This window comes from Lutra lutra, chromosome 7 (genome assembly GCF_902655055.1).
Source record: "Lutra lutra chromosome 7, mLutLut1.2, whole genome shotgun sequence".
Lineage (NCBI taxonomy): Eukaryota > Metazoa > Chordata > Mammalia > Carnivora > Mustelidae > Lutra > Lutra lutra.
The window spans coordinates 1,008,075-1,079,791 of NC_062284.1; positions in this window are offsets into that span (position 1 = coordinate 1,008,075).

Below are 71,717 nucleotides of genomic sequence, written 5' to 3' on the forward strand. Positions count from 1 at the left end.
CCCGTAAATTCCCAAGGAGGAAGGGCACCAGGAGCCTCCCTTGTTCTAACACTTGGTCTTGACCTTGGTTCCCGACACTCCTAGATCTCTTGTCACTTCCTGGGTGACACGAGTGTCCTTTGTTCTAATGAGGTGACTCTGGGCGGCTCCTAGGTGGGGTCCGGTTGCGGGAAAGACCCCTCTGTGCTCAGAAGTTTGGGACTTTCAGCCTCATGCCCCGTTCTCCAGGGAGAGGACTGCGCGCTGGAAGAGGGTCACTCCAAGGACGGACCAGGCCTACATGGTGGAGCCTCCGTGAAAGTCCCGACGGTACAGGGTTCAGGGAAGTTCCAGGCTGGTGAACACGTGGAGGTGCTGGAGGGGTGCCTCTGGGGAGGGCACGGGCACTCTGCACCCCTCCCAGGCCTCGCCCCACGCCTCTCCCATCTGGCTGCTCACCTGCTCCGGGAGCCACTCCATCAAACCAGTGGAAATGGAGAAGGGGATCGTGGGTGCCTCTGATCTCTAGCCGGGTCAGAAGCAGCCGGGACAGCCTGGGGTCGTGACTGTGTGGGACGTGGGGACAGTCTGGTGAGACCGGGCCCTTGCACTGCGGGATCTGACGCTGTCCCTGAGTGGAGGACAGAGGTGAGTGATGCTGTTGGACAGCCTGCTGGTGCCGTGGAGTTGCTCAGTTGGGGAAACCCTCCACCTTCGGGGACCCGAGAGTCAACCTCGAAGTGCTCTGTGTGAGTCACACGGAGCTGTAGCTTTTCCCAACACACGAACATGCAAGTTATCCACGCAACGGGGGCTGCAGGGCTCGCAAGGCCTGGGAGAAAATGAGAATTTGGGGCCCGGGAGCGTTCTGTGGGGTCCTCCTGTGCCACAAGCCAGTTAGCACCCTTGAGGCCAGCCCGGGCCATACATCCAGGCTCTGAGTCATTTGGGGCACGTGGGTTCCAGTGTCGGCTCCCGCTCCTACTAGAGGAGCACCCTGGGCGGGGACAGCCTTGACTCTGTGATCCCCACCCGCCCCCCACCAGCGCTCGCCCCTCCGACTCGGCGTCCCTGTCCACGAGCCAAGAGCCCCTCCCGTCTCCCTCGCTCGTAGATTCTGGAAGGCCCTGCCCCCCATGGCGACTCAGCACCGGGAAGGAAACTCCTTCAAATCACCGTTTCCGGCTTCATCCTGGTGCACCCTCCCTACCTTCCCATTAAAATACTCATAAAAAAGATGAAAAGGAGAAAATTCACCACAGCGGGGACATTATGGGTAATAGGCAGCCATATGTCAGGATCCCGGGGGCGCTCTCGGCCCAGCGTCGGTGGGCGCATGGGCGGGAAAGCAGCCGTGGCCGCAGCTGACTCCCCAGGCCCCTCCTAACTCCCCGCAGCTCTGGGTCCAGCTGGGGCGGCTGCATCATCGTCCTTGGAGCCTGGGAGACGGGCTTCGGGACCACGGGGCTGCCCCTGGCCCCCTCCTGCCCAGCCCCCACCTCACCTGACCCAGGGAGTGCGTGGGACTGGCCTGCTGATCCTCCCAGCCTCCCCTGCACGCCTCTCCCCTGCACGCCTCCCCTCCTTGGATGCTGTCCATGCTGCTGTGCCGCTCACCTGCCTGGCTGCCTCTCCCCGAGGCAACTTTCATCGCTTTCCTCCTGCCCTTGGAATTCTGTGCCCTTTGGAGCCCATCCTGGGCCGGGGTGCTCAGCTAGACCACATCTTCTCGCCCCCTGACTCTGGTCTGCGTCCACAGGGAGGGAAGGGAGGTAGGCCACACTGGCCAGAACCCCTCCTCCCTGGGCTAACACCCCCAGCGTCCCCGTGTGAAGTGACGGAGGAGAGAGACCACCAGCCAGACATTTGACCAGAGAGTACCCTCCCCCCAGGCCAGGAGGGTAGCGAGCCCCAAGCCCATCTTCTCTGTTTTGTTTTTTTTTTTTTTTTTAAAGATTTTTTTTTTTATTTATTTGACAGAGAGAAATCACAAGTAGGCAGAGAGGCAGGCAGAGAGAGAGGAGGAAGCAGGCTCCCTGCTGAGCAGAAAGCCCGATGTGGGGCTCGAACCCAGGACCTGGGATCATGACCTGAGCCGAAGGCAGCGGCTTAACCCACTGAGCCACCCAGGCGCCCCCCATCTTCTCTGTTTTAGTCCTTGGCGCTGCCCTGCAGTAGCCATCCCCCCCCACACACACACACAGCAGGGCCGAGGGGTGGCATAGCAAGGACTTGTGACCTCGCCTCGGGCCTGCACAGTCTCCGCACTCCCCTAGTGAGCTGTGGCATTTTACGGCCACGATTCCCTTACCAACGCTGGACAGCCTGGCGTGGTCCGGAGGGCTTGTTCTCTAGGCCGAGGCTTCTTTGTGTTCCTGAATTTGTTTTCAGGTAAGTATGGGTCGTCCTTGCTTCCGTTCCCCACTTGTCACTGTCTTGGGGCCAAGTTCACGTGATAGGAGCACGAGGGGAACGCCTGAGGTCACCAGTGCTGGTCCCGGGGAGTCCCCATGCTGAACGGCGGGGGTGGGGGAGAGTTTGAGGAACAGCTTCCCCCAACCACACAATTTGACAGGATCAGAAACTAATGATATTGGCACAATTTTATTATTTCAGAAAATTCTTAGCCAGGGAGAGAACGTTGCAAATGACTTTATTGGGTTTTTCAGGAACTGCCTACAAACTCATTCACTGGAACAACAAGACGGCTCCTGCTCTAGACCTGGTCTCACCAAACAGATAAAACAACCCTCTTTCCAGCGGCTGTTTACTTGCCAAGACTTGCTTGCCCTCATGGTGTCCATAGTCCCGAGCTGTCAGTCCTGCCAGGCCTCTATGTGGAAAGACCCTCCATTTAAGCCTCCAGAACCCTGCGCAGAGCCACGCCAGTCAGCCCCACCCAGACCCACGCCTGACCCCGGCGCGCTGCCTTCTTCACCGCAGCAGCAAATCGACCAGACTTGGCTTGAGCGACACTGTGAAATCCAGCCGTCGTTGGCGTGGAAACCACTGGGCCTCCATGGAGCTCAGCGTTGGCCTCTGAGATCCAGCGGTCTGCGTCCCCTCTGGCCCAGGGCTGAGGCTGCAGAGCCTTCCTACGCCAGCCTGTCTGAGGGTCTCACCTCCTGGTCACGTTGTCTGTCTGGTCATTCATCCAACAAGCGTTCACGGCTGGATTTCTCACCGCTGGATGCCCTGTTCCTTCCAGCACCAGCCTCCTGGGCAAATGTCTCAGTTTACTGACACTTTGGCACCCTGAAGTTCTCCCTGCCTCATTTCTTGACTTTGACCTTACTGTCCTCTCCTCCCGTGGTCTCTACCCTCACGTTCCTCCCCGCTGGCCAGGAAGCGCTGGCATCCGGCCCCTGGATGCGTCACCTCGGGTGTCCGTGTGCTGTTCCCTCCCAGGCCCCTAATGACCTCCTCTCCCCACCACGCCTGAGCTGAAGGTGCTGGATTGCAGAGAAGCATTTACCACCGGGAGCAGAGACTGAGACTCCAAGACCCGGAGATGGAGACGGGTGTGCATGTCGTGATGGAGCAAGCGCTGGCCCAGGGGACCTGGGACCGGGGGAGGGGATGAGCTACAGAGATGTGGGACTTTTCAGAATTGGGACAGTCTCAGACGACGTGGGATGCGCTGGTCGGCCCGTACCCAGGATAAACTGCGGAGATGCTTCTTATGGAGGGACACGGGGAATACGCGTGTCAGGAGGAAAACCGAGTCCTCATCCGGGGTGGGGGGACGCTGGAGGGTAAGCTCGCCTCATGGTTCATCAGTTTCGAAAGTGAGGGAGCAGAGCCTCTTAACTCCTGCCTCCCGCCATCACCCAGGTCCTTGGCTCAGGTCATGTGTGGGCTCAGGGGGAGGGGGGAGCTGGAGGCCACCCTCTGGGTGCAGACATCACCAGCACGATTCTTTCTTTCGTTCTTTTTTTAGAGGGTGAAGAGGGGCAGAGGGAGGGAGAGAATCTTGCGCAGACCCCACACCGAGCGTGGAGCCTGACCAGGAGATCATGAGCTGAGCCCAAACCAGGAGTCAGATGCCCAACTGACTGAGCCACCCAGGTGCTTGGGGATTCTAACTTCAAGGTCACAATGTCACAGGATGCGCGCGCACACAAGGGACCATGCCCTGCAGCATGGGGTGGGGGTGGGGGGTTTCCAAGGGTCAAAGGGAAGCCCTTCACCTTGGCAGGAGATTCCCACAGAAAGGTGGGGGTTCACGGAGAATTTCCATTCAAGTCCGTGGCTCATCACAAAAGTCGCGGACTTGATCCCTTCGCTCATTATTCATTATTTCTGAGACGGAAGGCATTTGGGGGAGTCCCATGTGGTCAGGGCCTTAAGGTACAGGAGTGCCATACACCTGGGCAGGGAAGGGAGGACCCAGCGCCCACACACATATTCTGTGTGAACTTGAAGTCACGGAAAATGACTCCAGAAGCTCCCAGGGCCCCAAGGGACAGCCCTGAAGTTAGCAGAGGGGAGCCCATGGCCAGGGAGTGGGGGCTCCTCCCGGAAGGCTTGCCTGGAGAGGCCCTTGGTCACTGTCTCCCGTGTGCACCAGAATCCCACCAGCACTCACAGGAACACCTCTTTGTGATCCCCCCTATGCACCTGCTTTAGAATTTGCTAGAAACCAAGATGCCTCCAGTCTTAAATGCATTTGCTTTCTCCCCAGGGAAAACAGGTGGGAGGTGTGAACGGAGATCATGACGAGAGCTCCGCCGAGCTCTCTGCCTTCTCAAAAGGTCACTGTGGTGACTGGAAGAGGAGTGGGTAATCTCAAGTACTTCCTATGAGAAGTCTCTGTCCCCAGAGCACGCTTCTGCTGCTCACGCGTCCCCTCTGAGCAGAGACTCATCTGGCCTTTCATGTTTTGAGCGACTTCTGAAAAATCAAGCCGGGCTTGTACCTCAGCCTGAGAACTGCCTCTTGTGGTGGGAGAGTCTGTAGGAAGCCCCCGGGGGACCCGTCATTTCTGCTGCAGCGACGCTCTGTCAGAAGCAAGAGCCCGTCCCTCACCGAAGCTTTGAAGTAGTCCCCAGCTAGGCCGCAGCCCAGAATCTGGATTTTTGGATGACTCAGCTGTCTCTGTCCCTCTGTCCAGGAGACTCCCAGGCCAGGCGTCCAGGCGTCCAGGCTGGGGTGGGGGGGCGTGTCCCCCAACAAAGGGCCGAGCATGGGGCAAACCGCCACTGAGGGGCAGAGAGACTATTTGCCAACTCTCTGTCTTTGGTGTCCCCACATTTTCCTACCTTTAGAGTAGAAGAGTCAAGATCAAGTCCCCTGGAAGGGGGAAGGTCTTCTCTGGGCGTGGGAGGTGTTGAAGCAGGTGCACATGGCTGGTGAGGCCGAGGGAAGGCACCGCTGTCCCTCCAGGTACCCCCTGACCAGGTGCCGGGTGGGAGGCCACGCACCCCAACATCAGTGCCTGAGGCCACAGGTACCGGCCGACCTGATCAAGAACGTGGGCCACACAACCTGTTCCTGCCACGGGTGGGCAGCCGTGGCCAGAAAAGCCTTCCATGGTGCTGGGATCCACAGAGAGAGGGAAGGGCCAGGAGGGGGATTGTGAACTAGGTTCTGGCTGCGCTGGTCACAGGAGGGGCTGCTAATTCTGAAGCATCAGGATGAGGACATCGGCCAGAGCGGGGCTGGGAGATCAGAGACAGAAATTACGGGCCATTTTGGAAGTAAATGAAAGTCTACTTGTTCATGTCCAAGTCCTCGGTCTGCTGAAACACAACATGTTTCCCTTTTACCCCCACGTCTGGATGCACAGGGTGCTGGCCTCCCATCCCCTTTGCACCGAGGAGAAGCTGAGCCCGTGTCCACTCAGCGGCCCAGTACCCCGGCCCCCGAGCGTACACCCCGTTCCCCTAAATTCTTCACACACCAGCCCCCCGCCCTTCAGCATAAGCTGGCTCCAGGTTTCTGTTTCTAGCAACCAGGGAAACCCCTGTTTGGGACGTAAGCAGAAGCCAAGCAGGGAGCGGAGGGTGGGCAGAGTCCTGAAGGGCCCACTGGGAGGACCCGGTAAGGCCATGGGGCACAGACGTCCAGCCCCGCGCTGGCACAGAACGCGTCCGACAGCCGCCGCGGGACGAGTGCGAGCCTGTCCTTCAGGACACTGCAACGGACGCCTCACACCAGCTCACTGCCAGCAGGACTTCACTTCTCCCGTTCTGGAAGCTGGAGCCCACGGTGAGGGGACCGGCACCATCCCCTGGGGGCCTTTTCCTTGCAGGTGCAGTGGCACTCATGAGGGCTCCCCACTCACGATCTCCGTAAGGCTCCAGCTCCAAAACCATTATGTGGGGCAGGAGGATTTCAACCTGGGACCCCGAGGGGCCTGGAGGACACGTCTGTGGGGAGCCGGTCCCCCTGTCCAGGTGCATCCATACCTCCCCCAGGCAGCTGCCCTGAGGCCACCCCTGGGTCCAGGAGCACTCACACGCCAGAGAGCAGGCCTTGGGGAGAGGCCCAGACAGAACAGACATGGAGTCCCCCGATTCTGAGTGTCAGGAAGTTTTCCAGTTGCAGGAATGGAGAACGGGGCTGGGCGGGGGGCATACCCCTGTTCCTGCGGGGCCGGCCAGGGCCACAATGAGGCCTAGTTAAATGTGGGTCCCAGGGCGGGGTAGGGCAGCGTCCTCTCCCAGGGTGCTGAGGGCGGGCACAGGGCCAGGGCCAGTTTGAGAAACGCAGGCAGTGGGTGAGCACCGGGGCCGACGTACGACGACAACGACACGGATGGGTTTCCTCGCCATCCTGGAGGCAGAAACCAGGCAGGTGGGGTGTCTCCTGAGGCCTCACTCTGGCTTGCCGACAGCCGCCTTCTGCCTGTGTCCCCACATGGCCTTTCCCCTGTGGGTGCACCCTTGAGTCTCTCCCTGGGTGTCCCAGTCTCCCCCTCTCATTTTTAGGCCACGTTGGGACTGGATGTTACCTCCATCCCCTTGGAGAAGCCTGACCTCCAGATGCATCCCCTTCTGCGGTCTTGGGGGGTTAGGACACTAACAAGCGTGTTAGGGGACATAGCTGAGTCCAAACACAGGTCTCCCCCCGCAGGAGGAGGGGGCCTCTGAACAAGGCCGCCAAGGGCACCCGGGGGACACAGACACTGAGCCTGTCTGCGGGGTGAGAGGCCATGGGAGCCCTGGGCTCACAGTGATGTCACCGCCAGGAACACTTGCTCAGTGGCGAGATGGGGGAGGGGACGGGGAGTGTTGGAGCCCCGCGGCCAAGGCCTGGCCACCTGACTGCGCATGTGAACAGAGTGGCTGACCTCACTGCCATGCCCGGACTGCTCGCGTCCCTCCAAGCATCCTCGGGCGGGCTGAGCCGCTATGGCACCTGCAGGGGGCAGAGACCAACAGGAGGAGGCTGGGGACAAGCTGGGACAGGGGGATGCTCCTGGGGAGTCGCGAGGACATCTGGAGCTGTGCCGTCCGCTGCCCTGGGCGCCAGCCTCCCGTGGCTGACGGAAGCCTGACATGTGGCCAGGGTGCTGGGAGATGTGCGGAGAGCGACACGGGCATGCAGCACTCTGGGGACGGGGAGACGCTGTAAAGGACCTCGTCGCTGACGCTGATATTGGGGCGTCTAGCGGCTCAGTCGGTTGAGTGTCTGACTCTTGTTCTCAGCTCAGGTCATGATCCCAGGGTCCTGGAACCGAGCCCCACACCGGGCTCCCTGCTCCGCGGGGAGCTGGCTTCTCCCTCGCCTCCCCTCTCGTGCTCTATTCTCACTACCTCTGTCTGTCTCTCTCTCTCTCAAATAAATATATAATAATAAAGACAAATGCAATTTCTCGAAAATGTAGAATTAGGTGTGTGGCTCAGCGGTGCTCTGGGAGAGCTCTGTAGACCTCTGGCTGAAGACAGGGAGCGGGACGAGGGAGGAGGAGGAAGTCGTGTCCTCACGGACGCCGTGCTGAAGGCATCAAGGAAAGACCTGTTCTACATAGCATTTCACTTAATCTTTGCAGAGACCCTCTAAGGTTTCTCTTGCCCCCCCCCATTATTGAGGAGCCAGAGGAAACTCAGGAAAGGGTGGGTAACTGGCCATGGGGAGACAGTCCACGGAAGGCTGGGTGTACCCAGGGTGGCGATACGGTCTCACCCGCCGCACTCTTGCCCTGCCCTGCCCGCCCCAGCCTTCAGCCCACAGCAGGTCCGAGCCAGGAGCGCCCCGTGTGTTCTCGAGGGCTCCTCGCAGACTGGTGAAGGCCGCGTGTGCACGGTGTTTCGCAGAGAGCTCACTCTTGGTTCCCTGAGCAAAAATAAGAGGGCTCCTAGCGGGCCCAGCGGTTCTGGACCTGAGACCTTGCACCCGGGCTCATGGGGACCATCCCCACACGCCACCCCTTCGGTCGTAGACACGGAAGGAGCCGGAAGCCGGATCATCTGCAACCCCAGCTCAAGAAGAAGGGACGGGACCTCGTCCGCTGCAAAAGCAAGGCTGCAAATTCGTCCTGATGGGAGCTTTCATCAGGATCCCGCAACAGCATTTCCAAGCTGTCAAAACAGTTTACTATGCCTTCACTGAGAGCAGGGGGGTGAAGAGTTCTAATTCTCCCCCAGACATCGGTGACAGGCAGAGAAAATGAGTGGCCCATTAGGAATCCAGTATCTGGATGCTAACTGTCCCTGGAACAGCACAGGACACGACCACCGTCCTCCCCCCGCTGGAGGGTGCAGCCGACCAGGGCCGCGTCTGGCTCCTTGTCGCCAGGAGCCCCCCTGCTCGCGCTCACCTCACTCGGCAAGGTCAGTCTTGCGATGCTGCCAAGACTTTCCGGCCTCTCCAGGCCCCGAGCAGTGACATCGGTCCCCTCAAGGTGGGCGGTGGCACTGGGACTTCTGACCAGGCTAGACTAAGGGGCTGAGAGGGTCACCTGTGGGGAGCTGTGGCATATTCGTGTCTTCGGGCTACACACGAGGGGCTTCAACACCAGCAATGTCCTGTGTCACTGTTTTGGAAGCTGAAGTCCAAAACTAAGCTCTCTTCGGGGAGGGGTCCCTCGAGGGCAGAGGGGGTCTGCTCCTGCCTGGCTTCTGGCTTCCAGTGGTTTGCTGGCAAACTCTGGTGCTCCCTGCCCGGTAGGGGCGTGACCCCCACCTCCGTACTCACGTTCCCGGGGCGTGTGTGTCTCCCTGTCCCAGTGTCTCCATTTTGTACGAGGACCAGCCATGCTGGATCAGGGCCCGCCCCAACGGCCTCACCTTTACCTAATCATCTGCAAAGACCCTATTTCCAAATAAGGTCGCGTTCCAGGCACCAGGGGTTGGGACTTCAACATCTTTTTGGGAGACAGAATTCAGCTGTGGCATCTGGGTTGGCCAATGCCGCCTAAACAAGCGTAAACTATCATCCGGTCAGGGCGCAGAAGCTATCCGTTAGCCTGAGCAGTGTCTGCCCTGGCCGGGGTTTCCATGGCGGAGGGAACGCCGTGCCCAGCTTCGTCCTGCCGTGCTTGGGCGGAGCGGTCTGGGGCTCTGGCCGGCCTGCCCCACGCTGGCTCGCCGCCGGGCTGAGTGGAACAGATGCTGCTCTGTCCTTACCCCCCATCTGCACCTGTAGTGGGGTGTGTAGCTCCCACACCCACAGTCAAGCCTGGGCTCGGCCACTCACCCGCGTGTGACCTTGTTCAGCCTCACTTTTCCCATCTGTAAATGGGGCTCGGTGGTTTGCTCCCTTTCACGGGGCCGCGGTGAGGTGAGGGGACAGGGGGAGGGAGCAGAGTCCCCCGCAGTGTGGATGCCTCACAGGGGCTTTGTCACTGAGGCCTCGCCCAGTCGGAGCCCGAACCGGGGGACCAGCATCCACTCTGAGGCTTCGTTCCGAGGACCCGTGGTGCGGGAGTTATTTCTTCTGGGGGCCTTTGAGCTGGGCCTCAAGCACATGAGAGGACCCCACTGCACGGCCCCATGGGCGTCTGAGCCCCGGACTCGTGGGCTGGGTGGGCAGCCCTGGGGTTGGAGCAGGGGCAGAGTTGGGGAGGAAATGCGTATTTGGGACGGTGGCTTGAACGGTAATAAAGAGCGCCGTCGGGCGGAGGTACCGGGAAAGCAAAACACCACTGAACCAGTCTCCCAGGCCCCATTAGGGCGAGGCTTTGGCACACCTGATTCGGAGCTGGGAGTTGCTTCCCTCTGCCTCGGAGAGAGGGGGGAGGTGGGGAGGGGGGCCACCACTGTGGACGGGGAGCAAGTGAGAGAAACCCGCGTCTTGCCTGCTTCTCCTTCCTCAAAGACTGGCCAGGGAGCTGCCCGCCCCCCGTCCCAGGCCAGCCGCAGAAGGGCTTCATCGACCCCGCAGGTGGTGATAGGGGAGGCCGCTGGCAATCCCAAGGGGAAGCAGCCAGAGCCAGGATCCTGTTCCCACTGATTCCTGATGCCAGCCTGCGTTTTGTCCCTGGCTGGGCTCCAGAGGAGGCCTGGAGCCCCCCAGTTCATGGGGGGCTTGTTCCTGCAGACGTCTGGCTCCTCTCGTGTGGTGGCTGGCGGTGGCCCGGGGGAGGGGCAGTGAGCTCCAGCTATGGCTCCGCTAACACTCCTCCCAGGAACGGGCTCGTGGCTCCTCTCGAGGGTTCTGTGCCCCCCCAGGAAGACGGGGGTGCAGTAGACCACCATGTGCAGGCGTCCTTTGGCAGCAGAACTCTCTGCCGACCCGGCTGCTGGGGTCCGCTGTGGCCAGCACCAGAGCCCCGTGGGGCAGGAAGGACACAGTGGGGAGCTGGCAGCCCTGCTCCTGGGGGGATGCCAGCGGGATACCGTGGGGGCCAGCTCCTTGCCCACCCACAGGGGGTGGTTTGGCTACTGCGTCTGCCCAGGAGGGGCTGTTTGGTCCACAACGGAGAGCAGAATATGTGATTCAGAAAAGGAGTCATGTGGGCTAACATCACCCCCGCGGCCCACTGTAGCAGGAACGACCAGGTCACTTCCAGCTAAACGTGGGAACAGGAAGCTCACTTTAAGCTTCAGGTTTATACGTGTTTTCCAGAATGTTCCATAAAGCCTGGCTTTGAGGCTGCGCTCGAACACTTTCTTTCCCCGGGGTCTTCCCGGTGCAGAGAAGCAGGGGGGCGTGGCTGTGCCTGAAGTTGGTCACCGACAGCCTTGGGAGCGGGGAGGCATTCGGAAGCTGGGGGAGCTCAGAACCTGCACTTTTCGGTCCGTTTGCCTTTACCAACTCCTTCTGCGGCCCCAGGGGAGCGTGTGTCCCAATCCCTGCTGATAGCCCAGAAGCCAGTAAAGCTTCTAGACTTGCCCCATCAGAGCCCCAGCCTGAGCCGGAAGCATCTCCCAGAGCCCAGCTCTTCAGGGAAGAAGGGTGTCAGGAGGGACTGGGTGTGGGGACTTCACAGTGACTTGTCCGGGGCAGAGCCGGGTGAGTGCTCTCTCGAGGCTGTTATCCTCCCATGGAGGGAAACTCCTCTCCACAGACCTCTCCCCACTGCTGAGGCCGATTCCCATGGGGATGAACCGGGAGGACAGGTCAGCTCCAACCAGCCCCCTCCGTGGCCTTTCTTCTGGACGCTCAAATGGCATCTTTGCCCATCGCCCCGTTCCAGCCTTACAAACTCATAAGCGACAGATTCGCAAAGAAAACACAGCTTCCCTCTCAAAACCACTGTTGCTGTGAGGAAACGCAATCTGATCTCATCATTCAAAACAGCCTCATCAGAGATTTCAGGACCTGCTGGAGAAAGGCTCCATGTTTTGTATCCCTTTCATGTCGCTCATGCCCAAGATGGCATCTGAGTGTTGGGCAGAGGTGGCTCGTGTGACCTAAGGGTGACAGGAAAGACCTGGGATCCACACAGGCCCCCTCCCTGGTCCCTCCCCTCTCTTCTAGCTCTCTGGTGACGGAAACTCTTCTGGTATCAGAATCGGAAGGTCTTTGTCTGGGTTCAGAAGTTCTGCTGCCTTGAGTCCAACCCAACCGTCTCTGGGGCCACACGTCCCCTGACGTCCAGTGCTGACGCCCAGCAGGTTCCCGGCCATACACTGCAGAGCCACAGCGCCCCCGACCACAGTGCAGCAACAGCCCCCCTGTGGCCCAGTTAAGCCTCCAGCCAACACCGTCAGCTTCTGTGATCTCAGAGGGGGACCAGGAAACGCTGGACACTGTCCTTCCCCTCCATGAGCTGAGGAATCCCCCTGGGGCCGTAAAGGCGACCTCCTTGTTTCCAGTGGGAGAGGGAGAGCTGGGACACACCCTACTTGCTCCTCAGCCTCTGTCTTCTTCCTCCCACATTTCTCTCAGGCTGGACGGGAGCCTTGCCGCGCCTCTCCTCATCGGAGGGAGACAGCCCCAGTACCCTGGACTTCCAGAGGCCAGTGCCCTCCCCTTCCTGGAGCTTTGGTGGTGGAACGGCTGCCAGGAAACTTAATGTAGGAGTGAGAGAGATGAAAAACTCACAAGTCTGATATTTTTGAAAGACAACCTCATGACACAAGGACAGCAGTTCCAGACGCCGGGCGCTCAGTGGGTTAAGCTCTGCCTTCGGCTCAGGTCATGATCCCGGGGTCCTGGGATCGAGCCCCGCATCGGGCTCCCTGCTGGGTGGGAGGCCTGATTCTCCCTCCCCCACTCCCCTGCTTGTGTTCCCTCTCTCGCTGTCTCTCTGTCAAATAAATAAAAAAAAATTTTGTTGTTGTTGTTAAAAAAGAAGAAGAACAGCAGTTCCTCCAGCCAAGCTCCCCGCCGGGACAGACCATTTTTGTGGCCGTGGCGCTCAACCACAGGAAAGCAGAGGAAACTGGGATCACTCAGACCCCAAAGACAGCTGGTGGTTATGGCAAGGTGAACAGAGCCAAAAGCTACACTTTCAAAGTGGTCAGGGCAGTCTGGCCACTGAGGTCCTCGTGTTGATGCCCTGAAGGCACAGAGTGACCTTGAGCAGTGACCTTTCTCAGGAACGTTTCCTGGCAGCATCCAGGCAGCCACCAGGCAAAATGCCAGGGCTGCAGCCCACGTGGAGGACCCGGCAGGCTCATCTGCCAAGGTTATGGCTCTGGCGCCAGATGGAATGGGGATGCTCTGGGGCCAGGGCCCTGGGTCGACCCACTGGAGTGGGCCGGCTGGAGCAGGAGTCTGGGCTTCGGCATCAGCAGGGCATGGTGTGAGTGACTGGCTGAGTCAGGGCCGCAAGGTAACGCTTCGGAAAAACACCGCTGAGAGCTCACATTCGACCGACACGGCAACCACACCGTGCAGGCTGAGGTCGACGAGTGACGAGCTTCAGGGAGTCTGTGACCCTCCTGAATTGTCAACAAATCAACAAAATGTGTGCGTGTGCGAGAGTGAGTGTAAGTGTGCGAGTATGAGTGTGCAAGTGAAGAGTGGGCTTTGTGTGTCACCGGTCTCTTTCCTTTGTTTTTTCCCCAAACATTCAAAGGAGTACAGGACCCACATCTGGGTCCAAGAGGATGAACTTGATGCAGGGAATTGACCACGTAGGAGGATACGGGAGGGGGAGGGGATAATGAAAGAAAGAACAGGAATTAATGAAAGAGAGGACAGACCTATAATGGAGACAACAAACCCAAGTAATGGGTTTTTGAAAAGAGGAACACAATTGATAACCCTTGACGTGGCTTTAAAATGTGTCTACAGATCTTCGACAATCTTCACACAGGGGGAGCCTGGTTCTGCCCCCTTTGAGTGCGGCCTCACTGCCAACTCCTGAGGGCCTTCTAATGAGAAGCGTAGGGCACGTGATGATGTGGGGTGTCCAGACCAGTCTATCAGGGGCTTTGCTCCCACTCAGACCCCTCCCTCTGGGGGAGGCAGCTGTGTGTTGTGAAGACACTCTAGCAACCCCACCCAGAGGCTCACGTGGAACAGAATGGAGGCTTCTAGGAACTGGGACCTCTGGCCAACATGCAGCACTAACGTGCCAGGCATGTGAGTGAGCTCACTGGGAGGCAAACCCTCCAGCCCCGGTCGGGCTTCCGGATGACTGATTTCAGATGACATCCTCAGCCAAAGCCATGGCTAAGCCATGCCCAGAATCCATTCCTGCACACAGAAGCCCTAGTTCAGGCCACGGAGACAGGACATTTTGTTACACAGCAGAGATAATTGATACGTCCTTGATCCCACAGAAAAAACTATTCAAGGAGGAAGGCGAGGACACACAGTACCAGAATCAGGGATGAAAAAGGGGACATTGAAAAAGATCCCACAAATACTAAGAAAAATCCCAAAATGTTATTTGAAGAATGTGGTAGCAATAAGTTTAAACACTCGAAATGGACAAATTCCTGGAAAACCCAATTCATGTAAATAGACTCAAAAGAAACAGAAGACTTCGCAGAAAGAGAATCCAAGCCTGGGTCCAAAGATTCCAACCTACTTTGTGAGGCTGGTTAAAATGGCAGAGAAAACCTGAGGGGAGCCTTTCCAGAAAAATGAAATGTAAGCCAGTCTCTTTGGGGATATAGGTACACAAATCCTCAATAAAATGCAGCAATCCAAATTCAATGATGTACACAAAAAGTATTTTTTATTCCAGTAATGCATGGCTGATCTGACATTCAAAAGTCAATCACTAGAATCCCCACTTTAATAAAGGAGAGGTCATGAGACCTTTGGATAGGGTCGTTCCAAATGCACGTGGAGAAAGCATTTGATGGAATTCGGTATCTGCTTATGTCAAAAACGTTTGGACAACTCGAAATAGAAGGGAACCTTTCAGTCTGAGGAAAAGCAGGAAACCAGAGCTGGGTTTAATGGAGGGTTTATGCCCCTGGGAACCGTCAGAAAGCAGGAGAAGGACGTCGGAATCCCCAGGGATAGGGAATAAGAGGCGCGAGTGAATTCTCTCTAAACCTCTGCCTTCTCCGCTAAGGTCTAGGGTACGTCTGCGATCAACACGGATTTTTTTTTAATTAGAAACTAATTAGCAAATATTACATTTGTTTGAACAACTCCAACCCTAACCCCAGCCAGGAGGAGGTGGAGGGAGGCGGGTGGCAGGAGGGGACATGTCCCGGGGCCCTGTTGGCGTTGGCCTGAGTGGCCCGGGGTCCCTGAAGAGCCCTCACCCTGTGTGTAGCAAAGGGTATGTTTTTAGGTTTCTTCTCTGCTAATAAAGGCAAATAGAACTAATAAATGTTATATGAAGCCTTTAAAATGATCTCAGGCCTTAGAGATACCCCTAGAAGGGTTGGGACAGTGTATTGAAGCAATTCTTTAACAAGGGAACCAGACAAGGACCTAGATCCTGACTCCACCCAGAGGCAGCGCTGCCAGCGGCGCCGCGGCTCACAGCAGCCGAGATCAGTTCCCTGCCGTCCCTTCGGGCAGCCGCGGGAGACGAGTGTTTAAACGTAGAAAGCCAAGTGCGAATGAGAAAACACGCGTCTACACAGCATCCTGGACATCGGGACCGCCAATCTCTCTCAGAAACTCGGGGAACTGAAGTCTTGCCCGTGGCTGATAAGAGCGCCGGCCAGTAAGTGGGCCCGTCCCAGCGGCACGGCTGACACCAGGCGTCTGGGAGCGTCCTCTCGCCGGTTCAGACGAGGCCTCAGGGCGAGTGATCAGTGTCACCATCGCCCAGCGTCCTGCCCATGTGCTGGCTCGGGTTTCCCCAAGGCAGACTGGAAGGGAGCATCGAAATCACCTCTCAGAGGTGATTTCAGTGGGGAAGTGACACAGGGAGGGTGTCCACAGGCGCAAGGGCTGGGGTTCAGGGGTGACTGACCCTGACGGAGAGCCCTGGAGCCGTGGCGGACACAAGTAGGAGCGCTGTCCGGAGGGGCACGGAGCAAGGGGCTTGCACCCCACGGCCTGGGTCCCTTGCGAAAGCTTCTGGGGGGCCGGGCACTAACCCCAGGCGCTCTGCCCACCCCGAAAGCCCAGGGTCCGGGATAGGCGGTGGCACCGACAGTCAGCCAGGGAGCACCTCGGCCAGACCCCGAGGCCAGGGTCCTGATGGTGGCCTCCACTCGCACCTCGTTTCCGTCTCCCAGATGTTCCACGTCTGCCTGGGTCTTTGCACTCTAGGACTCCATGCTGACCTTCATACAGATGTCAGTGAGGGAGCGGAGACCTCGGCTGTGGGGTTCCTTCCTCCCCCAGCTCCTATCTTCTGTCTTCTGTTCTGACTTGACCTGTTCCAATAACCAACATCCAGTGTGTGCCCACCCCCGCGGTCTGAGGGAGATGGAACCAAGTCACCAGAATAGGCCCCAAGTGATGTGAGTTTCTCTCCTGCTACTCAGGAAGATGACACGCTCAGGGATGAGGCCCCGGGGTCTACAGCTCGGGGCTCCCCCCGTGCACTGGTTCTGGTTCTGGTTCAGGAGGACATGGGTTTCCCTGAGGCTGACTAACGGCTCCTGAGTTTAGGCCCATGGTCTGGCTCAGGAGCCCAGAATTGATGGCTTCATGCACTGTAGCTAGGGGTCTCTGACACCCACCCCCCGCAGGGCAAGGGACATGGGGCACAGTAGGCCGTGGCTGTGGCCTGGAGGACCTCCGGGCGTAGTTATGTGTGAGGGGAGCGTTCCGACAGAGACCGGGGCAGGGAAGAAAATGAAAGGGGCAACCTGGGAGGGCTTCCTGAGGAAGGCAGTGCCTGAGTGCAGGCTTCAAGAACAGAGAATATTTTCCAGGCAGCAAAGGAAGTTTAGGGCAAAAATTTTCCAGTCCAATGAAACCACGAGAAAATAAATGCATTGGAAACCTTGGCAAGGCTTTTCAGATCAGAGTGAAGAGAAATGTGATTCCCTTTGGGGGTTCGGTGACACTTACAATGTAGGCTTCTATTTTCCAAATGCATTCCCGTCTTCCTCCCCGTTCACCCCCTAACCTCCATTCCAGGCTATTCCTCTACTAGTAATAGTCACAGAGACTATGATTCCCAAATAGATTTTGGGGAGGCTGGCCCCCAAAGTGAGGCAAACATGCCAGTCACTCATCTTGTAGGATCCTGGAGACTTTGAGTAGTAACTCTGTGACCTTGGGCCGTCACGACTTTCTCTGATGGGAACGGGGACAGCCACAGCTCCCATGCCCAGGCTGTTGCAGCATGACGTGGGGACCCGTCTATGCTTGGGGAAAGCGCTGGGCACACGGGAGGCCAGTCGGAGCCGGGCCCTAATTACAAACATCGAAGAAGGTGCTGCTGACGGCCCTTCCTCTGTGGCTCTACGGTCTCATGCTTCATGCCTTCCGTCCCAGTGAGCTTGAGTTAATTACACAACCTTTCTCCAAAGCTGAGCACGCCGTTGTGCTTTCGAGGGGATGCTAATGGCACTTGATATCTGCTTTAATAATATGAGAGACGCAGAGCAGGAGCTGCTGATGGGCTGAGCCGGTGGGAGCCGTGCGCTCGTTCACACGGACCCTATCCCTGCGAGGTGTTGTCATGTGTGGGGAAACTGAGAAGGGGACTCATCATCATTGACGGGCCACGTGCCCCGAGGATGGATTCCACCTTTCTGGCTTTTCTGCCAAGTGTTGTCAAGGTGGGCATGTGTCAGGACCCCAAGGCACGTGTCACGGGAGGCAGAGGCTGGTGTGGGCGCTGTCCGTGGTCCTGCAACGTCCCAGCAGCGGAGCCGGCCGGGACCCATTCTGGCAGCTTCCTCGTGAGCACGGAGAGGAGAGGGCGAGAGACCACGGCGGCGGGCAGGTGCCAGGAGCCAGGAGCCAGGCACCTCACCGTGAGCTCCACACACGTTTTGTGGAGTGTACAAACCGACCCTGCCACCAAAGCCCTGCGGTCCCTAAATTACGGAAACCGACCCTGGGAGCCGGGTGGGAGTCCAGAGCCGGCCGCGCCAGTCTGCAGTACCCTTGCCTGCCTGCTGCTTCTGTGCCCGCGCCGCTCCTGACCTTGCCCTTGAGCTCTTCTGTCCTAGTCTTCATCTGCCCTCATGATTTGCTCCAGATGCAAACGAAATCCTAGCCTTTGTCTCTAGAGCACTGGGACAGCACGTACTCTGTATAAGGGCCAAGAATTTTGTGGCCGTGTTCCGCGGCTTCCATCCTGCTGGGCCAATGAGGGAGATTTTCCTCCGAAGGAAGGAACCTCGCTTCTGGCCAGGTGTGCAGCCCCAGGACTGCGGGCGGAGCACGGCTGACCAGACTCTGGCCAATCAGGCCAGCACATTAGAGGTTAATCACTTCATACCCATGGCTTCTGGGTTCTGACGGCAATCACTTTGGGTTTCAATCATCTGTTCACATGCCCACCCCACCCCCAAGACTGTACACTCTTAAGAACACAACAGGGTCTTCCACGTCCCCGCCTTTCGGTTCCCAGCACAGGCACGGAGCCCAGCCCAGAACTGCTCAGCTTATCGAGTGAGCGAGGAAGACGGTTGTGTCCAGCAGACTCCCGTGCAGCAGGGGACCACGCCGTGCCCCTGCGGACCTCACTGCCAGGCACGGCACCTGCCCAGGTGGAACAGAAGGAAAGTCAGATGCCCACCAGGACCAGCAAGGTGGCCGCAGCGAGTGACGGCGGGAGTGTGGGGCTGTGGAGAGCAGGGACCCCGACCGCCCGAACAGGAGAACAGCCCGTAGCTCCTGCTGGTCATTGGCACGCAGCGGCAGGGCCTGCTGTGGCTAGGTGGTCGGACTTTTCGGGAGACCAGAGAAACTGGCTCGCACGTGACAGTCCCCGGCACAGGTCAAATGACACATCCGTGTCCCAGATCCCCACCGCTCATCTGCTCAGGGTGTAGTCAGTGATGACAGGCACTTGGCTAAGAGACAGACCTCCTTGGGGCTACACCATTCTGGTGACGTGTGACTCGGCTGTGGGAGCCCCTCTCAACAGCGCCCCCGGCCGCCTGCACTCCTCAGTTTGCCCTGGCTGCAGAAGCAGGGGTTCTGAGGCTCTCATTCATGCCCTCCTTCCTACTCGCGAGGTCCATGCATGGCCCCAGATCACTGCCTTAATCCAGGCTGTAAGCCCTGGGCTCCCAGTGCCTTAGAGGACAGGCTGCAGCTTCCTAAGCCAACGCGCTGTGTTCCAAGCCATCTCCCTGTGTTTCAAGCCGGCTCCCTGACGTCAGTGCACTTGCCTCTGGACGTGTGTCTTCTGTATCGGTGTGAGACGCTTTCCTCCCCGCCGGTGGGCTCTTGCTCTTATCTGTTAGGGGAGAGCCATGGGAAGGTGATGGTGTGGCTTTGCTGTGGGCTAGGCAAGGACTCAAAGACCCCCCCTTAGCTCTGAAACCCAATCTCTTGTATTAGAGCACAGAGGGACGTCTCACTCCGGGAGGCTCCTGGGAGATCTAGAGCTGCCGATGTGTATCAGAACTTCAGATTGTCTTGTCCGTGTGCATGAAGTCGCAATCACCCTCATTAAATTCGTTAGCCATTGTACCCCCTAATGAGCCCATGTTTGTGAGACTTGAGGATTCACGGGGCTTCCCTCCCGAGGCAGAATCATTCTGTCTAGGCCACACCTCCGCGTCTGCACCCATGACGATGCTTCGAGATGGCCGGCGCACTGCATCGCAGCGGGACGGCCGCGGGAGCTCTGGCACTGACTCAGCCTGGACGGGGTCAGGGGTGGGGAGCAATTAAAGGAGGGAAGCCTGGGGCCCCAAAACCCCAGAGGCTGGCCTGCATCATCCTTGCTCTGGCCTTCGGAGCTGGCCGAGGCTCTGGGCTCCTCTTCCCCTGATTCTGGCACCGGGAGCTGGCCCCTGCCCGCAGCCCCATGCGCTCGGAACCTCGGGGCCCCCGGGCTGTGGTCTGCAATGTGCGGGTGAGCGAGTGTTCCTAGAACTTCCGTGGCCCTTGCTCTTTCACAGAGGTCACTGTGGTTCCCAGTAGCTGGAGGCACCGTGTGCAGCGAGGGCACAGAATCACCGAACGTGGGAGTCCCAGACAGGACCATCCAACGTCCTCCTTTTCCTCGTGAGGACAGGGGGGCCCAGAGCGTTTGGGTTTCTCACCCAACGGGGAAGGAGGGAGAGCTGTGTCTCCAGTCCAGGCCTGAGGACCCCAGGTTTGGTACCACTCGTTCTCCACCTTCTGGAGGTGACATTTGGAGATCGAACTCTTGCTACTGCAAGAGGGCTCTGCCCACGGTGGGACTGGGCATATCCCCCAAGTAAGTCTGGATGGGGAAGGAGGCTCTTTGTGCTCATTAGTCCCGTCAGCCCCTTGTTCAACAGCTTGGGTGGTTCCCACCCCGTGCCAGGCTCTGCGCTCCCCAAAAGGAGGAACGGTTCAGACCACCACACGGTTTGCAGATTGGGGGTGGAGACTGTTCGGGATAATTACGTAAGGAGGCACAGCATTCCTTGCTTGAGAAATGAAGGGAGAGAAAGGGAGGAGGGGGAGAGAGGGAATGCAGGGTGCTAGGAGGGCAAGGGCGGGGATCCGGAATGGCTCCCAGCACAGAGGAGCCAAGACTGGGATCTGAAGAGTGTCGGCTGTGAACCAGATGTGGGGTGAGACATATGTCGGGAGGGGAGCACTCCCAAACCAGAGCCACGGCAGGGGGCTTATGCTTTCCTTGATGTTTACAGGAAGTGGGTTCAAAGGTGTCGTCCAACTGACATATGGAAGAGCATGAACTGTGCATGGAACAGCATGAAGAGCTGACACGTGGAACAGCATGAAAACTGATGTGGAGAGCATGCAGTGGTGCAGGGAACAGCATGAACAACTGATATGTGGAACAGCATGAACCGTTGCATGGAACAGCATGAGCAACTGAAATAACGTTCCACGCTTTGCAAAGAAATGAAAGCAGATTCCACTTAGAGGAACCAGAATCTGAATTTCTTCCAATTTCTTAGGAGGCAGGATATAGAGGGAAAAGCATGTAATTTAGAAACAGATTTCATTTTTATTTAGTTCCAGTGACGTTAACATACAGTGTAACATTAGTTTCAGGTGTACAATATAGTGATTTAACACTTTCATACATCACGCAGTGCTCATCAAGACAAGTGCCCTCCTTAATCTCCCGTCCCCCCGTCCCCCGCCCAGCTCCCATCTGGTCACCAGCAGTGTGTCCTCTAGAGTTAAGAGTCTGTTTATTGGCTTGTCTCTCTGTCTTTTTACCACATGATCATTTGTTTTCTATCTTAAATTCCACATATGAGTGAGATCACATGGTATCTGTCTTTCTGACTTATTTCGCTTTGCATAATACTCTCCAGACCATCCATGTTATCCATGTTAGTAAGATTTCATTCCTTTTTATGGCTGAGTAATATTCCATTATAGATAGATATAGATAGACATCGATATCGATACCACATCTTCTGTATCCATTCCTTTGTTGATCGATACTGGGGCTATTTCCATACTTGGGCTACTGTGTACATTGCTGCCATAAACATCGGGGTGCACATGTATTTTTGTATCCTTTGGGTAAATACCCAGTAGTGCGATTGCTGGGTTGTAGGGTAGCTCTGTTTTCAACTTTTTGAGGAACCTCCAGACTGTTCTCCAGAGTGTCTGCACCAGCTTGCGTTCCCACCAACAGTACATACGGGTTCCCCTTTCTCTCTATCCTTGCCAACTCTTGTCAAAACAGATTTTAATTTCTAGTATCACCGGTTTCAAGCTGTTGATCTAGTGCAAGCCATTTTCACTTCCCTTGAGACTCAATTTCCTAATTCACAAAATGGGGACAGGAACATGTCATAGGGGCTCGTACAGTTGTCGGCACAGACTAAGTGTTTACGCTAGTTTTCTCAGGCTGCCATAACAAACTATCACACAGCCAGAAGCCTAAACAACAGAAATTTTACTTCTTTTTGAGGAAAAAGCAAAAAATAATCACATACTAAGTCATAAAATATAAACACACACGAGCCAATGTTTTATAGGTAATATTTTGAGATCATAAAGCAGTTAGTTAAAAATTTATAATACATATTATAAAGAAAAAACTCAGAGATACAGAAGCTAAAAATAAGACAAAGAGGAAATTACAACCATGAGAGAGGTAGACAGGGAGGAGAGAGAATGAGAGGTAGGACTGAACTTAACACTCCTGGAACAGAAAATCACACCAAGAGAAAAAGGAAATTAAACAATACTAGGAAAAAAACAGAAAGGGAGAAGCAAGGGAATGAAGAGAAAAAAGGGGAAATAAAAATAACAACAACAAAAACCACCTAAAATAAAAACAAGCAAACAAGGGGAGGAGGAGAGTGCCCAGACTCATAAGAGCATGAAAATACACTTAAGCTCATTAGTAACCAAGGAAAAGCAAATTAAAATAAAAACGAGACAGCATGTCACACATCAGAGAGGCAACAAATGTTTGTGTCAGCAGCGGGTTTGGTGGGCTGTGGGGAGACCGGTGCCCGCACACTGTCCTGCAGATGCGTGGCTCGTGCGGCGGCATTCTGAGCCAACGGACATGACTCAGGGTAACTGCCTGCGGTCGCCGTGACCCCGCAGCTCGGTCCCCTGCAAACACTTCAGAGAATCTTTGGTACATGTTCTGTCAGCAAGTGGCCACCCTACTGGACTGTTGGAAACAGAAACAAAATTGAGAAGCACCTCCACAGCCATGAATAAAATGAGTGAATACAATGTATCTTAATAGGATGACATTGTATCTATTCAACAATTTAAACACAGACACAGGGAAACAATGTTAATAAATGTGAAGTTGCTAAATGTTTCACGCAGAATGTTGCTTTGGACAGATAATTTAGAAAACACAAAACACCTTAAATTTCTCATAGTTCCATATGTATGTTTGTAAATACGTAAGATGAAATTCATGAAAATGTTCTCTGGTAACCTTAGGAGGGGCATGAGAGTGGGATACGGGATAAGGGGACTCATTATCTTAATTGCAATAAAACCTATGTAACTCCCATTTTGCCATTGTGACCATCCGTACAACACATAGTGGTAGTAAGTGTGTTTATTTACTTTTTTTAAAAAGATTTTATTTATTTATTTGAGAGAAAGAGAGAGATCATAAGCCAGGGTGAAAGGTAGAGGGAGAAGCAGGCTCCCCACTGAGCAGAGAGCCTGATGCAGGACTCGATCCCAGGATCCCTGGATCCTGACCTGAGGGAAAGGCAGACACTTCACCAACTGACCCCCCAGGTGTCCCAGAATTAATTTTTTAAGTGTGCAACATTGACCATAAAAAAGAAAACTGACACTGGGAATAACTAACCAAAATATAGATTTAAAAGAGTAGATTTAAAAAGAAATCCCATCTAAATCATAGAAAACACACAAATTATAATACACTTATCAACATTCTGTGAGAGTGATCTTTTTTTTTTTAAAGATTTTATTTATTTATTCGACAGAGAGAGATCACAAGCAGGCAGAGAGGCAGGCAGAGAGAGAGGAGGAAGCAGGCTCCCTGCTGAGCAGAGAGCCCGATGCGGGGCTCGATCCCAGGACCCTGAGATCATGACCTGAGCCGAAGGCAGCGGCTTAACCCACTGAGCCATCCAGGCGCCCCTGTGAGAGTGATCTTTATCAAGAAAATATCAAACTTTTGGACCAATTAAAAAAAATCTGAGTAAGGCAAAAAACATACAACATCCCTGAATGGTTATATCCAGGTGATATCATAAAGGTATCAGTTTACCTAAATAAATCTATAGCCTGAATCCCCTTTCAAAAATAAATAATAAATAGGAGAAACACACAAGAGCAGAAGGGAGGCCGAGGACTTGCTACCCCTGCCCGTGGCTGAGATGTGTGGCAGGTGAACAAGGATACAAGGCAAGCCTCCAGCTTTGCCACAAGAGAAAACCCGCTACACAATGTTGCATGTGTGTGTCACTGTCCTGGGTAACAAACAAAAGAGCTACAAAAACCACAGAGAGAGGGGTTTTGTGTAACGTTTGCAAAGTCAAAGTCACTTAGAAGAGGAAGGTGTGTCATTCATACGCATCAAACGCTGCAGTGAATTTCAGTTGGATTTCAGATTTCAAAAAATTTGACCACAAATAATTAAAAGGCAATAGAAATGCACATGTAACCCATGATGGGGGGACCCATAAAGGATAAGGTCCGTTAAAAACTAGAATTGCTGCTGTGCTCTGCAAAAGTAACAAAAATTACATGCAAGCCGGGGGAGATATTCGGGGGAAACAGCCTTATCAGCCACATTGCTGGGATGTGGAATTTGGGTTCTGGTCTGTCTGTCTGTCTCCCGCATAGCCTCCTGCCCCCATGAGGGCACGGGATGCCCACACATCTGTCCCGCGGCGCAGAGTGTGCCAGGCAGGGACGCGGTCCGGTTAAGGTGCAGCTGGTCTGTGGACCGGTTCGCTGCGTCCCTGAAGACTTAACCGTGATGGCTCAGGATGGATTTGCTTATAAAAATGTGGTAAAAAATAAGCGTAAGCGAGCCGGCACCCAGAGCCCCCAAACGCCCCCCCCCCCCAGCCGTTACTGAAAAACCTCGAAAGGCGTTTTAATTTCCTCTCCCTGTTCCTCTGAGATCTGGTTTCCCAGGCAGCCGGGGTGCTGGGTGAAGGCAGGGAAACCCATCCATCAATTTCCAGCCACCTTCGCAGGCCGAAGCAGACTCTTACAATAAAACAAGATGGATGGGCTCGACTCCGGTGGCTCTGACTTTCCGGCAGTGAGGGCCGCCTCCGCCAGGTTTCCACTCCCTTTCCCTTTTGTCCCCAGCCGGTTTGTAAGCACCAGCCAGGTCCCTTCCGCTCCCTCAGATTCCTGAAGGGGAGCGTGGATTGTGAGCCCCCCAAAAGACAAATCACTCCTCTCAAAGACTAAAGGGGGTTTTGGTGGGAAACAGGCTCTCGTGACCAGGGTGGTGGGACCCTGCATTAATTATTTGATTGTCTGAGTGATGGGCCATCCGTCACCTTGCACCTAACACTGCCTGCATCCCGCACTGCGCGGCTGTGGAGGGGGAGGGGGCGGGCGCCTACAGGTGTGTGCTCCGGGGGGAGACGGGCTGCAGGGACAGTCTGTCTGGTCTGTCCGAGCTCCTGACACTTGCTCGCTCCTCACAGAGCTCTACACAGAGCAGGGGCAGAGCAGGTGAGCCGCAGAGGCTGGGCAGGCTTCTTGGGGAAGATGAGGCTTCAGCTAGGCTTTCCAGGAAGAGGCAGGAGCGTTTCCTGGAGAGACGCTTACAGGTAGAGGGCGTGAGGTGGCCTGGACCTGCCCTGGGCCTCCCCGTGTGCTGTCTCCCTGCCTGCAAATCCAGGTCCGACACCACGCAGCCCAGAGTCTGTCCACGGGCACCTCTCCTCCCGCAGAGCCCCCCACACCCCCGTCCTTGCAGCGTAGCTGCCCATTCTCTGTGTGGCTCTCCCATGCGTGACACTGCTTTAGAAGGATGATTTTACTATTTTGAGTTTGTTGTCAAGTACCACGCACAGCACCCTGTGTTACACGTCCATCTCCCGCCATCGTTCTGGACCCTCCAGCAAGTAGTAACATGGTACCAGGACCGTAGCAGCTGCTCTGAAAAACACCTCTTGTGTGCAGCTGAATTAATTCAGATGACTGTGTGTGTGCGGCTCCAGGGACCTGGGCGAGAGCTGGCAGGGAAGAGGAAGGAGAGCGTGAGGGATGGCTGGCCGTGGTCACGCTCTCCCTGCACCTGCCACCTGCTGGGCATTCATGCGCTTGTGCAAACCAGCACATTCAGTCGTCCCGAGGAGGAGTGCTGCCCGGACGCCCATTTCACAGAGGAGCGTGTGCAGGTGGAGGCTGAATCCTAGTTCGAAATGCGTTGCCTTGAGCAGAGGAGCACACGCAGGTGCTGCCAGCCAACCTTGCTCTGAACCGTGATGCTGGGAAGCCCCTCAGATACCAGGAGACTTGTCACTTGTTAGGCAGGTCCCCTAACTGGTAACTTAGAGTGTCTGGGGAGCTCTGGCCTCATCCCGTCTCGGTCCATCCGGGAAGTTGGGCCGGGTGGACTAAAACATTGATTGCTCATGGTCCTGGAGGCTAGAAGTCCGAGCTCAAGGGGCCAGTAGATGCCGTGTCCAGTGGGGACCCCTTTCCTGGTTCACAGACGGCCACCTTCCTGCTGTGTCCTCACACGGGGATGGCTGAGCGGCCCCTGTGGGGTCTCCTGTGCGGGGCACTCATCCCGTTCATGGGGCTCCAAACACCCATACGAGGAGGTCGGGATGTCAAGCTGTGAATCTGAGGGGGACACCAGCATTCAGGCAGGAGCGAGCCCCCTCGATGGGACAACGTTCACAAGTAACCCCACAGGTGGTGTATGTTTTTCGCTTATTTAAATTCAGACTTCATTAGCTGACGAGGCAACCTAGGGTGCAAAGTTCAGCAAGGGAGAACTTAATTCAACAGAAAACTATGAACCTCATGATCCTGCTGCTTTGGGACTCACAGGAACGTGCCTGTAAGAATCTGATACACACGGTCCGCGGGGACTCTCCCAGCCCCCAGCGGAGCAGCTCTCGTGGCTGTAATTCCCACTGGAAGATGAGCAAACTTTGTGTACGAACATCAACAACAAAGCTCCTGGGTGCCAGGGAACCCGGTAATCTTAGAAAGAGCTGCTAAGGGGCACCTGGGGGGCTCAGTCGTTGGAGCCTCTGACTCTTGGTTTCAGCTCAGGTCCTGATCTCACGGTCGCGAGATCGAGCCCTGGGTTGGGCCCCGCGCTCCGAAGGGGGTCTGCGGGGGATTCTCTCCGTCTCCCTCTGCCCCGCCTCTCGGCTCTCCTCACCACTTGCAGGCATGCTCTCTCTCTCTCTCTCTCAAATAAATAAATATATAAATAAAATCTGAAAAAAAAAAGTTGCTAAGGTGCTAAAGTCAAGGCTGGGCAAAGATAATCAGGAAAATGTGAAGAAAAACAGGGATTGCAGGATCCACACCAAAAAAAGGCAGCGTTCCAGGATAAAACAGCGGAGACAGCAGGAATAGGAATTTTGCTTGTGAAATGCCTTTTACAGAGGCCTGAGCCTCTAGCGAGCTGCACTGTTCACAAATATCCTCGCATCTCTGTGTGTTTGAGAAAAAAGGAAGGAATGAAGGAAGAGCAGTGAGGGGCACCGCTACGCTTCCCTCGGCTTCACAGATGATGAAGACACACAAGAAACAAGAATGTAAAGGGCCTCGATAATAAAATTAACAATAAAATTTAACACATTTAAAAAAAAATAATAAAATTTAACACATTTATATTACAATCTGGCTTCTGTAAACCTTGCCCCCTTTTTTTTTTCTCCGTGTCGGACGCAGTCTGTGTTGGACTACAAAGAAAATTTTAATAAGAAACTCACCAAAGTAGAAACCATATGGGCTCATTTTCCAAGCCTAATAAAATATTTTTTTAAATCCAATGACTTGAAAATCTTTAGAAAGCAGGATCCTAATAACTAAAGGTAAAAGAAAAAATCATAGCAATTATAACACTGTGTATTAACTATACTAGAGTTAAAATTAGTAGCAATTATGAAATGTTTAGAAAAACAAAATGAGAATGTTACATTTCAATACCTCAGCAATAATGAAAACAAAGTCATTATAGAAAGTGTAATTACTACTAAAGAATAAAGAAAAATTGAGTACTTAAATTCATATGAGTGGCAGAGGGGAAAACACTACGGAAAAGAGGAGGGAAGAATAATATGAATAACAATGAATAATCAGTTTGTTTTTTTTAAAGGAAAGTTGGTAAGTTCATCCAGAGGCTGTTTCTTCTCCTTGATCTCATAAACTAGGCAACACTTATCTAACCAGGAAAAAAAAGTGATCCTCTGAATTTAGGACTAAGCATGAATATCTAATTACAGATAAAGAAAAAAGGAAAGAATAACACTTAAAATTTTTTTTTATTTGACAGAAAGAGACACAGCAAGAGAGGGAACACAAGCAGGGGGAATGGGAGAGGGAGAAGCAGGCTTCCCGCTGAGCAGGGAGCCCAATGGCGGGACTCCATCCCAGGATCCCGAGATCATGACCTGAGCCAAAGGCAGACGCTTAATGGCTGAGCCTCCCAGGCACCCCAGAATAACACTTTAAAATCTATCAAAAACCAATAGTTTTGATTTGGATCAAAAATGCTTTGGGGACCCCCTGGTGGTTCAGTCAGTTAAGCATCTGCCTTCAGCACAGCTCATGATCCCAGGGTCCTGGGATCGAGTCTCACATTAGGCTCCCTGCTCAGCAGGGGGGTGGAGGGATGGGTCTGCTTGAGACTCTTGCCCTCCCTCTGTCCCTACCCCTGCTCATGTGTGCACTCTCTCATTAAAATGGACAAATAGATCTTTAAAAAAAGGAATATAGATGCTTTAAAGGCATACCCCAAGGGCCACCAAAAACCCTGCTACTGAGCCCCCAGGGACAGTGTCTGTTCCACAGCAGCCCCAATGGCTTGTCGATGCATCGTGAGACTCCCCAGGCCATGAGTTTTAAGACAATTGTCAATGAAAATAGTTACCAAAACTGACCCATAAGGAAATAGAAACAATAAGTACACTGTAGAAACAAATAAAAAGCCTCCTATCACCGCAGGACCATGAGCTGGGGTAGGGGATACACCTTGTTCATCTCAGTGGGACATAAGAGACAGGGCTAGATACGTCAGCTTGGAGAGCCACCTCTGAGGTCTGGAACCTTGGACCTGCTCACTGAACGTCACACGCTTCAGTACAATGATCCTCATAATGGTCCTTTCCTTGTTGTCGGGAACCAAGAAGAGACTGTGCCTTTCAGACCAGGTCAAGAGAAGGTTCACAGTAGTGTTGGCCATCGTTCATCACGAACGTAACAAGTGCACTGAAGAACTTCAGAAGAAAACAAGGAAATTCAACCAGAGGCCACTGGAGAAGAGTAGCATACGAGGAGAAAGGGTTCAGTTTCCTGAATGTCAAGGTGGATTTGCTTGAAGTTCTGGTTTGAGATGCATACTGGAAGGATCCTGAACCCACTTCCTCCCAGGACACACCAAATCTCTGAAAAGAAATCCAAAAACTGGCAGAGCCATCCCTTCCCATCGGGTAAATGGGAGGGAAACTCATCAAAGTGGGCAGGAAAGGCTGAGAGCACTCCGGTCCCAAAGCCCACCACTGGTGCAGCCCACAGTCAGGAGGGAACGCCGATCCCACAGCTTCCCCGAGGGGTGAAGGGTTCACAGCCCACATCAGCCACCCCAACTTGTAAGAATGCTACCTGAGGGCAAGGTCCCCACAGCATCTGGCTTTGAAGACCCCTGGGGTTCATGTCCCCTGGAGAGAGGGCAGGAGGGGAGAGGGGATCGCTCCTCTGCCTCCCGCCTACGAGGGACATGCTACTGGTCTTCTTGCTGTGTCTCTGTCCTGGGCACTCCTCCATCTCCCACATCCAGGCGTGACCCTTCCACATTTGGGGGTTGCAGGACAACACCTCAGCCTTTCATCCGTGGTTTCCTGTGTGTCCGGGTCTTGGAGCATTTCCTGTCCCTCGTGCCCCTCCCTCCACCCCTGTGGAGGGCTGGCTTGTGCTCACTGCCTGGGGGAGGAGAGCAAATAAAGACTGCCTGCCCATCTTCCCGACTTCCCTTCCAGAAACCAAAGTCAGACACGGAGAAAAGGGAGGGAGATCTGAGAAGGGAGAACAGAGGTAAGGGAAGGAGAAGGTGGGTCTGCGGGTTCCCCCAGGAGAGGGAAGAGCCGGAGACATGACAGAGATGCTCCCTGACCCACCTTGAACTAGGACACGTTCCTCTGCGTCTTCTTTATGACAAGGCCCCAACCTAGGGTTCTGTCCCTGCTCTCTTAGTTCCAGTCCTACAGGCTTCGCATAAGGAGAATCCCCCGCCCTGATATCGGACCACATTCCACATTCCAACCCTGGACCTCCATCGCCCAGGGCTGCCCTCAGCAGAAGTCCTGTCGCTTAATTAGCAGAATCCCCTCCCGATGCTTCCTCTTAGAGACTTCTGTCCACTGGCCACCTGCTCCCTGGTCCCGTGTTGCTCCCCACTGAGGTCAGTCCCTCTCCCCTACCGCTAACCCCCACAGTGGCAGACCTTCCATGAAGGACGTCTGCCTTGCCGCCCTCAGCAGGTGCCACGGATCATGTTTCTCTCCAGCAGAGGCAGCGGTCACTGGGAGGGAACAAGGATGGGATGAGTGCGGCAGGAGGAACCCCAGCCAGCCTCCCAGAGACACCCCCGGTGACTTCCCTCACCTCCACACACACACACCTGCAGCCCGGGGTAGCAGACATGTTCCCAGCCGCCCCCGCCCCGGGCGATATGGAGCCTTCCCAGAAAGCATAAGCATCTCGGCTTTGACCTGGGTGGACCCGTCATCACCCCCACAGCCCAGAACCCGCCCTAGCGTAAGGTCCTTGATGCTGCCCTTGACCGAGGAGAGTTACCCCTGCTCTGCCACGAAGGGAGACAGGATAGAGCTGGGTCGAAGCGTAGGCACATGGGTGTGTCTCTCACCAGCCGGACTTTGCAGGAAAAGACTTCTTGACGCTCTGTGCCCCTTGGCAGCAAGCCTGGGACACTTAACAGAGGGGTTGGTGTCCTCCCTGCCTTTGTAGCTCTGCTGTCCCTTATGGAACGGGTGCGCCTGACGGCTCAGAGAATCGCACCGTTGCACTTTCAATTTAAAAATTTAGCCTCAGTTATCTTAGATGTTGACTTGACATTCTGGATTGCCGGGCTGATTGCGAAGTCCTCCAAGGTGAACACCGTGCTCTCGCCTCTGTATTCCCAGCGTCCAACTCGAGGCCGGGAAAGCGGGAGGCAGACTCTGGGAGAGGTGGGCTGACAGCCCGAATGGGGGAAGAACCGGGCGAGGCCGTGTACTGGTGCCCAGAGGCCCGGCCACGTGATGGCGGGGACTCAGGCTGTCCCGGTTTCCTCCCCCACGGGATGAAGATCTCAGCGTCTGCTGCACAGAGAGCCTCTGAAGACGCGGTGGGAAGGGCCCTTCCCAGTCAGAGCAGGCAGATGACATCTTAAAAATGTGGAAAACAAACAATCAAACATCTCACTCACTGATTGCCTGCAAATATGCGGTTTGAAATATTCATTTTTCCCCCCAGATCCCAAATGAGAATAATGGCCCCATCTCTGGGGAGCAGTAGCTGCTTGGAATTCCTGCTAGGTGCGCAGGCGAAAACTGCAAGCATGGCTTAAAAGAGAAACAAAGGAAAAAGGGAAGAGCAGATTTCCTGGGAAGTAATATTACCTCCCAAGAAGCAGCTCCACGCGGCAGCTCCGCGCCAACCTCTCAAGTTGGGGGTCGTGCCCTCCTCAGAGCCGTTACTGTGAGATTATCTGATGGTACCGTTTCCCCGGGCTGCTCACTCACACGGGGCACCTGGCCGGGCAGCGTCTCTGGCAGTGGTCCCCATGGCCGGGAGCGGCACCTGAGCCGGTGGCTGCCCCCCTGGGGAGGCATGACTCACACGGACGCACAGACGGACAGATGCTGGGCCAGGCTGCAGGGCAGCAGAGTGGGGTCTCCCGAGGGCCTCTGCACCTGCCGGGCGGGGTCAAGGGCACGGTCCCACCGGTGCTTTGGCAGATGTGGGGATGCCCGCCCGGCTGAGAGGCCGCCCGACGGCCCCGGGCCTGAGTGCTCCCCTCCCCCACCGCAGCCTGCAGGAAGGACGGAATGTTTTGCTCAAAAGGCCAATCAGCCAACAGTGACGCTGACTCGGGACCACGATTCTCTGCTGCGTCTGCCACACGGCCCTTTTGTTTTCTTCCCCTAAGCCAAAGCAGTGTTAGTGGAGGCTTTAGAAAGAGCCCACAGTTCCTGTCCTAATAGATTCAGTGTTGGGTCATGTGCATGATCTGTTATCTAGGATGTGAATTTGCAGGCCACCCACGGCTGAAAATAGCTGCTCTACGTTTCTGGGCTCTCGACTTGCTCCGCGAGGCAAGACTCTGCCCCTGGCCTCCTAGCTTGGTCAGCAATTGCCGTCCCGCCCAGCAGAGACACCCTGTCCAGGACAAGGGATAGGACATTTGTCCCCTTTCTGTCTGTGACAGCCAATGAGACTGGGGGCAAGGACGCTGGACACGGGTCTGTGTGAGCCCGTCTCTAAAGACGCAAGCCAAGAAACCAGATGCAGACCTCCTTCCTCCAGGCAGCCAGCTCTAGTGTCCGTGACCCAGGCGCACAGGGCCCTGAGCTAGAGGCTGGGCGATGTCAGGGTCAAGAGCCACAGCTCCCCCTGGAAGAAGGATCTAGACTTAATCTCATGGCCGGAGGTTTAGGATAGCATTGGGCTCGCCAAGGTCCCTCCGCTCAGAGTCCTTCCCTGACCCTCCCCTTCCCTTCTGTGTCCAACCCAGCTGGGGCCTTGGTTCCCTCTGCTGGGTGTTCTTGGGCTAAAAGGGGCAAGGAGGCTGAGCCTGGGACTTCCGGAGCTAGGTTTTCTCTGACTTGTCCACCCGCCCAGAAACACGTATCTGTGTCCCGTAGGACCCTCTGCAGATGGATGGCAGTGCCAGCCAGAGCTCCGTCTAGCTCAGCCCCAAGCTCGCGTCTGCTTCCGGGGGTTCCTCACAGCAGGGACGGGCCTCGGGGCTCCATCCCGCACCGTCCACACTCGTCTTCCTTCCTGCTGGCCTCGGCTGCCGGGTTATCCACTTGCCTGACCATCAAGACTGAGTGTGATCAAAGACGCTCACTCAGCAAACAGCCCTCCCCCACCACGAGCCGGGACCTGCACCCAGCACCTGGTCTCTGGAAGATTCCAGGCCTGGACGGGGTCACCGACACCCCACCATCGCCCCAAGCCGGGACCTGCACCCAGCACCCGGTCTCTGGAAGGACCACGGTTCCTGGCCTGGACTGGGTCACCGTCTGGTCTGGGAGACGCACAGGCAGATGTCAGCCAGGAAGAGAGTCTCCCCCCAGTGAAGGTTAGTGAGTCGCACTGTGGAGGCCCCGCCAAGCCCACCCGGAGGGACCGGCTCTCCCGAGGCCAACGACGCAGACGGGTGAGGCAGGGAAATGAAGAACAGAGAAACAATTTTGTTGTTGCTGTTTTAAGAACATGGCTATTTCCAAACAGGAACCCTGAATCATCATCACGGGGGAAGTCAGAGTATTTGGGGACTTTTGGACCCAGATCTCAGAGCTCTGTGGTGCTTTCATTTGAATTCCATACGGGACCAGGCGTCAACACGGCTCTTGCTGCGGGGTCTGCGGGGCCGATCCGCCTCTTCCTGGGGACTGAGGAAAAGCTTCCCCAATGACCGCTTCCTGCAGTCATTCAGAGGAAGCGGGAATTCCCTTCCCACTCTCACCGTGTTTCACTTCCGTCTCGTTTAACAGAACAAGAAGCCCTTTGGGGACGGGTGTGCCCGTCTCGGCCACAGTAAGCTCACAGATGTGAGCAAATAGGCACACGTGTCTCACAGCCCTGCAGGGAGCTGCCGCCGCAGCCGCTCCGTATCTCTGGGAGAGCCGTGTTCCGAGCGCCGTGGCCGTGGTTTGTCCAGAGGACGTGGAGACGTGGGAGCTGCAGGAAGGGAAGCATGGGGAGTGGGCAGGGGAGACATCGTGCAGTGGGCAGCCCCGTACCAACCTCAGAGGCACACGACACCTCAAGATTCTAAGGGCGGCCACGGCCCTGGGGTGGGACGTTAATGGTCCCTCTCTCTGGCTGCTCTCCTGCTCCTACCTGTGCTCTTGAGATGGGCTTTAAAGGGGATCCCGCACCCCTGGTTCCCCTGCATGTTACCCTGCACCGTGCAGAACCCTCAGATGGGTTCTCAGAACCCTTCACAGGACTTTCCTCTCCGCACACCCCCTTGCTCCCCTCCACGATCTATATAGGCTTGTCATTTCTGCCTCCCCGGTAGACAGTGAGCTGCAGAGGGCAGGAGCCCCATCTCAGCCCTTCCTCGTCCCCCAGCCCCTCCAAGGGTCCATACGCAGTGCAGAGCGGACCCTTAATCAAAGTGTCGTTGAGCTGAATCGAGCGGCACCGATCACAGTTCAGACTCAGCTCCGGACTGAAATACAGCAGGGTGACTTCCTTCGCATCAGCCCAGTGTAACTGTTCCGCCAGCCTTCACCTGTCCCGGTGACTCCACCAGCAGAACTGCCGCGGGAACACCAGCCGGACACGCGTTTGGAGCTTTTTACGGAAAGGGGGAGTGTGCGTTGCCTGGTGACGCTCTTCAATGGGGAGCTCTTGTCGGAGTAAATGGTGAACAGCGACTCTCGCAGGCAGCTAAGGGGGTTCCACTGGGGCAATCTGTGGCAGAAACCCGCATCCCCTAAGCTCTGTAGAAACACCATCCTTTTTCCTGTGTTCAGCTCAAAAGACCAGATTTTGGAAGGCGAGAGTCGCCAGGGGCAGTCTCCACGAAGTCATCGGCACGAGAGCACGGTGCCCGGGCGGAGCGGGTCCACGTGTCCTTGGCTGACTCCCTCGGGAGCGACAGTGTGCAGCCCGCAAGGAGAACTTGAGACGTGGCTGCTGGTTTCCAGGGCCTCAAAGGGGGTCTCGAGATGAACATGAGTCATGGTGTGTGGTCACGACTGTGCGGAGTTGGTGGGAAGGACAAGCACGGGGTGGGGGGCACCCAGACCTGACCAGGGATGGGTGCCAACAGCTAAGCCTCCCCAGACCCCTTGACTGCATCGTGAGAGCCAGGGGGGTGGACAGTCAAGGAGGAACGAAGACAGCTGAGGCCTCGTGCAGGAGGGAGCGTGTGAAGTTCTGGGTGGCCGAAGCCTGCGTGAGGAGGGGAGGGGGGAGCAGGGAGGGGGCTTTAGCCCCCAGGCAAGTGGGACTCGTGGAAGGGAAGGGTCTTGGGCAAATGGGGACTTGCTCTGCGTCCTGATGCAGATGTGATAAGCAGATTTGAGAAAGGAGAGTCTGGAGGGAAGAGAGTCACTCGGGAAGCCACCATGTTTGTCCAGGAGGGAGATGAAGAAAGAAGGGAACTCACACACGCATCCAGGAGAGAGAACCGAGACTATTATCGGATTAGAGGAAGCCCGAGATTGCATTAGACCCAGAGAGGAGGGGAAAGCCGGAGGACAGATGTTGGCTCTGGGTCTCTGGTAACTAGGAGAGTGATTCTGGGCACAGGGATCGGGCCCCGGAGGACAGAGAGGCTGGTTTCCAACACATGCACCCTAAGGTTTCCACAGAAATCTACACAGTTGGACAGACCACCAGACGCAGGGGAGACGTCTGGGCTGGAATTCGTTTTCCATGAGATATTTTTCTTGCACCTTCTGAAGAGAGACAGTGGGAGCAGCAGGAGAAGACCGTATTCCGTGTCCGAGTCTCTGTCCTCGTCCTGGGCAGAGTCCGAGATGACCCTGGGGTGGAGTGGGAGCTTCAGGAGACCCTGTAGCAGGGCTTCCCGAGCTCGCGGGACCAGGAGACTCTTCTTCCAAGGAGCAAACGTCAGCCCAGTATTGACACCGAGGCCCCAGCATGGGAGCCAGTGGTCACGGGTGATAGCTGAATCACAAGGGTGTAGGCTGGTCTGTGTGTGTGTATGTGTACATGTGTGTGTGCGTGCACACACTCGGGCTTGTCGGCAAGGGGACAGTCAAGGACGAAATCCCTGCCGTGTTCACTCTTAACCCCTCTTCAAGCCACCGGGGCCTATCCTTATACCAGTGGCCACCAACGGGAGCTGTGTCCCTTTCTGTCTCATTTTGGGTCATCACTGAGGACCTGCCTCACTGCCCCGTCGACATGTTTAACAAGCAGGAGGCATCCATCAGAGAGTTACTCTGTGAACGGCACCATGGCTAGGCAGACAAGGGCATCGCTGGCCCGTGACCTTGGCACACGCCCTCTGGACCGTCTTCCAAGGACCACGATGACGCAGGCTCCCTGAGGTGTCCTCACCGGCTCCAGCGGCCACCTTGGTTAACTCCTTGGAGCCCAGAATCCACGTGTGTAGACCACTCTGCCTGGCCCGTGGAGGGCCTTTAGAGACACAAAACGTAGTGATGTTGGGAGCCGAGGGAGGGAGACCTACAAAGAGCCAGAACAAACGAAACCCCAGCACTGCGGGAGGCAGGAAGAAAACCACAAGAGCCCCACTGGGAACGGAAGTGCACTGCGGGGAGATCGCTGGGACACCAGCAAGGACTTGCTGAGGAGGACAGAGAAAAGGGGGACACAGAAGCTGGATCCCGGTGGCCCGCCAGTGAACGGGGTGAGGAAAAGGCCACATGCGTCTGCTTCTTCTTAAGACGTCATCTTGAAATGGGGTGAGAGGAGAGAGCCTGGGTCCAGATGGGTGGAGGGTGGGGAAGACAGCTGGGGGGTGCAGCCGGAGCACCTCCACGTGCTGCAGGGGAGGGGGGCAAGTTGAAGGTGCAGAGGGTTGGGGACCTGATTCGAGGACCAGCGTCTCTGAGAAGGTGGGACGGGGGGAACCCAGAGCTCAGATGGGGTCCTGAGCTGGGAGGAGGACGCGGGGGCTGGAAGGGAAGGAGGGAGAAGGGCGTAGGGTTCCTCCCCGGGGCTGTTACGACGAAAGGGCCACATGCTGGGGCTGGAAACAACAGAAATGTATTGTCTCACGGTCCGGAAGCCAAGCACTTAAAGCCAGGGGGTCGGCAAGGCCATGCTCCCCCAGGGTTGTGGGGACGCTCTGTGCCCCACCTTGCCCTTGGCTTCTGGGAAGGGCCCCTGGCAGCCCAGTTGGGCACAGCTCCCGTCCCTGCCTCCGCCACCCCATGGCATCGCCCCTCACGTGTGCCCATGTCCACGTCTCCCCTTGTCGTGAGGTCACCGGCCAGACTGGGTTATGGGCCGGCGCTACTCCAGGGTGACCTCGTCTTAACTGAGTGCATCTGCAGTGAGCCTCTGTCCAAAGCAGCTCATCTTCTGAGGCACTTGGGGGTTAGGACTTCAACGTCTCTTTGGGGTGACACGATTCAGCCCCCAACAGATGGCATCTCTGTGTTCCGGGGCTGACTGAGGGGGTGATGGAGAGGGAAGCCCGATGATGGGGGCCGTTCCAAGGGCAGAGTCTGCTTCTCTATCACCTGCCTGCCGCCACCATCAGCGCCAAGCTGGCCGTGTTCTGGAAGTAACCCGTGTGTCCCCATCCGCTACGATTCTCTTCTGCCCTGTCGCTCTCCTCCCGTCTCGGGCAGCAGATGGAGCCGGCTGGAACTGCCACATCCAGAAACACAGATCACAGCCGGATCACAGGGAGAAAAGCCTGTTCTCAGCTTTCGACGTTCAAGTGAGACTTACGAAACTCCCCACAGAGGCGGTATGGGCGAGAAGGAGAGTGTGAGGCCCGCAGCTCGGCTTGGACCCAGGCAGGAAGCCTAAGTGACTCATTCCCCCAGGAGTCCGTGCTCATGGACGGGGGAGGGGGCACCTGCGCTGTGCTCAGCAGCTTCCTGTCTGGAGCCCCACCAGGGCCACAGCGCCTCTGAGTTCGTCTCACGTGCAGACTGGGCCATCACATCCTGTTGGAGCAGAGGCGTCCCTAATGGCCACACATCACAGTAACAACAAAGAAGGCGGGAAACCGCCGACCCAGGCCCGTCTCCACTTGCTTCCAGGAGGGGTTCCAGAGGTCCAGAGAGAGCCCCGCACGTGTCCATGGAGGAGACAGGACCGGGCCTCTGATGCCGGGTAAAGACGGGGGTCTAGGAAGCAGCGGCAGGAGGAGGCAGGACGCTGGCCTCGGACGCCGTCCAGGGTCACAGACTCACATTCGTTCTTCCTTGTTGGAGGGATGGGGACTTGGAAACACTCCAAGGGAGTCCAGATCTCTAAGGAACCTTCCCTTTGTTTTGGCCGATCTGCTGACAAAGCCAGGGGAGAAACCCCCTGAGAGGCCCAACACTTATTTTCAAGGGCAGATAAGACACATTTCATGCCTGGCGCGTGACGGGCACAGTGCCAAGTGTCTTACATCAGTGCGTCTAAGGCTCACAGAACCCCAGGTCATGGGAGGCAGCCAAGGAGATGGAAGCCGCTTGCCTGGGGCCATGGGGGGGCGGCGACCGGGAATCCCCGGGGACCCAAGGTGACGCTCCTTCCTCACCCCATGATCCCGCCGCATCCAGAGCGCACACTGGCCCCTTCCGCAAACGCATGCTTGTCATGACCAGAAGGACGTGGGCGGGATGAGCCGCCATCAAGTGTCCTCTCGTGCCGTGCACGGGGCCGATGCGTGGACCGCCTCATCCTGGCGCTCAGGAGTCCTGTCTCTCGTTCACACTGACCTCCCCGGAACGGAGCACAGGAGCTGAGGAAGCACCAATCCGTCCACGGACCAGGGACCCCACTCAGTTTACTCACAATGAGACTCCTATGGCCGGTTTTGCCGTTCTGTGGCTCGGAACATCACGTCAGGTCCTCCTTGAGGCTTACAACATAAAGTCCAGGCTCCGAATCTGGCTCTCAGGGTTCCCAGGGCCTGCTAGTCCATGCCTGCCCCCGCGTTCCTGGGACGGCCTCCACGCACCCCACACTAGAAGATGCCTCTGCGTTTCCTCTGCCGCCTCCCCGGCCGCGGCTCACACTCTCCATCAACCTCACTGCCCTCGCGGCAGGCAGCGCGGCCCCCTTCAACACCCACTGTATGCCAACCCCTCCAGCGGCCTCTTTCTGTCCCCTTACAGCCAGAGGGAACAGCTCTCTTCTGCCCTGGGCGTGTCTATCCATGTCCCCTGGGATGTCATCCTAGTCAAGCCTGCCTACAGCGAGTCGTGTGTGTGAGTCCACTTTCCTCCAGTCGTGCGGCGACTCGAGGGCTCAGCATTTGACACCTGGTCCCCAAAGTTCCTCGCAGCGCCTGACCCGTGGTGAGAGCTCTGTGGGCATTTGCCAAATGGATTAAGAAAATGAAGACACTGTTCTTGATTCACGGGGAGAGAGCATATAGAAAACAGGGGCCTGGCCTGGGGAAGCTTGCCCCGTAAGCAAGCCCAGACAGTGAGACCCTGTAACCCCCTGTGGGCAAGGCAGAGATGGTGCCAGAGGGATAGGACACACGACGGCAGGGCAAGCCAGGCTCTGAGCTCACAGGCCACAGGAACCAGCTCGAGCTGGAGTCAGAGAAGACTAAGGTCAGCAGGGAACCGTCCGCACACTCACATACTCATCCGGACCACAGGCCCCAGGGGACCAACATGACTCGACTGCTGGGGACCAGCCTGTAGTCTGGAAATAATGACCCCCTCACCAGTCTCTATTTCTTGGGTCCCTCCATCCAAGAAACAAGGTTCCAGGACAGAGGGCAATCAGCCCTAATGTGGGTCGCATGCTCAGCTGGGTTCAGGGCAGGAGGCAAAGTGTCCGGCATGATTAATCTGAGTGTCCGGAGTCTATCCTCAGAGCCATGACCCCTTTGGCTTCTGTAATGACGGGACAGAGTGCTGGGTGCGGCTCAGGGGGTAGGAGAGTCTGACGGCTGTGCCGTGTCTAAACCCACTAGAAGGAGTGACCGAAACCCACCCCCTGTCACTGAGCTCCAGGCCTGACCACCCAGGAGCAGGCGGGTCACGGGCAGCACTAAGGTGAGCGCCGTCCTTCTGGCTTCCTTCTTCCAGGGCTGGCCGGAGCCACAGGGAGCTCCAGTCCCCCGGGGAGCCCTCAGCACCTGTGGCCAGGGCTGCTGGACAAGCGCCCCTGCCCTCACCTCGGGAAAGAGAACCCTGAGGACGGTCCTTTGCCATCTCCCAGGGGCCCCCAGCGGGACTGAGCCCCCACGCTGGCCACAGTGGGCACCTGCTGGGGCCGCACCTCCTTCCCTCCCTGTCTCACCTCCCGCCGTTTCTGGGATCATCTCCCGGAGAGACGATGAGGACCCGCCGCAGGCTTCAAGCTCTGCTTCTGGGAGGACATGGCCCAGCGCCTCCTTCCTGCCTCTCCTCCTGCCCGCCCAGCCCCGCGGGGCCCCGTCCAAGACAGAGCAGGGTACGGACATTTTATGAAGGTGGGCTTCGCACCACCTTCTAGAAAGATCTAGAAGGGGCAGGTCCACAGACACAGAAAACAGATGGAGGGTTCTAGGGCTGGGGGAGAACAGTGAGGGGCCTGCCTCCCGGGCACGGGGGTCGGTGTGGGGCGAGGGCTGCTGACGTACACTCCGGAACAGTTAAAATGGTGAACTCACTCCCGCTTCCTGCTGCTGGCCTGCGAGGGCAGGCCCTGAGGCTGGGCAGCGATGTGGGCGGACGGCTGGACGGGGAGGGGGACGGACGGCCTCCTGCAGCGGGGCGCAAACACGAGCGCCAGACGGGCCAGGCGAGCGAGTCTGAGCTTTGGACCGCCAGACATCACCCGATCCCAGATGCCGAATGAGATCAGCTGCGTGGGAGCCCTCCGGGGAAATCCTGCATTCAGGAGCCATACGGGGTCATAATTCTTACTGCCACGGTGACTTCCTCGGCGGTGCTGGGCGTCTGTCTTTGGGAGGACACGTTCAGACTGGAGGTGAACGAGAATGGTCTTTAACACACATCTGGGCTCTTTCTCTGAGTCGTCCTCCGCACATGAGTCAGTGTGGAAGTAGGCCAGGCCTGACGCTGCGTGCAAATACTCACCAGCACTTGGGCACACACGGCTACTCGGGGCCCTGAACACTCCCACCCCCACACCTGTCACCCCCCCAGCCATCGCCAGGCTGCGAGTCCTCGGGGAGTGCCCTCCCGGGGGTCAGCGGAGCTGCTGGCCTTGGTGCTCCGGCCTCACTGACCTGGGGACTGGGACCTGGAAGTCTCCATGGATCCTCAGAGAGAGTGCGCAGGTGCCTCCCCATGGGCCCCCACTCCCACGTGCTGGTTACCCTCGTACTCCAGACACGTGGGCCCGTCTGTCCCTTTTTCCTTTGCACGTGTCTGCCCGCCTCCAGCCCGTGCGCAGCTCCTGGGGACTTACTCGCTGTAGGAAGCCCGCCGGCCACGTGGAACCAGGCCTTAGGGAGCGTCCCACAAAAGACCCCGAGTGAATGAGTGAGCGAGTGCGTGCGTGTGTGAGTGCAGGGCCTTCCAGGACGGCCGAGCTGCCCACTGGCCGGGGGTCCCCGTCTGGACCCCAGGCCCTTGGCCTGTCCAGCCCTGGAGAGGGTACGGGGCTGCCATTGGCTCCCTTCCCTTGTGGCAGAGTGTGGCTCCATGCTGGTGTCCTCCTCCCACACACGGCTCCTTGCCTGAGTCGGTCTTGGGCTCGGCTCTGGAGCAGCTCCTGGACCATCTACATAATTTATAGGGTGATCTTCGACGTGCGCGTGCCTGGGCCCCACCGGCAGTGACTCACGCAGCAGGGCCTGCCTGGGAGTCCGAATGTTACAGTTTCTGCATGTGCTTCTAGATCTGGGCGACCTTGGGGTTCCTGGTCCAGGGTCAGGAATGTGTCTGCCCCTTAGCAGACAGGTGAAGGGCAACATGGGACCTTGTCTGGCCTGATCACACCGCGGGGAAGCACGCACGCCCGAAGGTCCAGGGAGAGACTCTCAAACTCCGCGGCCCAATGTGAACGAGGAAGAGCATATGCGGTCCCGCACGGCTGCTGTCTTGCACCCCACAGGGAGCCGGCTTCAGGATCAGGCCACCCGCTGGGGCCGGCAGAGAAGAGCTGTTTCTTGGGCAGCAATGCCAGGATGCAGCCTCACGTGACCCTGGGGCCTATCCTCTGTTCCTCTTCTCAGGAGGCGACATGAAAAATGTCTTCATTACAGATGTTTTCTGCTATTTGCTGGAAGCGTCCTGATTAATTCAGCTCCCGGCAGGCCGTGGCTTGTGGCCCATCAAAGACGTCCACGTACGCAGCCAAAATCCGAACAGTCATAAAAGTACTCAGTGCCTGCCGAGCATCTGCTACGCCAGGCCCTGCACCGTATGGGTGAGTCCAGTCATCCCCCACCACCGTCTCTCTGGTAGGCACTCACGGGGGTCCTGCTCGACACACGGGGGAGAGAATGTTGGAATGGCTCATCTGCGACCAGTGCCAGAGCCAGGAGGTCAATCCCGGGGCTCCAACCCCAGAGCTCACAGTATTAGCCATCCAGCCAGAGTTCTACCCACTGGAGCCTGCTCGTGTTCACACAACCCTTTCCTACAGGTAGGGCAGGACCGAATTTTGTCCCTAGGATCTTACTATCGGGTACAATTTGCACGATTCCACTGAACTAGGTGCCAACCCACGCCAGAAGCATCAACCAAATGAGAAAATGCCAGGTTCTCCCTAGAACACAATGGTGGGTCTGGGAGCCTTCGGTTTGGATCTGGGCAGCCTATAGGCTCTAGGAGGGGGAGCAAGAAGGAGTGAGGGGTGATCTTTTGTATTCAGAGCCTTGCGCTGTGTGGCTGGTACATCAGTAACCCCAGCGGCAAGTAGGGACCTCTGTGCGGACTTTAAACTCCCGGGTGGTTCAGCCTGGAGTTCACTAATGACTGTGTGGGCTCCCATCACAGCTAAGGGCTCACCTCGCTACCCTTATTCCTTGAAGTGGATTAACTTTGGATTGATTTTAGAGGGGATAGCATTTTTAAAATTGAACAGAAATGAAATGCCAGTGTCCAAATACATACCAATACATGTAGATTAATTACATCCTCTGATGCCAATTCGATCAGCTAATGGAAATAGAGAAAAGAAAAGCCAGCCAGTTTCGTTCTGTTTTTTATTTTTTTCAATCCATGTGGATAACTAGTCCATAGATTTCACTTTTCAGCAGGCTATTCTAGTAGCCAAAATCAGAGCAGCATATCTATTTATTAAAAAATATTTAGTAATCAGTAGCCACATCTGGTCCTATTATGTTCATAAATGTTTTACGGTATTCAGAGAGTTTTTATACGTGATTCTCGATTCCAGAGCACACGTGCATTTGACAAGCACTGAATGAGATTCGAAGTGAGACCCTGAAGCTTTGCTACCCAGAGTGGGGCCCTGAACCAGCAGCTCTGGCATGACTCAGGAGCTCATGAGACATCCAGTGTGTCCTCCCCACCCCAGACCTGCTGCTCCAGAAACTGTGGATCGCACCACACTGGAGGGGGAGGTGGAAATGAGGTCCCATTCTCAAGGAGCTCAGAGCCTATCCAGGACGTTCTCTGTGTGCAACGTCCTACGAGAAACACCAATGGGGACAGCGTGTAGATGTCAGTGGCCTCTGCATGGCACAGACACACGGGGGCTCATCTGCACCCCTGAATCCGGGAGGCACGTGGGGCAGCAATAGGAGGCGAGGCTCCGCGACCAGCTAGAGTCCACAGTCCCTGTTGCGTGGCGTCTGGTCTTGGTTCCCGTTAGTGACTGTCGGGTTTGCACGTGCTCCTTGAGGAATCCTTGATCCAGCTTTACGAGGACGCAGGGACATCTGAATCCCCTGCAGCAGAATGAGATGAGATAAAAATGTCTTTCTCTTGACCTCTGCACAAAAGAGGCCACAGACACCAAATAATGTCATTTCTGGTTCCTTCCTGTGTGGCATGAATGATGGACACTGGACCTCCCTGCGTGACAGGGCCAGCCCCAGAGTCCAGGCTCTGAGGGAGCCATGATGGTGACAGGTCAGAGCTGCCGTGTGGGAGGGGGACAGAGGCAAGAGGCTAGTCGTGGGGGGAGGACCGTGGACACCAGGTGCTGTGCTCAGCCTCAAAGCGGCCCTGGGGCTAGGGGACGCTGCCCCTGGGAGACCTTGGTGGGGGTGGGCACAGCACACTCCAGACTCCTCCCGCTCCACCCGGCTACCTCCCCGGCAAAGGCTTCCTGTCCCCGCACCATCCCACCCTCTCTCAGCCTCCCAGCCCCCCAGACTGTGCATCTCAGCCCTCAGACACTGCTCCCTGACAACGGTGCCAGGGGTCCTGCTGGTGTCCCCGAGTGTGTGCTACGCAACGTTTTCCACCCGCACTTCTGCTCCTGATCAAATTCGATTCCTCAGCAGCATCTATCTGGGCCTCGATTCCTCAGCAGCATCTATCTGGGCCTCAGATGCGGCCCTCTTCTGTCTGAGCGATCGAAGACATCCCAGGTGTGACGATCTGTCAGCCTCCAGGGTTCAGCTTTCCACCCAAGGACACACAAGCCACGTGGGACCCTGATACCAGGCAGGTAGCGAGGTGCCTCGGGGCCAGGGTAGAGGTGAAGCAGGCAGGGAACCAAACACGTGGCCTGAGCAAGGAGAGAGTGCAGGGGGAGCTGGAACCCGGTGAAGGAGGGGCCTTGGGGGCTCAGCCTCCAAGGCCACCAGCACGGTTCCAGCGTCAAGGAGACAAAGCCAATGGGCAGAGCGAGTGAGACCCGAGTGAGAGACCAAGAGTGGCTCGAGAGCAGCAGTTCCAGAACTCTCCCTCCAAGGCAACGCCTTGGGCAGTTTCTGCTCATGGAGCTAGAAGGAGCCTGCTGCTCCTGCAACCTTCAAAGCCCTTTCCCCAGGTACGGCGGGCGGCTCGGCCTAGCCGGCGGGCGGCTCAGCCTACCCGGCGGGCGGTACAACCTTCCCCTTCAAACTCATGCTTCGGGCTGATCTACCTTGTATCTGGTGGAGTAAGAAAAAACAGACCCGACTTCACAGTTCACAGCAGGACGACCAGTTTCTAGCTGCAGAGTGAGGGAGAATGACCTTCTCCCTGCACACGCACACGCGTGCACATGCACACCCACGCACGCACACACACGCGTGCGCACACGCTCACACACACTCACACACGTGCGTGCACGCATGCACACACACACACACACGTGCATGCACCATGCACCAGGGACTGAACGGCCACTGCGCAGTCAGCGGCGATACTGAGAACTAGTTCAGAACAGAGGCAGCTCCCCCGCCCCCGCAGCACTCCCCCCTCCCCGCCCCCCGCCGCATGGAGGATCAGAGAGTCAGTACTTCAAGGTCCATGGGCCACAGGCCCCCTGGTCGCCGCAGCTCCAACGGGACATAGATGAAGGAGTGCGGCTGAGCTCCGTTATTGGAAAGTCATGTGATTTTCACACATCATGAAATATGATTCTCCTTTTGCCTTTTTTCCTTTGAACCATCGCAAAATGTAAGCTATGTTCCTAGCTGACAAGCTAGCGGAAGCAGGCGGCAGCCCGTGGGTGACTGCAGGACAATCCTCGGTTAGGAGGTCCCTGTGCAGACTGTGATCCTGGAATTAAAATTAATCTACTTCCCAGAATATCAGACGCTCTCCTATCCATGATTCTTAATCCTGTAGGCAAATTAGAATCATCTATGGGTCTTTTATTTTTAAAAGCCACAAGGGCCAACGCTTTGCAAATTACAAAGCAGCGTCTCTCAGAGCTGGGGGGGTCATTCCACTGCATTGCTCTGTCAGAATTTATTAATATACCATCAATTATTGAATCCCTTATTGATGAATATTTGAGTCACCTCCAGCTTTTCACTATGGTTGTAAAATACTGTAATGAACATCATTACACACACATTACCCAGTTGTGTCCTCGGGATAAATTCCTAAACTTTTAATTGCTTGGTCAAAGAGTATGAAAATGTACACATTTCAACTCTGTTTCAGATGGGGTTGTGAGTTCGCATTTTAAGACAAAACACAATCCTCAGCTCCAAACCAAGGTCATGATCAATCTTAATCATAGTTATATTCAAACAAGAGTCATCGGCATCTCGCTGAACTGGAAATGTAATTAAATGTTCTCAGTGCACTGTCTTGGGTCAGCCAGAGCTGTGGAGCCTCTGGCTCCAGGGCCATGACAGACAGAGGTGCCCTCCTTATCTTCAGCAGGCACCAACACCGCGCGGGGCGTGTGCAGTCAGGAGTGAGAAGAGAACTGAGCTGGGCTCCCTCACTCAGGAGCAGGGACTCACAGGAGCTCACCTCCTGGCTGTCTCCTGTATTAGGCTGTTGCCCAAGTAGCGGAAGGGATTAGGGACATCTACACAGGCAGGGCCTGGGCCAGGCTGCCCGCTGGCTTAGGATTTGGATCTGAAATGTCCCAGTGAGCAAGAACCTCAAGGTTCCAACTCAAGACCATTTGAACTCCAGAGCTGAGTGGGTCAGGTGGAGTGGGCCAGTTTCACTATGAACCTTCTAGACATAAATAGGATGAGAATAGGACGATAAAGACAGAAAGGGCTGGGATGGTTCCTCCCCAGGAGCAGGTGCCTTCCCATGAGTCACACACAAAACCTGCAAGGCATCTGAGGATGACTGACATCCTGAAAGACGGACATTAAGCACAACTTACAGAATAATCCAGTCCCCCTAATTTTAAGATACTAAAGCAATCTTCTAAAAAAAAAAAAGACTCTAAGGAAAGCATGGTTAGTATTATAAAAAAGGTAATGAAAAGTATAAAGTTATACATCTTAAACGTTGAGAAAAATCAGTTTTGTACATAAGCAAAAATTATAATGAAAGGAAAAAGAAATATAAGCCATAATTTACACATTAGCAGAAGGGAGAAAAAGAAGGAGGTTATGGGCAAAGAAAAGTTTACTACTCCAGAAAAAGATAGAAAAGGAGAAATAAATAAATCATGGATACAGAAAACAGAAAATGAGAGAAGAAATAAGTATAATGTCTAAAAACCAAAGTAAATGTAAAAAACTTAAACTCATACATGTACCTCAGAGACTATCAACTGGACTTTTTACTCCAACTACACACTGCTAAAAAGAGACATATTTAAAACTTAACACAGGCAAAATGGAAAATAAAAGTTTGAAACAAAAATGACAATTATTATTACAATTATTAAAAGGAAACTCAAACCAAGACGAGACTTCCGATTAATAACGAGCATGCACGTAGAATGCTCTGTTACGTCAATTCTTTCAATCCCCCACCATGACAAGAAAAAGATAAAAGGGCCTAAACCTCAGTTTTCTCAGGTGTCAATCTGGAAGTGGTATGGCATCACTTTCTTTTTCAGAGAGAGGGAGAGCATGAGCCGGAGGGGCAGAGAGAGAGAGAGAGAGAATCTTAAGGCTCCATGCTCAGTGCAGAGCCTGATGCAGGGGTTGATCTCGGGACCCTGAGATCATGGCCAGAGCTGAAACCGAGAGTCTTGGACACTTAACTGATGGAGCCACCAAGGAGTCCCATAGCCTCACTCACTGCATTCTGGTAGGCAAGCAGTTACAGAGAGCAGGTTCAAATAGACAAGCATAGACCCCGTCTCTTGGTGCCAAAGAGTTTTGGAGCTATGTCTTTAAAACCACCACAGGTATGGGGGATAAAAATAAAAGTGTTAGTCAAGAAATGGAAAAACATCCCATTGGAATGTTGGAAGATTGGAAGAATGAGATTGTTAAGATGTCCAAGCTGCCCTGAGCAATCCACACATTCAATGCAATCCCTACCAAAATACCATCAGCGTTCCTCACAGAGCTGGAAGAAATCATCCTAAAATATGTATGGAAGCAGAAAAGACCCTGCATCACCAAAGAAACGTTGAAAAAGAAAACTAAAGCTGGTGGCATCACAATTCCAGACTCCAAGCTCTATTACAAAGCTGTCATCATCAGGACAGTATGGTAATGGCACAAAAACAGACACATAGATCAATGGAACAGAACAGAGAGCCCGGAAATGGACCTTTAATTGTATGGTCAACTAATCTTTGACAAAGCAGGAAAGAATGTCCAATGGAAAAAAGTCTCTTCAACAAATGGTGTTGGGAAAATTGGGCAGAAGAATAACAATGGACCACTGTTTTACACCCTACACTAATATAGACTCAAAATGGGTGAAAAGCCTCGGTGTGAGGCAGGAATCCACCAGAATCCTAGAGGAGAACACAGGCAGCAACCATACACACAGTGGAATATTACTCAGTCACCAAAAAGAATGAAATCTTGCCATTTTCAATGATGTGGTTGGAGCCAGAGGGTATTATGCTGAGCAAATAAGTCTGTCCAAGAAAGATAAATACTGTATGATATCAGCCATATGTGGAATTTAAGAAACAAAACTGATGAACATAGGGGAAGGGAAAGAAATTAAGACAAAGACAGAGAGGGAGACAAGCCATAAGAAACTCTTAACTCTAGGAAACAAACTGAGGGTTGCTGGAGGGAAGGTGGGTGGCGGATGGGCATCAAGGAGGGCATGTGATGGAATGAGCACTCGGTGTTGTATGAAACGGAGGAATCACTAAAGTACCTCTGAAACTAATAATGATCTAATATATGTTTATTAAATTGAATTTGAATTTAAAAAATTGTCACAATCCTATAAAAGTTGCCTAAAAGGGGGAGAAACATATAAATGGAGGACAGGACATATCTGAAAATCTAATGGCTAAAAATTTCCCAGAATTCAAGAGTTATGTAAATTCTTAATTTAAATGGCTCTTAGTGGGTTTAACAGAGTCAATAAAAGGAGGAAAAAAGTTAGACATATTGTGATAAAACTAAAGGACACACACAGATATATATACACAATATCCAGGGGCTTCCAAGGATGAAAAACAAGCCTCCTTTAAAAAAAAAAAAAAGGCATCAGAATGACGAGAACCAATAAATAATATTTTCATGCCAAACAAAGTAAACCTAATTTATTCTGATTTTAAAGGCAGAATAAATAAATAAATAAAAGCTTCATCAAACTTGCAAAATATCAGAAGGTATTTTCACACTAAGACTACCTTCAAAATCATCCTTCGAGATGACATCCAGATGGCCAACAGATACTTGAAAAAGTGCTCCACGTCACTTGGCATCAGGGAAATACAAATCAAACCCACAATGAGATATCACCTCACACCAGTCAGAATGGCTAAAATTAACAAGTCAGGAAATGACAGATGCTGGCGAGGATGCACAGAAGGGGGAACCCTCCTACACTGTTGGTGGGAACGCAAGCTGGTGCAGGCGCTCTTTAAAACAGCATGGAGGTTCCTCAAAAAGTTAAAAATAGAGCTACCCTGTGACCCAGCAATTGCACTACTGGGTATTTACCCTAAAGATACAAACGTAGTGATCTGAAGGGGCACGTGCACCCAAATGTTTATAGCAGCAATGTCTACAATAGCCAAACTATGGAGAGAACCTAGATGTCCATCGACAGATGAATGGATAAAGAAGATGTGGTGTGTGTGTGTATATATATATACACACACACACATACATATACAATGGAATACTATGCAGCCATTAAAAATGAAATCTTGCCATTTGCAATGACGAGGATGGAACTAGAGGGTATTATCCTGAGTGAAATCAGTCAATCAGAGAAAGACAATTATCATATGATCTCCCTGACATGAGGAATTCGAGAGGCAGGGCAGGGGGCCTGGGGGGTAGGGAAGGAAAAAATGAAACAAGATGGGATCAGGAAGGAGACAAACCATAAGAGACTCTTAATCTTACAAAACAGACTGAGGGTTGCTGGGGGAGGGGGGTATGGAGACGGTGGCTGGGTTATGGACATTGGGGAGGGTGTGTGCTATGGTGAGTGCTGTGGTGAGTGCTGTGAAGTGTGTAAGCCTGACGACTCACAGACCTGTACCCCTGGGGCAAATAATACATTATATGTTAATAAAAGTAATTAATAAAAAAATCATCCTTGGAGTGAGTTCTCGAACAGTTTTTTCTTTTTAATCTGAGAAAAACCAACTATATCCTGAAATTAAATAACTTAGTAAAATTTAGTATTGACTATAAATATAAAATAAAATTTGGGGAGTATTTCCGGAGCACAAAAGAATACACACCTCAGCCTAAAACCAGCAAATTACTTAATGTAGACTCACCAGCAAGGATTCTAATCGTGTTTGCTAATCTATGTATTAGCTGCATAAAAAAATTACATATTTATTTTCACTAAACTCCAAAAGAAACACAGCTTTTCCTCCAGTCATGGCTATAGGTAATAAACCACAGTAGGGTTAGAATTACCTATTATCTTCTTGCCAATACAGTTGTTACAGTGTTGCTGGCATCTGAAAATATTTTTTACTCCTCTCATTGCCTTGAAATTCTGTCATTTATTGGACCTGCCCCTATATCTTGCTATTTAACATGGGGTAGTAATATTTCAGTAACTATTTAAGTACTTGGTTTCCTTTGGCGTTCTATGCATTTTACGCATTTTAAATCTTAATACAGAGAAGAGGTCCAAGGCATGGGAAAAGGGTTATGAACTCTTGCATTTATCACTTTCCTAATAAAATCAGGAGCAAAAAAGGGTGTTCGCTACCTCTCCTGGTGCAAAGGGTTTTAAGGCCAGAGCTGCAGCGAGTCTGCAAATGCTGATCACGCCCGTTGCCCCCGTGCTGTACATGAGCTGACGCACTTCCACATGCACTCAGTTTGGGTCCTTGCCACATGGGAGGCGAGAGCAGGAAACTGCAGAACACACAACGCGCAGTGCAACCCGTCTGTCCCCAGCATCTGCAGACCTCCAGCCCTTCGACTGAGGGCACAGCGTGAGCCCTGCTGAGTTCAAAGCAAATCCTGGCCAACCTCACAGGAGTTAGCAGGGCTGATCCAGCGGTGGGTGGGACCTAGAAACAAGGGTACTGCCCCAGTCTGGTGCACTCGAGTCTTGGGGGTTGGCAGCGGGTCCACCGAGGAGGTCCCACCATTCACTCCTATCTTTTTTTTTTTTTAAGATTTTATTTATTTATTTGACAGACAGAGACCACAAGTAGGCAGAGAGGCAGGCAGAGAGAGAGGAGGAAGCAGGCTCCCCGCTGAGCAGAGAGCCCGATGCGGGGCTCAATCCCAGGACTCAGGGATCACGACCCGAGCCGAAGGCAGAGGCTTAACCCACTGAGCCATTCACTCCTATCTTCTTGCTCTTTCTGGCTGTTTGGGCTTCCGTGGGCTTCCGGACACACTCCGGTTTCCTGTGGATATATGACAACCTGCCCTGAGCCTCCGTCCCCTGGTCTGGACACCTGAGTCCTCGTCTGGTTTAAACAAACCTCCTCCCCCAGGAACGGGGTCTTCACTGGAACCAAGGGGGCCGCGACGCTGTAGCTGACCTGACGATGAGCAAAGACGACCACAGCTCAGCGAGGTGTTGCGTGCCCTGATCAAACGGGGGTCCCGCAGCTCTGCACAACACGTTAGGGAGACGGGAGGGCAGGAGCTGGGCTGGAGCGAACATCTCCGACTGAAGACATTCAACGAATATTCTTTTAAAAAGGCATCACAGCATCAAGTAAGCCAAACAGAGCAAATCTCCAGGCTTCGTCCAGCCCGACGCACACCCGTTTGCAGGCACAGCAACTCTTGCTGTCCCGGCGGATTCTTCGGGCCTGGGAGGGAGAAGCTGTGCTCGAGACCAAGCCAATATACGTGACGTTCTCTGTACCCCGTACTCTGGACTATTTGCCCCCTACACCACCATATCGGGTTTCCTCTTCCTACTGTTCAGCAACTCAGCCCTGAGCAGCCGGCAAGCCCAGCGCCTGGGGAACGATTCCGGCAGCACAGCCTCCTGTGAGCCCTTGGAACCTCTTCCCAAACGCACGCACAAGATTGCTGCCCTGACCAAAGAGAATATTGGACCAAAGAAGGCGGCCTGGGGGATCTAAATATAGTTACCATTCAGGTGCAATTTCTCCGTTCAATAGAGAGGGTACATAAATTGGATTTTTTTTTTAACTCTTGGACTAAAATATATGACTGTGAGCTTCATTCATGAACTAATTCTTTTATATAATTCATGCTTATTTAAAAACACCCTTGTCATTTGACAGCCTACAGGAAGGTAGGCTGACTAGAAAATTGCATTAGTCCTGCCTGCAAATTGCAGGCTTTAATAGCTCTAGTCCTAGAATAACCAAAGAGGATAAAATTAAGGAACTGGAATAATCCTAAAGGCTCAGAGGAAAGGGGAAACAGCAGCCCTCATCTGCAGACCGCAAAGGGCTTCTGTGTTCATTATCCACCGCGGTCTTCATAAGCCGGGTTTGGAGGGATGATTATCCCCAAGCCACAGAAGAGGAGACTGAGGTTCAGAGAGGCTCCCTCAACGCCCCAGCCGGTAAGCCCCAGAGGCAGGAGCCAAAGCCAGGCGTGCTCAGCGCCAACCCCAGACTGCTCTACCGTAGGGGACGACACATTTCTCTGTCAAATGCCACCCAGTAGTCTAGACTCTGAGGACAGCATCATCTCCGCTCACCGTGGCTCCACCACCTTCCTCAGCAGTCTTGGGAACCAGCTCCCAACTGACCTGGTCTGGAGGAGGAACCATGGGGAAAGAGGAGAAGGGGGTGAGGAAGTGCCGTGACGGGAGGAGTCCCTGGAAAGGACATTATTTCACTCGGAGTTGGGTCAGAATTCTGGGTGGTGAATGTTAGGAGAAAGGCAGGACAGACAGCCCTCAGTTCCTCAAGAACTAAAGCGTACTGCCACCCGCCAAAGCCCTTGCGTTTCCTAGAAAAGAAACGGGAGTTTTAAAGGTACAGGTCTGATGGTCAGTTTGGTTGACACGAGTTTCATCATCAAAGTTGGAAGAGACGGGACCCTGGGCTGCCTGGTCGCAGTTTGCTCCCCACTCCCACCCGCAAAAGCCCCGAGGGCTCATCCCCGGCCCAGCCTGCAGGACCCAGCCTGCCTTGGAACGACGTCAAGAAGCCCTCAGCATGCCCTCAGGTGAGGAGCATGCTGTCCACTTGCTCTTGACCTCGGTCTCCTTTGCTGACCCTGCTTAGGTGGCCCACTTCTGCCTGGTGGGCTCGGTTCTCTTGCTCCTCTGGGGTGCCCGGAAGTGGGATCCCTGGCTTGGGTCTGTGCCTTGATCTCCACGGATATGTCCTACTGCATCCCTGTGTGACCCTCGCTGGTCCTGCTGTTGCTTCAGGCAGTATGTGCAGCGTCAGCTGAGGGACCTTCCAGGTCGCTGCATCCTAGAGCAATAAAGTCCTCCATGCCTGGCCCGTCACACCCCTTCCCTGCTCCTTCCTCACTGTGTGGGTGGCCTTCCCCTTCCCCTGGGAACACTGGCCACACGGGACAGGCCATCCTTTCACAGCAACCCGGACCACCCCATTCTCTTAGAGACGACAGAGGGTCCTTTACCAGCACTGCTAACTTCACATGAGCTTACCTCCCTTTGGCGGATATGGAGTCTTTGGTGGCCGGTGGGAAGTCCAGAAGAAAGGGCATCGCCCACAGTAGAGAAGCTGGATGGCCCCAGCCATGAAGGATTAAAGTGGAAGATCCATCCACATCCGGAGCCCCTCTCCGCAGTCCTGGGAAGGGACAGACTCCGGGCTCACCTACATGGCGGCAGGTTGGCGGGGCCCAGGTAAGGGGGTTTGCGGGTGGCCAAGGGATAGGAGCAGCCCCCCAAATAAGTCTCCAGCTTACGTCCATCAGAGGCTTCCGGCTCTGAGCTGGAGGTGTGGGGTGTGGCGGGACTCTGCTCTGGCTACCGCGATGGGGAAGCAACCCCGTTCCTGGCTCGCCATGCCCGGCCCGGTGACCTTTTGGGAAGGGGAATGGGAAACCGCCCACGGGCACCTGGCCATGGGGGAGACCAGTACAGACTCCAGGCTCAGTCTGGCCACTGAAGAGGTAGCTACCATGGAGTGTGCTCACTGCAGGCAGAGAGGGCTGTGGGGCCCGGGAGGACACCCCGAATCCAGAGCCAGGGACCTCTCCCTGGGGACAGCGGCTGGGCAGTGGGCCAGTGGGGAGCAGGACTGCTGACTCACACGCTCCTTTATCAGAGTGAGAGACTGGCTGGAGCCAATCCAAAGATATTTTTTTTTCCCCTCACCTAGTGTTTTATATTAAAATTCAAGGCCCAGATTTTAAAATCCAAAATTTCACATAAAAACTGGGCTCCTGTCTCTTTAAAGAAATGGAAAGAGTCACAATGCGGAGGCACGTTTTCACAGATCCAACCAGCCAGCGGGTCTGAGTAGCTAGTATCCCTTACAAGAGGGTGAACCCTCCCCAGTGTGCCGGCCCCCACCCTCCCCAGCACCGAAGCAGACGTTGGCTGATGCCTGTGACTTACGTCCCGTCCACTTCTCTGGCTTGTTCTACTGGCTGGCCCCCGGGATGTGTCTGTCTCCGACTTTGCCTTACCTTGTCACTCCTTCCCTCCACCTTCCCCTCCCATCAAGGCACCCAATCAGCCTTTGATGAGCCAGATGGGACGTTGCCACCTGCCCGGTTTTGCAGCAGAAACACAGCAGCACGGATGTGGAGGAGAAAACATGGGACACGACGCCAGGAGGCCCCACGGTAACTGACTCTGGGCCGCCATATGTCTAAAACAGAACCCCGCGCCATCTAAGAGCTGCAGGTGGACTGGATGAACCTCCAGGTCCCTTCCCGCTGGGAAGCGTGCCCCTTCCCAGTCCCCAGCCAACAGCACCAAAGAGTTCCCACTAACTACTGAATTGCACCCAGATTCCAAGTTCTCGGACTTTCCAAGCCTACTTCCTGGTGGTGCCACTCGGCCATTTAAAAAATTTAACTTGTCAATTATATTTCTCTATTACATTGATGGATTTTCAAATGTGAAACCAGCATTTTTCCTAAGCACTGCTTTAGCTCCAGTTTGTATATGTTAACTTGTATTTTTACTATAATACAGCTCAAAACACTTTTTATTTCCTTTCTTTAGATCTATTTATTTAAGAGGGAGGGAGGGCGCGTGTGTGTGCACATTCACGCAAGCAGGGGAAGGGCAGACGGAGAGGAAGAGACAACCTCAGACTCCTCCTGAGCGCTGAGCCTGGTATGGGGGCTCGATCCCACAACTCTGAGATCACGACCGGAGCCAGAATTGAGAGTCTGATGCCCAACCAACGGAGCCACCCAGACACCCCACATGTTCTGATTTCTAATCTCTCCTTCAACCCAAGACTTATTTATTTTTAAGATTTTATTTATTTATTTGAGGGAGCATGAGCAAGAGAGAGAGCACAAGCTGGGGGAGGGGCAGAGGGAGAGGGAGAGGGAGAAGCAGGCTCCGCTCTGAGAAGGGAGCCCGGTGCAGGACTCGATCCCAGGACCCTGAGACCATGACCTGAGCTGAAGGCAGATGCTGAAGTGACTGAGCCCCCCAGGCGCCTCCTAGAACTACTGAGAAGCGTATTCCATTTCTAAATATTTCCAACTACTGTAGAGCATTGTGTAAAATATTATAGCCATTGGTTTTTAGTGAATTCCATGTGGTCAGACAACGTACTCTGTATGATTTCAATTATTTTAAAGTCATTGAGACTCGTTCAACGGCCTGACACACTGGCCTATCTCGGTGGATAGAAAAACGTGCCCTTCCATTCTTGAGCACGGTGTCCTGTAAATACCAACGAAGCCGTGATTTACTGACATTTCTTCTAGGTATCGTGTCATCTACTTGGAGCGGGTGTTAATATCGCCTGTTAGCTACTTTGTCAATTTTTGTTTTATATGTTCCGAGGCTTTGGTAGTTGGGAAATCTCCATTTACGGTAGTTTTGTCTTCCTGGTGAACTGACCCTTCTGTGGTTATGAACTGGACCTCTTTATCGCTGAAATCCTTTTTGTCTTGATTGTCTAATTTATCTGATATTACTGGGGGCACTACAGGCTTCTTACTGACTCTTTGATCTTTTTAAAACCCACTTACTTTTATTGTCGAAGGGTAACGGACATAGAACGTTGCGTTAGTCTCAGACATACAACACACCGATGCGACATGTGCACATCTGTGCAGTGATCCCCACGTAAGTCCAGGAACACCTACCCCTCTACGCGGTTACAGGTCTTTTTTCTTGTGATGAGGACTTTGAGACCTATCTCAGAGAGACTTTGAAGTGTGCACTATACTAATTACCGCTGTGCAACTACAGAAGTAACTGTGTATGGTATAGGTAGACACAAAACCTACATGCACGGTACTGTGCGTCCCTATGACTCATTTATTGCGCAGCCGGAAGTGTGGACCTGCCAGTCCCCTTCTCCCCTTTCACCTACACCCTCCGTCCTCTGACAACCACCAGTCTGTCCTTAGGACAGAACTTGGTTTTTCTGTCCTATGAACTTGGTTTTTCTACTTGTTTGTTTTAAATTCCACATGTAAGCGAGATTGTATGGTATTTGTCCTTATCTGTCTGACTTGTTTTAGTGAACATAATGCCCTCAAGCTCCGTTTAATGCAAATGGGAAGATTTCTTTTTTATGGCTGAATACTGTTCCATTATACATAGGTGCGTACCATTACACATTACACACAGGTTTATCCCATTTTACGTTACTTACCACTCTTCATCCTTCGGTGGACACTTGGGTTCTTCTGATATCTCGAGTATTACAAACAATGTTTTGATGAACACGGGGGAGCATATATCTTTTTGAATTCGTGTTTTTGTTTTCCTCAGGTAAATACCCAGCAGTGGAATTACCGGATCCTACGCTATTTCTATCTGTAATTTCTTTTTTTTTTTTTTAATTTATTTATTTGACAGAGAGAGATCACAAGTAGATGGAGAGGCAGGCAGAGAGAGAGAGAGAGAGGGAAGCAGGCTCCCTGCTGAGCAGAGAGCCCGATGCGGGACTCGACCCCAGGACCCTGAGATCATGACCTGAGCCTAAGGCAGCGGCTTAACCCACTGAGCCACCCAGGCGCCCCTATCTGTAATTTCTTGAGGATTCCCCAGACCGTTTTCCACAGTGGCTGCACCGATTTGCCTTTCCACCAACAGTGCACGGGGACCCTCTTCCTCCACGTCCTCACCAACACTTGTTACTCCTTGTCTTTTTATTCTAGCCGTCCTGACCGGTGTGAGAGGATAGCTCATTGTGGCTTCGATTTGCATTTCTGTGATGATGAGTGATTTTGAGTATCTTTTCATGTACCTTTGGCCCTCTGGATGTCTTCTTTGGAAACATGTCTTTTCAGATCTCCGTCCATTTTTTTTAACTGGACCGTTTGTTGTTTGCTATTGAGTTCTATGAGCTCTTTCTCTATTTTGGATATCAACCTCTTATCAGATACATGATCAGCAAATACCTTTTCCCGTTCAGTAGTTTGCCTCCTCATTTGGTTGATGGCCTCCTTTGTTGTCCAGAAGCTTTTTAGTTTGATGTAGTCCCACTTATTCACCCCCCTCCCATGTTTTCTTCTAGGAGCTTTATCATTTCCGGTCTCATATTTAAGTCTTTCAACCATTTTTGGTTCATTTTTGCGTCTAGTGTAGGAAAGGGGTCCAGTTTCATTCCTTGGTGTGTAGCTGCCCAGTTCCCCCAACAACATTTACTGGAGAGTTTACTGCAGAGTTAATTAATTACCTGTATAAGTGTGGGCTCATTTCTGGGCTCTCTAATCTGGTACATTGATCCATGTCTCTGTTTCTCTGTCAATACCATACTGTTTTGATTACTTTAACTTTGCAGTATAGTCTGAAATCAGGGAGGAGGGTGGCCTCCGACTTCGTTCTTTTGTAAGATTGTTTTGTCGATTCAGGGTCTTTTGCAGAAGTTCTCAGAGGTCATGGTCTTTACCAACTGGAGATCATCAGCTGTCAACGTTGTAAAAGGACTAGGTGCTCCTGCCCAGTAAAATGTCACCAGGTTGACCTTAAAAGGCTGCATCACTGGGACTTATGTAGGAGATGCAAAGGCAAATGCTTACCCTAGGATGGTAATTCCAGCTTCAAATGTGTCCTTTAAATGATTGGGAAAAAAGAACAACAACACGCCAGCCTTGCTGAATGTGCACTAGTAGAGGAGATAAGTGAGCTTTCCTCCATGTCCCTTCTCCTTTCTGACCCTCTCTTCTCAAAATGCTGCAGGAATGCCACCTTTCCAAACCCACTTCCCATCGGTGTCATTCACTCATCCCGTTTTTCCTTCCTGCTGAAGTCGTCTCCCACGCTTTCTGCAGAAACCGTGTGCTCTCCCGAACAGCACAGAGGGGAGCTCCCTCTTAGCTGTCACGCACAATGGCTATCCTCCCATTTTCCTGGCCCTCAGACTCAGAACCTCAATTCTGTTTGCAACAGCAGTGCCCCAGCCCTGGTGACGGATGGTAATTTGGTCTAATCCCATAATTCCTCTCCTGTCACGTATTCTCAAATGTAAGACTTCCCAGCATCTGCAAACGGAAGAGGCGGCGGTGTCTCCCAGCTCCAGACAATGCAAATTAAGGGAATCTGCTAGAAGCCTTGGATAAGCTTTGGTTTTCCCAAAGAACAGATGCAGACGGTACTACTTCTCCATACGCTCCCCACCTTGAACATGGCTGTGAAGCCTGGAGCTGCAGGAGCCACCCGGTACAGGGACAAGCGTCCTGCTAAAGACAACAGAGCAACCCAACAACAAGAGCAGTGGGGATGTCGAGCCTCGACGCACCATCAAGCCCCTAAGCCGTCCTCTGGGAGAGCCTCTCTTTGGACTCCTCCAAATGTGGGGGAATTAACAATCTGTATTGCTTTGTCACGGGTATTTGCCCCTGAAAGTTTGCCTCCTCTTTCCTAACCTTTCCCGGCTTTCCAAATTCATCCTGTTACAATGAAGCCAATTTATGTATTGTATCTAGGACAATGTCTGGCCCTTAGTAGGCACTTTCTAAGTCATCGTTATTTCCACTCAGTTCCTTGTCCTCGAGACTCAGATCCGGGTCGTCCTTCATGTCCGTCGCTCCTGTGGTTTTGTCTGGGCTAGAATGTTCATAAAGGACCACGTGAGCCTAACATGCATACCAGGATACGACTCCTTCTGGGTGTCTGGTCTCCTTCACTGAAGTACAAGCTCTTGAGAGGGGAAGTCTGTCAGTTTTCCCCCGTAATATTGTATCTCATCAAACCTAAGCTGTTGTGGATTGTTAAATGCACCATTCTTTTACGAACTATAAAGAAAGAAAGAAAAAGAAAAAAGAACCTTGCCAGTTAATTGAGGACGTTGTAGGGGAGGAAGACTTTTCCCTCTCTCCCTTCTAGATTCTTTTTGCTGGCCCAGTAGTTAAACTGACAGAAGACAGATTCACAAGAGAGAAAAAGTTCAATTCTGTCTGTATGAGAGCTGCACAAGGACACGAGACCCCATGCTAGTCCGGCAGCTGGGGCTTACCCTGAGCTGGGAAGGAGGTGGGGGCCCTGGCTTCAAAGGAGAGGAGGACCACTCCCGGGAAGACTGGAGAGCGCGTCTGGTGGACAAGTGTTTGCCATGCTGCGCAGGTACGTTTTCTGATGTGAAAGAGTTACCTTCAGCCATCGCACTCCCCAGCACAGCCCCTCCCCCACCTCCACTCACTCAACTCAGTCCTTACGGGGGAGGTAGAAGCTCCCTGGGGTCTGTTGGGCCTTGATCGTCTTCAGTCGGAGATAATCTACATGCCCCAGTGGCACATTCTGGGGTGGCCGGCCCTGACCCCCGCCGACAGGTTGCACAATATGAGGCATACTCTACTTCCAGATGTGTCAAACGATGGTGCCTTTCAGAAGAGAAGACTGAATGTACAGACTAAAGGTGGCCAGACCCTACACTAACCCACAACCCTGACTCACAACCTGCCACCACCAGTCCAGAAAATCTGACCACAGCCTCTGTCACAATCCACCCCAGGCGCCCCCAAACTGACTGGTAATGGACAACTTCCTAATTTTTGCCCTGCTTCCAACTTAGGACCAACTGGGGAACGCCAAAGGAGCCCTACCAAATGCCGAGGATGTCCACTCCTGGAGCCGACAGCCTCCAGCGAGATGCCCCGCCTTCTTCCCTTCCGTCTGCTGTACAGGCTCTATGGGCCGTCAGTGTCTGCCGAGGGCAAGTGACGGGGGCGGCCTCCCTTCCTGCAGCAGGTTCGGGATAAGTGGCCTCCGTCCGGCCCCACTCAGGCCTCTTCGTTTATTTCCACAGAAGCAGGGATCTCCCGTGGCAGGACTTCTCACAGCAGTGCTTTTGTTCACCAGCACTTATCTTCCAGTGTGGGGAGGCATATGGATAGACGGTGGGGGATGTCCAGAGAGGGGCTTGGAAGGAAACTCTGACCGGTGCAGTCCAGCTGTGAAGCTGCTGGGGCCCGGACCGAGGTGGAGGGACGAAGAGGGTCGGATGGGCACAGTCTAGAGAATAGAAACATCAGATCTGAGGAGGAACAAAGGAGAGGGAGAGGCCACTAAGGCTGAGGGCGGGGAGGAGGGCCGGGGGAGATCAAGCCCGTTAGGCCAGGGGCCGAGGAGACCCTCAGACTCAGACCGTGACTACAGGCAGTCAGGACAGGCAGCAGGTCCCGGGGGGTAGAGTGGAGCACAGATGCTCTCAGCGCATGCTCCGCATCATGGAGGGGAGGGGGCTGACGGCCAGCAGAGCAGCGCAGGGAGTGATGCTCTGGTTCACGTGTGCATCCTTTAAGGGACAAAGGCAAGACCTAGGTAGCGGCTCTGATTGACACAGCTGAATGTGACCCTCCCTGGAAGGTGTCACCTGCTACAAGACTGCATTTTGTTGATCTCTGTCCCAAGGACATCACTAACCAGATGCTGAATTCGGTTTAATACCAATCATAGAATGACTTCATCCTAAGGGCTGGGACCATAGAATAAAAGCTTGTCATTTGTCGGTCTTTTTCCCCCCCTTAAAGTCCCTTCTTCTGGCATTACTGATGTCTTGGAAATGATTAGTTGTGCCTCTGGTTGCAAAGCTGTTAATAACAGGTGAGCAGAAGACTGGGGAGTTCGCTCATCGAGTCCCTTCATTGAATCTGCTGCTTTAAAAGCCCCAGGAGGCCAAGTATAATTAAACAACATTAATTAAAATTCTAAAGAACAAAAAAGGGCAACCCGCAGGAGGGACAATGGAACAGCATCACAGAGATGGGAAATGACGAAAATAGGAGAGATCACCATGCATTAAAGCCCCAGGAGGGTGACAGCCCAGCTGGAGAGCCTCCAGGAAAGCTGTGGACTCCAGCCCCTTAGGGCAAGAGGAACCATAGGGCAGGAAGGAAGAGTCCCCTGGGCACTCAACGGGTCCCCGTTCACTCTCCACAGACATCCAAGAGGTTCGTGGCCTCTCGAGATCATAATTAAACATCTTCCTAGGGTTACCTTCAGAAATTTCTGTGAATACAGAATGTACCACTGTGTCGTGGGTTTAACAGGCTGATGCAGCAGCTCCGTATTTTGGCCTTTAGTTAGAAAGAAGGAGTTCTAGCATCTTGCTAAATTACAGAACTATTCTCTCACATGAATTTCTCTAGCTCAACCTTCATTGATTTAAAAATAAAGCATTTAAGCCCCCGTCGCTAGGAGTTGCTCTCGTGGAAGGGGCTGAGGTACGCTGGACATGGGTGACCCCCAAGGTGGACGTGTGGCGGCCGCATCCCTCCAAGGCAGCCTGACGCAAGTCCCCATGCCCGGAGACACCACATGCTGTCCCACAGCTCGCGTTTTCTCCCAAAGATAAACCATGTGCGTTAAGCAAATGCGTGCACAAACACATTATTTTGTACAGAAATGGTAGCGTACATACTATCTACACAATTTTTTATCTTTTCACTTAAAAATTCATCTGTTTTTAAAAAATTATTTATTTGACAGAGGGAGCAGCAGGCAGAGGGAGAGGCAGAAGCGAACGCCTCGCTGATCAGGGAGCCCCATGTGGGAGTCGATCCCAGAGCTCTGAGATCATGACCTGAGCCGAAGGCGGACGCTTAACCAGCTAAGCCACCCAGGCACCCCCAAATATATCTTTATGTACACATTCTGTGCAGATTGTGCTGAGCTGCCCTTACTGGGGATCCGTGGGCGTTTCCATTGTACGGATTTGCCCTCATTTGTTGCACCAGTGGTCCAGTTGGGTTTCTGCTCTTACTTACAGTTAGTGCTGAATAAATAACCTCGTACAAGGGTCTGTTGCATCTGTGCAAATACATTTAGAGGATAAATTCTTACAAATGGAATTGCTGGGTCAAGGAGTATGTAAAATGGAGACAAAAATAGCATCCCCTTCCTGGAGCTGTTCTGAGGATTACAGGGGCTTTTGTACGTAAAATCATTCTAAAGGCTCAGCAAATAGCCTGCGTTTAGGAAGGTGCTATGCTGGGCCCTGGAAGGAGAGGGAGCAGAAGTTCCTAAACAACAGTGAATTCCCAGCCCCTCCCTTAAATGCTTGGAGTCCGGCAGGGAGTAATTCTCCACAGCAGAGAATACACGTAAATGCTAAATCAGGCATAAACACAAAACTCTAGCAAGCAGGAAGAAGAATGGATCAATTCCGAGAGGAGAACTTTTCACAGGAAAGGCAGCTTCTGAGCTGGGTTTTGGGGGTGGGGTGGGTCTAAACAGGCAGGAGAGGGCAGAGGGAACATTCTAGAAGGGGAGAGCTGCGGGAAGACGGGGCATCCGGAACGGACCCTCTGAACCCTGGAATTCTTGCACTGAGAGTTATTCAGGAACCGCAATTTCTCCAGATTAACCTCAGGCATGTACTTCATCGGCAAACCTTTCATCACTTTGAAAGAAATCAGGTAAGGACTGGCCATCTGGGACTTAAACACGGTAGGTCTGGTGCAGGGCCTTGGTCGCCTTCCTGCGGTGAGAAGCCGCGCTGCGGATGTGGGGGCTCCAGGAGCTGCGGGCTCTTCCCGCTTCTGCACGGAGCCCTGACCTCCCTGTGCCAGACTCCCTGAGAAGCACAGCACAGGCTGATCGCCGGCACGCTCCTGTGGAATCGGAAGCCATGGTGGCCACCAGGTGGCCTTCCGGAAGGTGTCCATGTTTCATCTCAATGTTGCAGCTGCCGCACCTGTTTCACCGACCGCACTTTCTTCCTGGGGAGTAGACTGACAGCTCACGCTTCACCGCTTGGGCCCCGCGTGGTCCAGCCCTCGCGCAGTGCCATCGCCGCAAACTGCAAGGTTCCCTGGAGCTCCGGGAGGACAGCGACTCATAGCTCCGGCTTCCCGCAGAGTGTCCGGGAGTACCTTCTAGCTGGGGCTGAGCGATGGCAGCTGGGGGGGCCACACTGCCCGGAACAGCCAACCAGGACCCCAGACCGCTTCCCCATTGCACGTGAGGAGTAGCTGGTCTCCAAAGACGGCCGAGTCTGGTGGCCCTAAATTCACAGCGGGACCCCAGGGACGTTCAGCGGCTTAGCTGCGGTGCGGAGGGAGGCGAGGAGCCGAGGATGACGGAGGGAGGCCGCGGGGAGAGGAGCGCTTAGGTGAGTGAGTTGTTGTCATGACGGCCCTCGGAACTCACAGTAGATGGAAAGACGCAGCGCTGAGGACTGCAGGTCCTTCCGGGGCCAAAGAACTGGTGCAATTGAAACCAGGGACGCGCGCGGGGGGGAGAGAAACCAAGACGGGATCTTGGAAGTGGCGTGGTTACGGGTGTGTCAGAGGAAGCGATCACGTGTGGAGAGCAGAGGAGGCCCGAGGACGAGACATCTGCCGGCACGTGGAAGTCACCAAGCATGACGATGACGGGACAAACGGCCCGCAGGCCAACGGCTGACCCATCGCTGACCGGCGGCCCGCGGGGAGTGAGCACGAAGACCCGTGTCGGCACTCCAAGGGGCATGACTGGGTGCTCGCTGGAGGGACTGGCAGGCTCGGGAGAGGGAAGGGTGATGGTCAGCTGCTCACAGCGAGGAAAAGCCAAGGACACCGACTCCCTTGCCAGGTCCCAGGACACAGGTGTCCAGCTGGTGGCGGGTGTCCTCTCTCCCTCCCACCACTGCTCTTCTGCCCCTCCCCCATCCCCCCTCGTGAGCCTTGCTGACCTGTCCACAGCTGAGCAGGATGAAACGGAACAAAAAGTCTTATGTGGCCGGTACTTTTGTGACATCCAGAGAATCCTCTGTTTCCCAAACTCTGGGAAACTGAGAAACTCCAACTGAAGACGTCTTCCCCTGGTCATAAATGCCTTCCAGCCCTTGAAACCTGGCATCCAGCGGCGCCTCGTAGGCATACGAACTCCCTACTAGAGACTGCTGTCCCCCTGCTGGCCCTCTGAGGCAAGGTCACATTGCCCCCCCCCCCCGCTTCCCGCCCCCACCTGGAGGGGGGGGGCCCACATCCGTCCCCTCCAGGCAGTCCTCCCTCCCACTTAGCTTCTGCTTCCTCCAGCAGAGGGCCCGTGGTGCCCTGCCTTAGAGTTCACCAGCCAGAGCCTCTGCCCAGGCCCTGTGTCCTTCCAGCCTGCTCTCCGAGGGAAGACCTTCTCCCTAAACTGGGAAGGAAGGGGAGTCTGGGGGGCAGGGGAGTGCCCCTGTACCACCTTGTCCAGAAACGTTTCCTCCTTCATCCTCCCTGCACCCTGGTATCCTCCCCGGGGGAGGCCAAGGTCAGCACAGAAGAGAGGGCCTGGGCAGACGGCGGGCATGCACAGGAATGTGGCCTGGCCCTTGGGTCATCTTATAGATCACCCGAGGGGCCTCGTTTGTGGGGGGATCGAGCAGGCTGCTGGATGCGCACAGTTTGCATCCAGTGTGCCCACCGTTTACCAGGATCCTCTGGGGCCCCTCCTGCCAGGGAAGGACGCCGCTGGTCCCACCTCTGCATGCAGTAATGGGAAGGCTGGGGCTCTGCTTCTCTTTCTTTGCTCATCCAGGTTTTGCAAGGTTTTCCCTGCCCCAGTCACGTTCTCAGCCAACACCCTTAGACACCGTGGAATTCAGGGAGAGGAGCCCCGTGCGGAAGAGGTGGTGACTCCATGGGACCCAATGGTCCTGACAGGTGGGTGTGACAAAGAGACAACCGGATGCGGTTATAGCCTTTTGGAAATGCAGGAAGGGCCAGCTGGACTGTCCTGGGGACGGGCCTCGTGCCACTTGAGAGGGAAAGACTGTCACCAGGAGGGCCAGGAACCAGGGTTGACTGGGTCCCAGGGGTGGAAAGATGGCTGCAGTGCCTGACAGTGGACACAGCTGGGGAGGGGGCCAGTGGCTGGGGCCATGAGGTCTGCCTGCTGCGCTGACCTCCTCCCCTGCCTCTGTGGGCCAGGGGTCACTAGAGAGCAGGCAGGATTGCAGCAGCCTAATGCATTTGAAACCACCCAGGGGCATGGCGGTCTGGTATGGGTAGGGACAGGACGGCCCCTGAATAAAGTACAGGGCCCCTGTCCCCCAGCCAAACCTGGAAGCATCAGTAGAAGCATCAATAGAGCCCAATAACCCACGGGCAGCAGCAAGGGTTAACCCAGGGCCCCCGCAGAGCACAGGGTGGCACCAGTCCCCGGGGAGCTGGAGGACACAGACGGTTCATCTCTGGGACAAAGGGGTGGAAAGGGGAAAAAATGGGTTCTAAGCCTGGGCCAAATTCACGTGCAGGGACCAGCCACAGGAGCTAAAGACTGATGGACCACCCCAGACTGAGTCGAGAGCAGCCAGGATGCGGTGAACAGGGAGGGACCAGGGCCAGAAAATTAGAGGAATGGGTAAAAAAGAAGACATTCAAGGAACAGGAGAAAATCCTGCTGAGAGGTTTGAGCAAGGAGGTTCTGGAGGGGTCCGGGCTGCCTCCCCGACCTCCAACACAGAGGCTCTGCCACCGCGCTCAGAGCTGCTCAGAGACATTTCCCAGGGCACCAGGGCCCCATCGGGTCCTGGAGGGTCCTCAGCACTGGGCACCAGGACGCTCGATGCCTGTCCCCGTGACCCAGGGGAGCTATCACAGTACAGCCTGAGGGAACCCCAGATGTCCCTGAGCTCACATCATATTTTAATGTAAGAAAGTCTCGTATCTTCCAGCTGCAGTCAGCAAAACAGAGAGCTGTCTCCTGCCAGACGTTAGCGCTACGCGGCCTCTCTTCCACCCGATGTCTGGGGAGAGTTTGATCGCGCTGTCTCATGAAACTAACGGGGCAATTTCTCATCTTCATATTTGACACTTATTTAATTCTTCTCCAAAGCACAAAGCCGATATTTGATACGGGCACATGCCCACATTTACCAGATTTATTTCGTCAATGTCCTTTTGCACACACATAACATCGCCTTATTACAAATTCAGTAAATGGAAACTGCATATTGATTTATGATCTTGTTTTTATAACATTATTTAACATTATATAACATTATTGTTAATTATTAACAAAATTTAACATTTAACATTATGAAATGGATACATTAATTACATTTGTTCTGCACCACTTTAACCCTGACTTACCTGCTTTTATTATCTATCCTATAAGATAGGTCCCTAATCTTTTTCCAGGGAAATTTATGATAGTCCTTGAAATGCTTATTAGCACGTTTGATTGAAGTGGGGGGGAAAGCAGACGCTTATGTTAACAGAAAGTAGGAACGATTTAGCTGGTGGGTTTCACCGTGAGGACTGACGTTGCTACACAGACGGTACCACAGACGTGTCACAGATACTCAGTAAACAGAACGTGGTTCCAAGGTTTTGATGAAAAAATATCCAGAGTACATGGTAAGTAAGAAGCACTACAGAAGAGAAAAACGGTCTGAGCGAAGGCGGACGGCATTCACAATACGCTGATTCTGCCAACAACTGTCGGTTAAACAACTAGTTAACAGTTAACAGTTAACCAGTTCAGAAACTGGTTAACAAGGTGCCTCTAGGTCAAAGGAGTTGGGCTCATTAACAGAGGCTTGATAATACTGAAAAAGCTTTTTTGGTGTCTTTCTCCATAATTGATGAAGCAAATGACTCTCTGCTTTTAACAAAATTAAGAATAAGCTTGGTAATAAATCAGTGTGATTTTGGCATCGTGTTCCATGGGCATTCGAAGAACCCGGTGACAGGGACACGGTGAAGTTCTCCGTGTACTTTTTTTGGGGTGGTTTTGCTCGGTATTTATATCGACAAAAGGAAGATGCTGGACTCTGCTTCATTGCACAAACAAGTCACATTCATAAGGAGACACAAGAAACAAATGGGAGTAACGCCTAGGGGCCTCAGGGATTAAGCGTGTGCCTTCGCTCAGGTCATGATCCGGGGTCCCAGGATCAGGCCCCTCATCGGGCTCCCTGCTCGGCGAAGCCTGCTTCTCCCTCTCCCACTCCCCCTGCTTGTGTTCCCTCTCTCGCTGTCTCTCTCTGCCAAATAAATAAATAATATCTTCTTTAAAAAAAGAAATAATTGAGAAAAATCCTCATTCATCTCATTAATGAATGTGTTTCCAATAAAATTACTTGTATTTAATAATTATTAACAAAATTTAATGTATGTTCTTATTTTTGATCCTGTGCTACTAATAATTATAACTCAATACAGAGGACTTTTAAACACCTGAAACCTTAGAGTCATAGAAAAGAAAACAAACTCAAAGTTTTTAATTTATAAGATATAACCTCACTGTAGTAAGTATGATAGAACAAACAATAAAAAACTTCCAACCATGAAACAAAGAAAAACAGAGACAAATAAAAAAACAGACTCTTTAAACACTAGAGCGCAAATTGGTGGAGACCAGAGGGGAGGGGGTGGGGGATGGGGGACCGGGCGGGGACGAGGAGGGCCCCCGTCCTGAGGAGCACCAGGTGATGCAGGGAAGCGCTGAATCACTATATTGTATGAAACTAATATTACACTGTATGTTCACTGACTGGAATTAAAAATTTTTAAAACCCATAACGATGAAACAATGTGTACATGAACTAGAATTCTGTGGGAGGAGTGGACTGAAACTACGAATCCACAATCCACGGGCAAAAGGAAAACAAAGTTTCAAAATGCTGGAGGAAAAGAGAGTTTGCTCACATATTTCCCTAAGTGGATGCAGGGCGATCCCATATCATCATGACATTTTGATTCCGCTGGATACAACTTCAAATACGTAAACTGTGCATTCTTAGAGTGTACTGGAAATCACAGCCTTTGTGATTATGAAATAGAAGATGCAAAACCTTAGATACCAGTTTTATAACGTGCATGGTCATCATTTTCCAAAACGTTGTCTAGAGGTCCATGAGCAAACGTGTTTGAAGACCACAGTCCTAGACCCTTAGAGCTTGACGACCTGGAGGCTCGAGCAATCCAGCCCCTCCTCTCACCACCGGCAGTGTTACAGATGAGAAAACTGAGCCCAGAGAAAGAAGAACGAGCCCCTCACAGCCCCCACTCCCCACCCCATCACCCCTGCCGGGGCACACAGTGAACCAAATCCATGGGGGGCAGAAACTCCAGGCACCCTGACCTCCCCTCCAGTGCTTGTTCAAACACAGCACTGACAGCCTCTCGATAGTGGATGTCTATCCACTGGATAGACAGTCTGGATAGATGTCTGATAGACACTGGATAGATGTCTATCCAGTGGATGTCACCTCGCCACGCTTCTGTGCCTTCTTTTCTGGGTTTGCTCAGCATTCTGTGAAATGTCAATAAAGTCTGTCTGGAGGTCCATTAATCCTAACATGCTAATGTCATCTTCTCACAATTTGACAGCCACGCCTCCATGTGAAACACAGTAATAGGAGAAACTACGTAAGAGGGCCAAGGCAGCGCTCTGCTCTCTTTCTGCACCTTTTCTGTAAACAGAATGAAAAGAATGAAGGAAAGAAGGAGGGAAGGTGGGGGAGGGAAGGAAGGAAGGAAGGAAAAAAGAAAGAAAGAGAGAGAAGAAAAGCAGGAAGGAAAGGAAAAGAAAAGACCAGACCTAGTTATACAGAGTATCTGGAAAAAAACCCACATGGAACCTCATGCTTCGTAGTGAAAGACTGAGTGTTTTTCCCTTAAGATCAGGAGAAGACAAAGATAGGAAGAGGCGTCCTCGTACCATATTCTATCAACATTGTACTGGAGGTTCTGGCCAGCCCAGTTAAGCAAGAAAAGAAATAAAAGGCATCCAGATTGGAAAAGAAGAATTAAGACTATTTCTTACTTATCATGAAATAATGTTCTATATGGGAAATCCTACAGAAAAAAAATGACTGGAACTGATCAACGGGTTCAGCCAAGTTGCCGATAGAAGGGCAACGCACAGGGACCGACTGTATTTCCGCACACTTGCAGTGAAGAGCCAAAATGAAGTTCAGACAACAGTTCCGATACAATACCATCAAAAAGAATGAGACGCTGAGGGTTACGTTTAACAAGGACAATGAAGATGTATATTCTGAAACAATGAAACACCGTTGAAAGAAATTAAAGAAGATCCAGGCGATAGGAAGACATCCCATGTAACACTGTTAAATTTATCTCCAGATTCAAAGCAACCCCTGCCCGAATGCCAGCTATGCCTTCTTTACGGAAACTGATGAGTTCTTCCTCAACCTGTTACGGAATTGCAAGTAACCCAGAAGAGGCAGAACAATTTTGAGAAGGAACAATGTGGGAGGGCTCACGTGTTCTAATATCGTATCCTACTACAAAGCAACAGTAACCAGGAGAGTGTGGTTCTCGTGCAGGGTACGTGTGTGGGCACGCGCGTGCGCACGTGTGTGTGTGTGTGTGTGTGTGTGTGTGTGTTTGTGTGTGTGAACAGAATAGAATTACCATCCACAAGTAAGCCCGTGCTGCACGGATTAGCTCTCTCCACCCCCACAGTAACTCTGTGAGATAAAGAAAGTCATCAGGCTGAATTCCTAGATGAGGAACTTGAAGTTTGGGCCATTTTTGCAAAGACACGCAGCTAAGTGACGGAGAGGCCAATCAGGCCCGGGCCGTGTGGCACCAGAATGCTACGTTTTTAACCTCGAGGCCGTGTGACTTCTTCATGATGGAAACACTCAACGATGCACTTAAGTCCTTCCTGATTACTGAATCTTTAGATCGCTTCTGATTTTCCACCGCTATCAACAAAGCTGTAATTACAGCCTCGTCCGAGCCACCAAGCCCATCCATCCTCCCTCGTACGGCTTCTGAGCACGCATCTTGTGTGGGAAGGCCCCTTTGGCCTGAGGTTATAAATAACCCTTCTCATCTTCTAGAACTATCCACAGTTTGGCTTGATTCATTTAGCTCTTGAGTCCTTCTGGAATTTGTTTTGATATACGGCATACGTTAGAGGTTTAATTTGATTCTTTTCCGTGTGGATGGCCACTTGTCCCAACGTCATTTTTGAACAGTCTTTTGAGGAGGGGGTAAGGAAATATTCCCCAAGAAAAATCTCTTAATATTTAAAAACACTTACATCCACACATTAGAATCTACCCACGCCTAACCAACCGTTGAGAAATATCATTTTAACGTGGCTCATCACATAGAGAGGAAAAATCCCATTTACAGAACGGGGGAAATGAGGATAGAAGCTGGGATTTTTCCCCAAACGAAAGGCACTGAGGGGATAAAGTCATAGTTGGCAGACCTTGGACTTAGTTCAGGTCCTGGCCCCACCACTTAAAAACACAGTTGGTGGGAACACGCCACGTCTGTGCCTCTGTTCCCTCAGCTGCAAAAGGGTGAGGGTGACCCATGTCTCAGAAAGAAGCGTGATTAGCATACCTGGTCCGCACCAGGTGCACGTGAAAGGTCCAAGTTCCCATTTTATGTCAAAGAACTAAGGGTCCCCGCACACAGTCCAGCTCGTATACCCAAGAGCCGTTCCACGGGGCAACGACCGCTATTTGAGACGTGCTGTTTGCTGCCACGGGACATCGTGCAGTGCACTCAGCTGGACCCTGGCTTCCAGGGACAGGCATCCAGAAGTGGGTGCAAACGTGACTGTTGATTTCTGTGTGTGCGCTGCTCCCTGCCCGACTGCCCCCTGCCCAGTGTCCTCCCCACCCCACCCCCGCGTGTGCACTGAGCCCTCCCTGACGGCCCCCTGCCCATCCCTTCAGCCTCTCCTCTCCGTTGACTGCTCTCGGTCCAGTCCTAAGCATGTCTGGTCTTCATTACCCCCCACTCCACACAGCCCTCCAGCAGCTGCCCACACAGCAACTCAGAAGTGGGGGGTGCAGGCTTGCTGTACTCGCTTCCTGTCCGCCCTGGAACTCTCCACCCACTGTCACCTGGCTGTCACCCCCACCTCCAGACCGGCCTTATCAGCATCAACGGGAATGTCCTTGTGCCCATCTCAGTCCTTCTCAGCTTTTCTACATCTCAGTCCTTCTCAGTCCTTCTCTAGCTTTTCTTGGCATCTGCGGGCCCTTCTGACTACTTCCTCCTCTTTAAGATACCCTCTTATCTGGGGTGTCGGGATGCTAGCGCTTCTTGCTGGCGCTCTAAGCACTGTGCCCCTTCCTCCTAGTCTTCTCCAGAGCGCCTTGCCCTCTGCCCGAACCTTACCTGTAGTTCTGGTTTGGGCCCTCTGCCCTCTTTCCCCACGGACATTCCCTGAGAGCGTCTACACCATGGCTGTAATGAACCTAGGAAGACACTTGGAGAGCATTCCACTCCCCATGGCTCCTTCGTGTGCTGGTGACTTCCAAAGCCATGAGTCCATCCTTGATCCCGTAGGTCCATCTTGCCCCTATGTCCAACTTCCTGATAGACAGTTCTGTTTGGCCCCCACCTTAGCACAGCATGACCAAGTCAAATGTCACCATCACCCTGCCACATCCGTCCTCTGGGACGACAGCCGGATGCTCAAGCCATCCTGCTCTCCACCTTGTCCCCCTTCCCAAGTCCTGTTCACATTGACCCTAAACATCTCCTGAATCTGTCTCCCCCTGTCCAGCTCCACAGTCACCATCCTGATGAAACCACATCAGGTTGCAACTGGATTTCTGAGGCCACTCCCTGCTGCCCCCTCTCCTTTCTCCTGTGCTGTCTGGCCCCTTGGTTAGTTCCAAAATCTCAGATCTGATCTTGTTATTTCTTTGCCTTAAGCCCATCAGTGATTCCTCACTGTGCTTAGAAGAAACCAGAGTTTTTTAAATGGTTTACGGCCCTGCAGAAACTCGATTCTGATCTCTCCCTAGCATCACCCTCTACCAACCCACCTCATTTCCCTGGCACAGACATGCACACGCACACACGCATACTCCCCTCATGCTAAACATGTTCTATTTCCCCAAATACCCACCTTGCTGTTCCTTCTGCCAAAATAATCTCCATCCAGCCCCATCAT